Genomic DNA, 72089 nt, shown 5'->3' on the forward strand with positions numbered 1-72089 from the left:
AGATGCCTTTAGCAATAGGTCACCCACTGTTTTGAGGGCTCTCTCTTCAGCCTCTGTGAGTGGTGGTGGTGGTGGACCCCCACCTGTTTTTCAGCCCTCAGCCTTTTTTCTATTGGCTATAATGGAGGTCAAATTTGAACATGTCCAGTAAGAACAAATTTGGAGATTGTAAAGTATTTTTTTTTGCTAACTACTTAAATATGTTGAATGTAACCACTGAATGCTGTATAATTAGGTAGGGTAGGCTAAACAACATCACAATTGCTTGTAATGAAATTATACCTTATCGATTTGAAGTATATTTTTAGATTTAATCTTCAGTTGCTGCCAAGTACGTTTTGTGCCTGTTGGGTTGCACCTGCATAAATATTAAAACACACACATTATATAAATGTTGAATAAGTGTAACTCTAAAGATTTTTTATTTTATTTAAATCAATTAATACTCACGCATTGACTTGGTCAGCAATTTTCTGCCACGCCAGCTCACGTTCTTTTGCTGCTACATTGCTTTTTTTCTTAAATATATACTCACATTCTGCATACGCATTCATTCATATTTCTTACTCCGCTGGAGAGAAGGAGGTTCGAGCCCTTTTTTCTCCTGTTGSCATGATGAATCATGTTATCTGCGTTCAATTGATGAGGGCTTTTTATCTCCTCATTCACCTGCTTTACTCAGKTTTTTTTTATTGCAACAATAATAACAATATTACACATCAATACAGGGACATTCCTGGGAATTCAATGAAAAAAATGAAATAATAGAACACCAGGCGAACCCCCCCCCAAAAAACATAATATAATTCAGGACATCATTAATATGTGACAAGGCAATGAGACATTAACAGAAACTCAGACATAACTTCTAATACTTTTCCCAACTTCTTGAGTATGACAAGTTTGTGGGATTTATACAATTGTAACAGTTCAATTTTTAAAAACTACAAAAATGATTTTTTTTCACCCCACTTACATTTGTGAATATAATATTTGGCCAAGAGAATAATAATGTTAATAAAATAGCTATGATCGGAATTACAAGGATAAGCATAATGCCATTTAACATCAAAGGTAAATATAGGTAATTCTGGAGATTTTATACACAACCATTCATGAATTTCAAATCCATAGTTTACTAGAATGGTGGCATGAAAAATATAAATGCCCTACAGATTCTGAATCAGAGGAACAAAAAACAAGGCATTTTGTCAAAAATGAATCTTTTGTGCAAGAAATCATTAACAGGGTAGATGGAAGATAATATTTTAAAATKWGTTTCTTTAACTTTTAGGTTAACTGGACAAGTAAGGTAAAAGGTAGTCGCTTTTGACCATAGCATGGGTTGGTCACTTACATAGCAATATATTGAATTATAATCACCRACAATTACTTAATTAACTGCCAGTCATATCCACTTATTGTTGCATTTTTTATCCAAAAGATTCAAGTCATCAATTTGTAAACTAGGAAAAAAAAGAACAGCTTCATAATATAACAAAGTGTTCTTAATAAGTCCAAGTAAAGGAAGTGGAATTGCTTTGCAAACCTTCATATATTCTCTGTGTAATATAAACCTGAAATTTGCCAATGAACTCAAACGGCAAAAACTCCCCAGTGTTGTCTACCAAATCAATACCCTTGTCAAACCAAAGGCATTTGAAAATAGATTTGCTATAATTTTAATAACTCTATTATTCCAAATCAATGTTTAGTGTGGGGAAAATTTGTGCTTGAATTTCATTTTCCAGAAAAATAATTTGCTGGTGAAATTTAGACAACTTCACAGGTAATTTGAGGGTCAAAAATYACATTTCATTAGGAATTCAAGTCCACCAAGTTTATTAAACAGACTGTTAGGGATATGATACCACAGAGGTAGGATTAGACAGACATCATTTCAACCATTTAATTCTAAAAGCATCCAATAACAACTCAAAATCAATAGCCTGTAAACCTCCACGATCATAGTCTTTCACTAATTGTGATTTCCGAATATAATGCGTATTATTCCTCCAAACAACATAATTGACTTTTTTWAATGTTATTAGAAGAAAGAAAAAGGGACTGATTTGGGTAAATTAATCTAGATAAACCATCTGTCTTGGACAAAAGAACACTACCCGAAATTGAGATAACACATTGCAGCCACTGACTTAATGAAACTCTCATGGAATTAATCATATTATCGATGTTTAAAGATTTTCTATCTGAAACATTTTTTGTGATAACAATTCCTAAATATTTAACAGGTATGGAGGCAATGTTGACAGAGTCACAGCAATGAATTGGCATGAGATCACATTTGTTAAGGTTGTTAGTCAACCCAGAGTGTCACGTTCCTGACCTGTTTTCTCTTGTTTTGTATGTGTTTAGTTGGTCAGTACGTGAGCTGGGTGGGAATTCTATGTTGTGTGTCTAGTTTGTCTGTTTCTATGTCCAGCCTAATATGGTTCTCAATCAGAGGCAGATGGTAATGGTTGTCCCTGATTGAGAATCATATATAGGAGGCTTGTTTTGTGTTGGGATTTTGTGGGTGTTTGTTTCCTGTCTCTGTGTTTGTGTTCTGCACCAGATAGGTCTGTATCGGTTTTCACGGTTTGTTATTTTGTTTGTTGTTTGTAGTGTTCACTTGTTCGTTATTAAACATGTTGAACACTAGCCGCGCTGCATTTTGGTCCTCTCATTCACCCTTGGAAGAAAACCGTTACACAGAGGCCATAGAAAATGTCTTGATTCTGTCAATAGCCAAGGAAATAGCTGCTCTATCCTTTTAGGAAAAGGGCAGTATCATCTGCAAATTGACTAATATTTATATCTTAACCAAAAATACAGATCCCTTTTAAATTCTCAGATGTTAATAAATACGGCTAGTAAATCTGTGGCTAAAATAAATAGAGGGTAGATTGGACAACCCTGTCTAATTCCTCTAGCAATAGAGAAACGAGGGGATGTGCCATTACTCATAGCCACCGAACTGCTAACATCATCCTCACTTCACAGAAATTCTCCCCAAACYCAAAAGTAGAGTTCTAAATAAAAAGTTGTGTTCTAAAGTGTCAAAAGCCTTAAAAYCTAAAAACAATATAAAGCCATCATCTTCTATGAACTCACTGTAATCTAAAACCAATCGTATGACAGCCTAGGAACAGTGGGTTAACTGCCTTGTTCAGGGGCAGAACGACAGATTTTTACCTTGTCACCTTGGGGATTCGATCTTACAACCTTCCGGTTGCAAGTCCAACGCTCTAATCACTAGGCTACCTGCCACCTCTAGTTTATTGCTCAGCCTGTTACTATCAACAATAATATCCATCTGCTTGGAGAATATTTTCTGAGCTAGCATTTTACCAGTAGTGATGGCAAGACATCAAATTCTGAATTTAATCATTTCCCATTTGTTAGTAGAAGAGCAGAATCGAGAAAGGTCTCTGATTAGAGCTTTAGACTGTAAACAAAATGACTCATTCTTTAAAAGAAGAGTTAYATTTCCAGTATGCTTTAGAAAATCTCATCATTATCAAAACAAAAAGGAAAGAACAATGGAACCATGGTCTGTCAGAGGAGCTGAGGAAATACTACATTCACTGACAAGATTCCTAAGATTGGCAGATACCAACCAATAATCAATTCTAGATTTTAATTGTCTGTCCCTATTTGTAGAGTTGAACCAAGAAAATTGCATTAAAAAGTTGGGATTCTGTGAACGCTAAATGTCAGAAAGTTAAGTTAGAGCAGAAATGTAGAATTAAGTTATTAAAACAATGGGCTGAATGCCTGGTGGGATACCTACCCATCCAGTCATCAGGAGCAACATCATAATTACCTCCAACAATGTTATCTGTAGAATATTTGTTTTTCAACTCAATTAAGACTTTACTAAGATGTTAGATAGATTTTTTTGACCGTATGTTATAAACCATGAACATTTACCAATATATAACATGAGCCTTTATATTCGAAAACAATAGATATCCAGTGACCCTCATCACACCTGCTTTCTAAAACCGTACCTGGAAAACGTCTGAAAATTGCCACACCAGCAGGATGAGATGAGCCATGGCTAAAAATGATCTGGTCACCCTATTGTGAAGTCCAAAATTCAGCATCTGAGGAATGTGTCTCTTGAAATAAAAGACAATTGGACTTTAATGAATCTTTACAAATACAAAAAATTGCCTTGCGTTTTAACTTATTATGTAATCCCCTGGTGTTCAAGGATAAAAATGAAAGAGAAATGTTGGATTAGAGTAAAGGAGATAAAGAGTTGTCTASAATAAACAGGGACCCTGAATAATATAAAGGTAGCATAAGCCCTTCAAAAATGTACTTGACAAACAGTAACCACCATAAAAAGGAAAATAAATGGATAGACCGTTTAATAACACGTTATATTAATAGTTAATTTAAATTGAACTCTCAAACTTAAAATAAATCTCTGAAAGCTAATCAAGCCACATAAAAAAATGGAGATTTACTTAAATAACGATCTTAAAACAATGAATAAAAACTAACTTAGTAAGACATCAAATGAGAAACAAAAAGCAGTGTGCTTACGTTGGTTAATGTTCACATTCAAAACTCGCCACTTCGAACAGTATGGCCCTATGCAATATCAACTATATGCGACGTTCAGATAAACGATTGCATGAATAAACTCACCAGTTGAAACTGTATATGGCTTCATTAGCCTACWACTGTATAAGCAGGCCAACTCATAAAGCATAAATCAGTCAGTCACGTAGCTCCACCCTGCGGCCGCCAATGACAGCAAACCTCTCCCGAAAGAAGGCTTTCCCCCCTGAGTCTTGCCTCATCGACTGGTGCCACAGCTTCGCACGGTTATCCCTGTCGCGCTTGCTCAAATCTTCTGCAAAGCAAATGCCTTTCTCCCTGCAGATCGGCGCAAGTTTGGCAGCTCTCCACACCTCGTCTATCATGTTCCTCAACGCAAACATCATGATGACCTKTCTGTCTGTTCATCTCCTTTCTCTTATCTCCGAGACGGTGTACAACATCTACAGCGATGTTCAGGGTAGCAGGGGGATATGTCAATCACAATCCCTCTGATATTCTCCCCATCAGTTTCAGGTAGCCCGTTCAGATCCTAGCCCCCATCGGCGCTTGTATCGGTCCTGTCCAGCAATGGCTGTGCGTAGCTCCTCGTTCTCTTTTGTCAGGGCATCAACTTTATTTTTCAACAGTTTTACATCAGTGGTAATTTTCTTAATGCCTGATGCATTAAACTCTGTAGTTCTGGAAACGTTTGCAATCGAGAGGGTATTTTTATGAATCCTCTCATCAAAGCCATTCAGCCAAATAGCTTGTTCGGGGGGGGTCGAAGGGGTTATTTGGACACCTGTAATTCCTCCGATCTCGGTATCGTTACTTCTGGGGGAGTGTCAGAATCTTCCATATGGTTGGCAGTATCTACCTCGGTTATGACAGCTCCCTCTACATTTTTGCTAGATTCCAACTCAGCTAATGTTACTAGCTAGCTAGTCTTGGCTGAACTTGCTTGAAGTATAACAAAGTGATGTTCGGTAAACCATCAAACTAATAAAATACACCAAAAAAGACAGCAAAAAACGTAATTTTAACTGTGTTCGTCGTCAAACTCAAATTAGGGCTTGAATTAAATTTAAAATTCAGGAGCTCAGTTTAATGCGACCACTCACTCCGCCATCTTTTCCCCACCAGTGGTCATACTCTGCTTTACTCAGGGTTAATTTAATTTAGAGTTGATTAAACTAATTGTTATCACCTGTTCTGAAACCGAAAATTCTGAGCTTGACAGCTCGGAGTTAGTCAACCCAGAGTTCAGGTTTAAAAGAGTTTGTTTTACATGCTTTCTGAAACAGGGCCCTGCAGATTAATGTGATTTAGAGTCAGACTACAGTTTAACATTCGCAACGGCAGATATACTTTCGAGGGAGATTGAAAAAGTTGATCATTTTACGTCATTGGGCTGCGCGGTGCATTCTGAGCAATTCTGGGACAAGGAGCGCTCTCCCTCAAGGAGTGAATGGGAGTCTATTGAGTGCTAGCTGAAAACCCCAACATTAGCACGAATTTCGTCTGCCTCTTTAGTCCAGGGTGCATTGCATCAAATATGTATATAATTTAATTAACCGCGGTGCAGTTGTCAGATATATTACAAAAAGGAGATAGGAATCCAATGAATTAAGAACGTCTAACGCACCACCAGCAGACTGTCGACCAATCGCGTTCAGGTTGTCCTGCTGTGTCACGCGGTTGCTAAACTAATCGTCACGTAATCCCGTCGAAAGTACGTCATATCACGATTCCAAAACTATACAATACCACAGATAGCAGGTTAATTATTTCACATCTCGGAAAAGATTTGTAATATTGTACTTTTTTGACAAATAGGAAAAATGTGCTAGACAACTCAGATACACATGAAAACATCAAATGACCCAGGGAATCGACAGAACGTCACTCAGAGATGCACAAAAACTATATAACATTCAACACTGGTGAAACTTTCCTTTAAGACTTCCAGTTTAACGATTTTGCCTTCAAAATAAAAGTCTATGTGTATAATACATCACTGGGTACATCACACTGGGGCCAAGCTTCCTGCCATCCAGGACCTGTATACTAGGCGGTGTCAGAGGAAGGCCCAAAAAATTGTCATAGACTGTTCTCTCTGCTACCACACGGAAAACGGTACCGGAGCGCCAAGTCTAGGTCCAAAAGGCTTCTTAACAGCTTCTACCCCCAAGCCATAAGACTGCTGAACAATTAATCAAATGGCCACCCAGACTATTTACATTGACACCCCTTCCCCCGGCACCCCTTTTGTTTTTACACTGCTCCTACTCGCTGTTTATTATCTATGCATAGTCACTTTACCCCTACCTACATGTACAAATTACCTCGACTAACCTGTACCCCCACACATTGACTCAGTACCGGTACCCCATGTATATAGCCTCGTTATTGTTGTTTTACTCCTGCTCTTTAATTACTTGTTACTTTTTTCTCTTATTCTTGTCTGTATTTTTTTTTAACTGCATGTGACTAATACAATTTTATTTGATTTAAGTATTTTCTTAACTATTTCTTGAGCTGTGTTGTTGGTTAAGGGCTTGTAAGTAAGCATTTCACAGTAAGGTACCTGTTGTATTCGGCGCATGTGACAAATAACATTGTATTTTATTTGCAATCAATATTTTTTTGCATCTTTGCATAGTCATAGCGCATAATGTAAGAAATTATGAAACTAATGAGAATTACTACTTACTATAAGTTAAAGAATATTATAATGTGGAGAAGATTTAAAATCAAATGTTTAAATCAAAATTTCACATTTAAATAAATCTAAATGTATTGGTCAGGTAGACATAATTTGCAGATGTTGTCGCGGGTGTAGCGAGCAATGTCGGAGTCCAGACTATAAATATATATGTAGATGATGGTGTGTATAGACATTATGGGCAGTGTATGAATAGACAAGGTGTGTACAGCAGTAGTTATATAGGATGAACCTTGACTAGAATACAGTATATACTGTACATATGAAGTGGGTAAAACAGTATGTAAACATTAACGTTTCCAGTGTTCAATGACTATGTACATAGGGCAGCAGACTCTAAGGTGCAGGACTGAATACCAGGTGGTAGCCAGCTAGTACCAGTGAATAAAGTTCAGGGCAGGGTACTGGGAGGAGGCTGGCTAGTGGTGACTATTTAATAGTCTGATGGCCTGGAGATAGAAGCTATTTTTCAGTCTCTTGGTCCAATCTTTGATACACCTGTGCTGTCTCCGCCTTCTAGATGGTGTCGGGATGAACATGCCATGGCATGGGTGGCTGAGGTCCCGAGTCACAGGTCCTGAGTCACACGTTATATATGTTATATATATAACTGGCGCTATGCTTAAAAATGTTAATTGGTTCTTACAGATCCTTTCACAGTTTTAATGTATTTCCTGTTTGCTTGAGATGTATTCCTAGATGAATATATGANCTAAAAACAATATAAAGCCATCATCTTCTATGAACTCACTGTAATCTAAAACCAATCGTATGACAGCCTAGGAACAGTGGGTTAACTGCCTTGTTCAGGGGCAGAACGACAGATTTTTACCTTGTCACCTTGGGGATTCGATCTTACAACCTTCCGGTTGCAAGTCCAACGCTCTAATCACTAGGCTACCTGCCACCTCTAGTTTATTGCTCAGCCTGTTACTATCAACAATAATATCCATCTGCTTGGAGAATATTTTCTGAGCTAGCATTTTACCAGTAGTGATGGCAAGACATCAAATTCTGAATTTAATCATTTCCCATTTGTTAGTAGAAGAGCAGAATCGAGAAAGGTCTCTGATTAGAGCTTTAGACTGTAAACAAAATGACTCATTCTTTAAAAGAAGAGTTAYATTTCCAGTATGCTTTAGAAAATCTCATCATTATCAAAACAAAAAGGAAAGAACAATGGAACCATGGTCTGTCAGAGGAGCTGAGGAAATACTACATTCACTGACAAGATTCCTAAGATTGGCAGATACCAACCAATAATCAATTCTAGATTTTAATTGTCTGTCCCTATTTGTAGAGTTGAACCAAGAAAATTGCATTAAAAAGTTGGGATTCTGTGAACGCTAAATGTCAGAAAGTTAAGTTAGAGCAGAAATGTAGAATTAAGTTATTAAAACAATGGGCTGAATGCCTGGTGGGATACCTACCCATCCAGTCATCAGGAGCAACATCATAATTACCTCCAACAATGTTATCTGTAGAATATTTGTTTTTCAACTCAATTAAGACTTTACTAAGATGTTAGATAGATTTTTTTGACCGTATGTTATAAACCATGAACATTTACCAATATATAACATGAGCCTTTATATTCGAAAACAATAGATATCCAGTGACCCTCATCACACCTGCTTTCTAAAACCGTACCTGGAAAACGTCTGAAAATTGCCACACCAGCAGGATGAGATGAGCCATGGCTAAAAATGATCTGGTCACCCTATTGTGAAGTCCAAAATTCAGCATCTGAGGAATGTGTCTCTTGAAATAAAAGACAATTGGACTTTAATGAATCTTTACAAATACAAAAAATTGCCTTGCGTTTTAACTTATTATGTAATCCCCTGGTGTTCAAGGATAAAAATGAAAGAGAAATGTTGGATTAGAGTAAAGGAGATAAAGAGTTGTCTASAATAAACAGGGACCCTGAATAATATAAAGGTAGCATAAGCCCTTCAAAAATGTACTTGACAAACAGTAACCACCATAAAAAGGAAAATAAATGGATAGACCGTTTAATAACACGTTATATTAATAGTTAATTTAAATTGAACTCTCAAACTTAAAATAAATCTCTGAAAGCTAATCAAGCCACATAAAAAAATGGAGATTTACTTAAATAACGATCTTAAAACAATGAATAAAAACTAACTTAGTAAGACATCAAATGAGAAACAAAAAGCAGTGTGCTTACGTTGGTTAATGTTCACATTCAAAACTCGCCACTTCGAACAGTATGGCCCTATGCAATATCAACTATATGCGACGTTCAGATAAACGATTGCATGAATAAACTCACCAGTTGAAACTGTATATGGCTTCATTAGCCTACWACTGTATAAGCAGGCCAACTCATAAAGCATAAATCAGTCAGTCACGTAGCTCCACCCTGCGGCCGCCAATGACAGCAAACCTCTCCCGAAAGAAGGCTTTCCCCCCTGAGTCTTGCCTCATCGACTGGTGCCACAGCTTCGCACGGTTATCCCTGTCGCGCTTGCTCAAATCTTCTGCAAAGCAAATGCCTTTCTCCCTGCAGATCGGCGCAAGTTTGGCAGCTCTCCACACCTCGTCTATCATGTTCCTCAACGCAAACATCATGATGACCTKTCTGTCTGTTCATCTCCTTTCTCTTATCTCCGAGACGGTGTACAACATCTACAGCGATGTTCAGGGTAGCAGGGGGATATGTCAATCACAATCCCTCTGATATTCTCCCCATCAGTTTCAGGTAGCCCGTTCAGATCCTAGCCCCCATCGGCGCTTGTATCGGTCCTGTCCAGCAATGGCTGTGCGTAGCTCCTCGTTCTCTTTTGTCAGGGCATCAACTTTATTTTTCAACAGTTTTACATCAGTGGTAATTTTCTTAATGCCTGATGCATTAAACTCTGTAGTTCTGGAAACGTTTGCAATCGAGAGGGTATTTTTATGAATCCTCTCATCAAAGCCATTCAGCCAAATAGCTTGTTCGGGGGGGGTCGAAGGGGTTATTTGGACACCTGTAATTCCTCCGATCTCGGTATCGTTACTTCTGGGGGAGTGTCAGAATCTTCCATATGGTTGGCAGTATCTACCTCGGTTATGACAGCTCCCTCTACATTTTTGCTAGATTCCAACTCAGCTAATGTTACTAGCTAGCTAGTCTTGGCTGAACTTGCTTGAAGTATAACAAAGTGATGTTCGGTAAACCATCAAACTAATAAAATACACCAAAAAAGACAGCAAAAAACGTAATTTTAACTGTGTTCGTCGTCAAACTCAAATTAGGGCTTGAATTAAATTTAAAATTCAGGAGCTCAGTTTAATGCGACCACTCACTCCGCCATTTTTTCCCCACCAGTGGTCATACTCTGCTTTACTCAGGGTTAATTTAATTTAGAGTTGATTAAACTAATTGTTATCACCTGTTCTGAAACCGAAAATTCTGAGTTTGACAGCTCGGAGTTAGTCAACCCAGAGTTCAGGTTTAAACTCAGAGTTTGTTATACATGCTTTCTGAAACAGGGCCCTGCAGATTAATGTGACTCAGAGTCAGACTACAGTTTAACATTCGCAACGGCAGATATACTTTCGAGGGAGATTGAAAAAGTTGATCATTTTACGTCATTGGGCTGCGCGGTGCATTCTGAGCAATTCTGGGACAAGGAGCGCTCTCCCTCAAGGAGTGAATGGGAGTCTATTGAGTGCTAGCTGAAAACCCCAACATTAGACGAATTTCGTCTGCCTCTTTAGTCCAGGGTGCATTGCATCAAATATGTATATAATTTAATTAACCGCGGTGAATAAAGTTCAGGGCAGGGTACTGGGAGGAGGCTGGCTAGTGGTGACTATTTAATAGTCTGATGGCCTGGAGATAGAAGCTATTTTTCAGTCTCTTGGTCCAATCTTTGATACACCTGTGCTGTCTCCGCCTTCTAGATGGTGTCGGGATGAACATGCCATGGCATGGGTGGCTGAGGTCCCGAGTCACACGGGACCTCAGAAATGGCTATGTTATATATATAACTGGCGCTATGCTTAAAAATGTTAATTGGTTCTTACAGATCCTTTCACAGTTTTAATGTATTTCCTGTTTGCTTGAGATGTATTCCTRGATGAATATATGATCGGMCACTTTTTTTCAATTTTCGCCTAAAATGACATACTGACTGTAGCTCAGGCCCTGAAACAAGGATATGCATATTCTTGGTACCATTTGAAAGGAAACACTTTGAAGTTTGTGGAAATGTTAAAGGAATGTAGGAGAATATAACACATTAGATCTGGTAAAAGATAATATAAAGAAAAAAACAACTGTTTTTTGTATTTTTTTTTGTACCATCATCTTTGAAATGCAAGTGAAAGGCCATAATATATTATTCCAGCCCAGGTGCAATTTAGATATTGGCCGCTAGATGGCAGCAGTGTATGGGCAAAGTTTTAGACTGATCCAATGAACCATTGCATTTCTGTTCCAAATGTTGTATCAAGACTTCCCAAATGTGCCTAATTTGTTTATTAATAATTGTTCATGTTCAAAACTGTGCAGTCTCCTCAAACAATAGCATGGTATTCTTTCACTGTAATAGCTACTGTAAATTGGACAGTGCAGTTAGATTAACAAGAATTTAAGCTTTCTGCCAATGTCAGATATGTCGATGTCCCGGGAAATGTTCTTGTTACTTACAATCTCATGCTAATCGCATTAGCCTACATTAGCTCAACCGTCTCGTGCAGGGGACCCACCAATCCTGAAGAAGTTTTAATGTGTCTTATCCTAGTAGCACCCTCTAGTGGCTTAAAGCCTCATGTGTCTTATTCTAGTTCTGTGAAACCTTAACGCTATGTGCTGTGCCCAGCAGTTGTCTTTACTATCTTTTGCTAATAGATACTAATTATTTGGTCGTTCAGAGTTTATGACTACTGAGGTCTACCCATACAACAGAACATAGAACAATGCAGAACATAGAACAATGCAGTTCACTGTATATGGAATACATATTGGACTGTAAGGAACAAGTTTACAACCTGTCTCAGCTAAAGTGAGGTGGAAAAGACTCAGTAGGGTCTCTTTTAACCAAATATGTTTAGTTTTGGAGGGAAACTGTGTCGTACAGATTGTTGCTGTCTTTTTACTCCTCCCCCTTTTTAGCCCCCAATGCAATACGCTGTTTTGGGCTGTCTAATACCTGTCTCAGATAAAGTGGGGTGGAAAATACTCAGCAGGGTGAGTTCGAACAAAAAGCTAAGTTATCTGGAGTGTTGCTGGACTTTTACTGTGGTCAAACAGCTTCAAATGTGGTGCCTGAACACTATATGGTTCAAATATAGCACCGTGTCATATGATGCATATATTGTTCTTCCAAAATACCCTATAATGTAGAAGACAAATATCATATAATCTTCTTTCTGGTGGACACTTCTGGTGGATACAACATACAATATGTTTATTCAAAAAGGCAATGAGAGATGCAAGTTCACTTTGTCCAAAAAAGCATACTTTATTCATAACAAATATCACATTAAAGTTAATTAATCAAATTGATCATCAACAGTTACTCAGAAGTTTCAAATTAGTTTTGAGTTTCATTACCACATGCACAAGTACAGTGAAATGCTTACTTGCTAGCTCTTTCCCAACAATTCAGTGTTCAATATCAAATAGTATGAAGTAGATTTTTTTTAAACACACAAGAAATAAGAAAAACATGAGACATGAAGCTATATACAGGGTCCGTGCCAGTGCCAAATGTACAATATGCAGGGATACTGGAGTGGTTAAGGTAGATACACTATGTACATGTAGACAGGGGCAAGGAGAAAGTGACTGATAGCAGGATAAATAGTAAAAATAATCAATATAGCAGCAGCATAAGTAGTGGGTGTATGTGTGTGTGTTTGTGTTGGTGTCAGTGAGTGTGTGAGTGTTTGAGTGTGTGTGCAGTAGAGTCAGTGTTGGCGTGTGTGAGTGTGTGGGTAAAGACCCGTGAGTGGCATAAAGTCAGTGCAGATAGACCGTGGATGAGCATGGGTAGCCATTGCTTAGCTGTTCAAAAGTCTCAGTGCTTGGTGATAGAAGCTGTCTCAGAGCCTGTTGGTCCGAGACCAAATGCTCCGGTACCGCCTGCCAGACGATAGCAAAGAGAACAGTCTATGGCAATTTTCGCACTTGCCTCAGACACCGCCTGCTATGTATGTCCTGGATGTYCTTATATGCAACATCAGGGCTCAGCATATCAGCTCCTGAAATGCACCAAACAATCACGAGAACCATAGTACATTTTCATGTTACACCACTTAATCAAATCATTGCAGATTGATCTCCTTTTGACAGTGTACATGGAAGCATTCCTTCATGGCGTTCACTATTCTTTCATGGTGTTCACCATTAAACTCAATGAATCTGATATACACATTCTTGCATAACATTAATGCAATAATCTTCCTTCTGATAATTCATACAAAATACATCTCATGTTGTTGTGAATGGACTGCTTTAGTGAACAAACATATAGGGACCACAAGTACTTCCGTCTACCTGAGCTTTGAAATTCCCACAATGATGAGTGTCACGCCCTGACCTTAGAGAGCCTTTGTTATGTCTCTTTTTGGTTTGGTCAGGGTGTGATTTGGGTGGGCATTCTATGTCCTTTATTTCTATGATTTGTGTTTCTATGTTTYGGCCGGGTATGGTTCTCAATCAGGGACAGCTATCTATCGTTGTCTCTGATTGGGAATCATACTTAGGCAGCCCTTTTCCCACCTGTGATTGTGGGTAGTTATCTTTGTTAGTGGCACTATAGCCCTCGGAAGCTTCACGGTCGTTTATTTTGTTTCTTGTTGGTGACATTCTATAATAAAAGGAAATGTACGCTCACCACGCTGCACTTTGGTCCACTTCTTTCGACGGCCTTGACAATGAGAATTCATATTTCAGAACAATGTCCACAACCTTTCCATGTCAAGTCAAATACTGTAGCGCCAGATATTTCTGTAGTGAGTGCAGAATGCCCTCCAGTTCCTTCTCATACTGCTTTAAGGAGTCCATTATTTTAACACTCAATGTTATACTATTTTGAGGACAAGCACATTATCCAATGTGCTTTTAAATTCACAGGTATTATTACATTCTCAAAACGCCACCAATTGAGAGGAATCACATTCCTTGTATTTGACAGTGCATACAGTAAGTGAATGACTTCTTTCAGACCAAAGTGGAGAACCTCTACTTATCCGGTCATATGCAACGAGACAAAATGTGTCTTTGTGCAGAAATTWGTTGAGTAATTCTAATCTATAGCCAACTGACAACTTTGTCTCAGTGCAGTTTACGTGTCAAAACTGGTCATGACATGTATACAGTTTCACAAATGGGTATTCGTCTGAAAATGTRACAACTAGAAATAGTATATGTATGTTTGCTAATTATGCAAAGGAGAGTAAAGCTTCTAGGTAATTTGATCCTATTCCTGTCTATTTTTACAAGCAAAGTCTGTAGAGCATGGGTTACAAAAAAGCTTGAATGTTGAGTGCCTTTTGAATTCTTAGATATATTACATGCTCTGCTCTGTTGTTTCAAACCAACAAGGTATTGGCCTACGCRTTCTGCAGAAATGTCCCTGGGTTCTACGATCAGTTGTTTGGTAGTCTGGCTATACACTGCCTGGGCATCACACTTACTGGAAATGTTTAGACTGTGAGTGTAGAGCAGACCATTTGCTAAGAAATTTGCAGGTAGAATTTCCTGAACAAAATGTTCAACTATGTCCTTTACACCACTGTAATGAAGCTGTTMTTGAACCATGGATTGTGAAAATGTCGCTGAATTCAATGCTTCAAACTGGGAAATTGCCTTTTTGAAGTGAGGAGACGGTTTCCTTTGGTCAGCAATAATTAATCTCTTATGGCATTCAGAAAATGCTGATGTAGTATCGAGAAAAATGTAAATGGGTCACCTTATATCCACTGTGTGATTGGAAAATTATTCATACTGTGGAATGACATAAATCTCTGATTCTTAATCAAGTGGTTGTACTGTACATCATTGCAATTTGTTTGCATCTGAGGCTCATTAACTACTTCATAGAAATATATAAYCCCTTCTGTACTCGTGCCTACTCCTTCCCTATCCGTGCCAACAGAAATGTGTACGTCATCTGCCCGTATCTTAAGTGTCAAAATCCAGTTCTGACCAGAAATACCCCCTTGTAGATTTTGTGCCCAAGTGAGATATTACAGAGCTTAATCTGTACATCTGTTTTTTGTTGCCAACAACTGGGATTTCCATTGTACTGGATGGTGCTACACGGGGAACAAAAATAACAAGAATATCTGGTGTGGTGGTCCAAACAGTCTGTCTAATCAATACACCATCACATTGACTGCATTTTGTGGGTGCACCCCATTTAGTGATTAATTGCCTAACTAGAATATCAAGCGATGATGTGTCTGTATTTAGTCAAAYCTGAAAAATTGAGCTGAAGTAATACTCATTGTGTGAGATGCTGTTTTTGCAAGTTTCACTGCTATGAGTATGCATAGCACTGACCACTGTTTTAATGCCCAAATCTTGTAACCAGGGGAGTAATTGATATATAAAAACATTATGCCAATGATGGAATGGTCATGTTTATCTCTATCAAAACTTGCTCAAACTCACAGTGCTTAAAGATGCATCCAGGCCTCTGAACTGCAGACAAGAGAGCAGCAAAGTTATCTTTAATATCTGAACATTCTGTCATGGATTGTGGGTCAAGATGCTTGAAGGTAGTTTTCACTATCCTGGGATGTAACAAAGACGACAAAGAGGAGTTGAACCAACAGTTTGCGGCTCTGTTTTCAAATCTAGATATTGTTATTTTGATATCATTCAGGAAATCCTGCTGAGATTTCAATCTATTGACTGAATGTGGCTCACAACACAATAAATACTGGATCATTGTTCATCCCTGTCTTTTTATTAAGACCGAATGATTTAGAATGTATAGCTGGAGGAATATGAAAAGACTTACGGAGATGCCTTGGTGCTTTTTTCCTTTTCTCCCAGCTTTCCTCGGGTTGCGGCAGTATGCATTACCTTTTTGGATTGCAAAATTAGATTTTCTCACATATGTCTCTCTGGCCAGCTTTATGCAGAGTGCAATTTGACAATACACTTGTCAATTCTATGTTCTGTATCAACAAGAAATAACACCCTTGTGTTTTTGAATGTTACCTCACTAATTGCTGTACTTTTCTTATTCTATCTTGGATTTGACTTGTATAATGCTGAAAACGTCTGTACATTTCTTACCAAAAGGTCAGACCAAATTGGTATTACAGGGAGAAAGTTTTTTAAAGTGTGTCCAACTGCATGGTTCACTTTTAGAATGTCTGTTCAACTCCCCCATCCCMCTTTTGCCTTCAGAACCGCCTCAATTCGTCAGGGCATGGACTCCACAAGGTGTCGAAAGTGTTCCACAGGGATGCTGGCCCATGTTGACGCCAATGCTTCCCACAGTTGGGTGAAGCTGGCGGGATGTCCTTTGGGTGGTGGACACAYGGGAAACTGTTGAATGTGAAAAACCCAGCAGCGTTGCAGTTGTTGACACAAACATGTGCGCCTGGCACCTACTACCATACCCCGTTCAAAGGCACTAWATATTTTGTCTTGCCCATTCACCCTCTGAATGGCACAGATATACAATTAATATCTCAATTGTTTCAAGGCTTAAAATTCCTTCTTTAACCTGTCTCCTGCCCTTCATCTACACTGATTGAAGTGGATTTAACAAGTGACATCAATAAGGGTTCACCTGGTCAGTCTGTCATGGAAAGGATTCACCTGGTCAGTCTATGTAATGTTTTCAACACTCAGTGAACATGCTAACTCTATACCTATCATCTTTACCACATAAGTGTTTTACAGAGTTCACAACCCAGTCGCATTAAATTACTTTTGTATGCTCGTATGACACAGAAGTCAAGATCTCTTGCTGTAGCTTGTTCTATGTCTATTTTCCAGCAGCGCCGCAAATACATCTCCATATTGTTGCTATTAAACATTTTCATAGCTACATTCAACAACWCTGTAGGACTTGGAGAAGCAGAGAATGTCCACCTCCAGGTCACGCTGACCTTCGAGGGTGGTCCTGGTACTGCTACCATTCACTTTACCCTGTAATCATATGGATATTTTARGTTTTGCAGTGATTATTATACTTTAACCTGATGACCTGATGCATTTGGCACATGTGGCTGGCCGTGGGCTGATTTTAAATGTGTAAAGGCGCGCTCTATAAGCCAATATGTATTCCATATACAGGGATGCGCATTGTGGCCAATGTAATAGGCGGAGTAAAATGCCAGCAACACTCCTTGTTATTCAGAGCACCATGAAATGACACCATATACATTCYACAGACCCTACTGAGTATTCCCTACAATACTTTTACTGCTGCACCTCGAATAGTTTTTGCTCTATAAGCCAATATGTATTTCATATACAGTTACTTGCAGTGGGGGCATTTATTTGACCTTGGAACATGTTATAAAACCCAMATTTAATGCAAATGTCACTTAAACATGAACAAATATGTTCATTGTTAATGTTTAGAAAATTATTTTTCATATATCATGAATAATAAATACAGGTTATTGACACTTTTGTACGATTACATGGGGAACTTTTATTTAGAAAATGTCCGAAATTCCGTGACCCGGAAATACTTTTTTAGTGCAGCTGACGAGACGCTGCTGAAGAAGAAAGCCGCTGGTTGTGTTGGCAAAAATATGGTAAAATCGGATAGAGGTATGCAGAAGAAATAAGGGAAAATGTCCGTATATGGAGCCGTTTTCCATTTGACGCAGGATACAGCAAACTGACTTGACCCCATCGGACATAGCTACAGCAAAGTACGTTAGTTCACTCTTAAAGGGATTTTCATAATCATTGTGTTCATTGCTAATCAACAAAAAACGGATTCTGCTTGACCATATCCGATTCCTTGTATTTATTAATTAGTATTCATCGGGATATTATGAGCTTTTGTCGATTACGGAATTTGTGTTAGTTTTTTACGGGAGAGCGACTTACTTTTAATGAAGGAAAACTSCCTAAATAATGTTCAGCCCTAAAGCAATGGAGGAGGAGAAAGGGATACATATGAGAGGGAGATTTTTGGGGTCTCCTGAGCCCTTTGTTTGTATTTCCAACGAAGAAAACATTTTAGATGTTGTCCATTTCTAAATAATTTAGACGTCTTGCCATCTAAGTTGACAATTGTATTATTACCCTCGCCTCGGACCAGCTGCATATCTTACACCCATTTTTTTTATTCCCAAGGTTTAAATGGCCAAACCTTTAGGTCGGTGTATCCAACACAGTTAATGTAGCGATCCATCTAGCGATCAATAAACAATGTAGCACGCTTCCTTGCTCATTATAGTGCTGCCAAAGAGATGCTACTTTACAACAAAAAATATTGCGGTAAAACGTTACATTGTAACGCTTGATAACACAGCCATATTAACTTAGCTTTTGCTGCTAACTGTAACTAGCCTGCCAACTAGCTGTGCTTACGTTTATGAGGAGTCTGCAATCGAAATTGTCCGTGGTGAAATGTATTATGCATATAGATAGTGCGTTTTTTTTGCAAATTCTGTAGCATTTTTKGGGCCACAACGCTGTCATTTGATACAACTGAAAAGGGGCGCTCCTCCCTACATTAGCCAGATGACGTGATACATAGCATAACGCACATGCGCCCCTATTGCTTTTTCTCTGAGTTGTCAAAGCAAGCAAAGCAGAAACTGGCTACTCTTTGACTGATGTAGCTGGSAAGGTAACTGCTGTTTGACTTAACAGAAAAAAKTATTTATTTCCAGTGCTGAGCTAGTAGTTTAACTGACGTGTAACGTTAGTTAATGTTTCATCCCTTCACAACAGAAGTTCTGTCTGAAGTGAATGAACTAACGCTACCACAGCCAGTTCAGCTCTAGCCTCTAGCTATCAGTCAGGTAGCAGTATCTAACAGCTGTTGTGTGTATGGAAATGTTTTGTAGCCTGATATTCTGTTTTTTGACAGYGCATTGTGAGTTTTTCTTAGTCAGTATAGCAATGTACAGTTATTGATCTGCCAGGTTCCTTAGCTAATTCCCTTCTTTTCACACTGACACGGTATAAACAGCTCTACAGGCTTCACTGWCATGGTGCACAGTCAGTACATAACACCATGCTCATCATTTATTAGCAGGATCAGATGGTGACAGATGTCCAAGCAAAGCCAGACAGCCAGGAAAGACATGTCTACGAATTTTGCAGTATAATATAGCAATCAATGAATGGATACAAAGTTCCATCTTGAGTTGATGGGTAGGCTTCAGTTTGGGACCTAGGAATAATGGTCATTTCAATTATTGAACCATTGATTCTATTCTTGGATAATATAATGTAGAAATGTACACCAAGGTAATTCTTTGACATGCCTCATCTGAGAAGGATCAGATGGTGACAGTGGTCTCAGCAGGGTCAAGCAACCAGGGAAGACCAGTGTGTGACGGCGCTGAGATTACACTTTATTCTCTACTCAGAAAACACTGGACAAGCCAGGAGCTTCAAAGATTGAAACTATTTTAAGGCAGTCTGACAAACCTCTAAAGTTGATTTCCAAACTGTATCAAGGGTTGATAGAGGCTTTTCCCGATGACACAAAAAATGTAAAACAAAAATGTGAGGAAGACCTGGTAGACACTATTGATGATGCTGAATGGATACTTATATGTTTAAATGCCCAGTCATGTTCATATAATCTCAGACATAAATTACTGCAGTTCAAGACCATCCAAATAACGTACTATATGTCAGTGAAACTGAATATCATSMMYYMRRAAWKKWMYTYCYYYKSYKGRGGKKKWAAAMMMMRRARGGGRMMMMWTTKSMWWWKKTKKKGKWWTKKKRARGSYKRMYKRAWTYYTKSAAAGAGTATGTTCTATTATCTCAGCAGGTCTTCAGATTCTCCCTTCTACCTGTTTTGGTTTGCTTGGAAATGTTGATACTGGAGACAGTTTCTTCTGATAACAATGTAACACAGCATTTATAGCAGCTAAGAAATGCATTGCCATTAATTGGAATGTTGATTATCCCCCCACACTGTCACAATGGATGGCAGAAATGTCCAGWTATGTACAGTATCACTAGATTTGATCTATTACAAGATTACAGGTATATTGTGATACTTTCAKAAGGTCTGGATGCCTTCTATGGAATATTATACGACAAAAGGAGTCTGTATTGAAAACATGCCCATGTCAGGAGAGATACCTTGTCAGGCAATCTCTAGTTGCTGATGATCCCGTTTAAACTCTATTCCTTCTTCCAGATCAGTTTCCTGTGTGTGGACTCTGAATGGCTGTTCTCTCACTCCAAGAACAGCTGTCACCCAGTCCCTTCTGAGAGTGAGTGAGCGTGAAGAGAGCTCAACGATTTCACATGAATCAAACGCTCACTTACTCCAGTTGAAGCCGGAACAGAGAGACACGTCAGCACAAACTCACAGATCTGCTGTAAAAATCACACACACACACACACACACACACACAGACACACAGACACTAGGCAAAGCTACATCCTCACATTTCAGACACTGCACCTCTTCATTCCCACCATCCATACGTTCACTCCTCTGCTTCAGTGAACATGTACGGCAGCTCCCGTTCCGTGGGCAGAGCGGATGCCAACCACAGCGGAGGAGGGAGAGATGGGGGGAGCAGCCAGGGTTCGGGTCGCTCCCCTCATCTCCCCCGTTCCCCACGGATGGGCCACCGTCGCACCAACAGCACGGGGGGCAGTGGAGGGGGTCCAGGCGGAGCGGGGGGTAAGACCCTCTCCATGGAGAACATCCAATCCCTCAATGCCGCCTATGCCACCTCAGGACCCATGTACCTGAGCGACAACGAGGTTGCCATGTCCGACCACGTTAACAAGAGTGGTCGAGAGATGACCACAATGGGTCGACAGAGGGTGACCTATGGGTCAAGAGCAGGAGGGGGTGGAGGGGTGGCAGCGAGCACCCCCAACATCGCCACATCTGTCCAGGCCAACGCTGTGCTCCCTGGGGGAATGATGGCAGGTGACGCCCTGGCTTTTGGGGATCACCACATGGCTTCCACGGTCCCTCACTCCCTGAGACAGGCCCGGGACAACACCATACTGGACCTGCAGGCCCAACTCAAAGAGGTCAGTAGCCACAGTTGGTAATGTTAGTCTGTCTGTAGAATGACAATGGACAAGGAAAGCTCAGTGCTGTGGTGTCATAAGGAAAGTTAGTAATAACTCGTTTGACATGTACCCTACTTTGAGCAGAAGATCCAGTTTGACTTTGATGTTGAATGTTCTGCTATTCTAAGGCTTTGTGTGAAAACATTTTGTATTTGCAGTGTGTGTATGGAAATGTATGTTTGACTGACTAAGTCCGCTGGTCCCTCAGGTTCTGCGTGAGAACGAGTTGCTGCGTCGTGAGGTGGAGGTGAAGGAGAGCAAGCTGAGTTCCTCCATGAACTCCATCAAGACTTTCTGGAGCCCTGAGCTGAAGAAGGAGAGAGCCCTAAGAAAGGATGAGGTGTCCAAGATCACTGTCTGGAAGGAACAGTACCGCGTGGTGCAAGACGAGACACAGGTGTGTGTGTGTGTGATTTTCCATCCATGTAATTGTGAAAGAAAGGATTGGGGGTGAGATAATCTGATCCTAGATTTGTGTAGACGGCAATTTACTACCTCAAGCACAGGACAGGTTATAGCCTATAGTCTAGGTGTTTTGGTCGTTTTTTGTGGGTTTTCTCTTTGACCGGTATTGCCAGCATTATCCACTGGATTTGCTGCAGGCGGAAAATCCTAGGAAATGCTCTTTAATTGACACAAGCTGTCTCCAATCAATCATTCAATGTCAGGAGGGTTTTGTGGGGGGATCGCCTAAACCAGAGCAGGCGTAGCTTACGAATCTTAATTGCACAAAGACTAATATTTGGCAGGAAATACTATTTGTACATCAGTGGTTCTACTACTCAATTTGCTCAAGCTGATCCTCCAACAGACTCAATCCCTGATCATAGGAGGTTTTAAAAATGGGGCAATTAGGACAGTTAAAGTGGAGAGACTATGAATCCAACCATAAAATATAAACAATTCTAAATCAGAATATCGCTTGAAAAAAGAGCATGCAAATAGATTATAAATGGAAAGAAAAGTAGCCATCTAAAAGTATATATAAACTCAGCAACAAAAGAAACGTCCCTTTTTCAGRACCCTGTCTTTCAAAGATAATTCGTGAAAATCAAAATATCTTCATTGTAAAGGGTTTAAACACCGTTTCCCATGCTTGTTCAATGAACCATAAACAATTAATGAACATACACCTGTGGAACGGTCTGTTGAAATTGCAGCCCAAATAAAGGCTTCACAGAGTTCAAGTAACAGACACATCTCAACATCAACTGTTCAGAGGAGACTGCGTGAATCAGGCCTTCGTGGTCGAATAGATGCAAAGAAACCACTACTAAAGGACACCAATAAGAAGAGATTTGCTTGGGCAAAGAAACACGAGCAATGGACATTAGACTGGTGGAAATCTGTCCTKTTGGTCTGATGATTCCAAATTTGAGAGTTAAGGTTCCAATGGCCGTGTCTTTGTGAGACGCGGAGTAGTTGAACGGATGATCTCTGCATGTGTGGTTCCCACCATGAAGCATGGAGGAGGAGGTGTGATGGAGTGGGGGTGCTTTGCTAGTGACACTGTCGGGAATTTATTTAGAATTCAAGGCACACTTAACCAGCATGGCTACCACAGCATTCTGCAGCGATACGCCATCCCATCTGGTTTGGGCCCAAAACACAACTCCAGGCTCTGTAAGGGCTATATGATCAAGAAGGAGAGTGATGGAGTGCTGCATCAGATGACCTGGCCTCCACAATCACCCGACCTCAACCCAATTGAGATGGTTTGGGATGAGCAGGACCGCAGAGTGAAGGAAAAGCAGCCAAGAAGTGCTCAAGCATATGTGCGGGAACTCCTTCAAGACTGTTGGAAAAGCATTCCTCATGAAGCTGGTTGAGAGAATGCCAAGCATGTGCAAAGCTGTCATCAAGGCAAAGGGTGGCTACTTTGAAGAATATGAAATATAAAATAAGCTCAGCAAAAAAAGAAACGTCCTCTCACTGTCAACTGCGTTTATTTTCCACAAACTTAACATGTGTAAATATTTGTATGAACATAAAATTAAACAACTGAGACATAAACTGAACAAGTTCCACAGACATGTGACTAACAGRAATTGAATAATTTGTCCCTGAACAAAGGGGGGGTCAAAATCAAAAGTAACAGTCAGTATCTGGTGTGGCCACCAGCTGCATTAAGTACTGCAGTGCATCTCCTCATGGACTGCACCAGATTTACCAGTTCTTGCTGTGAGATGTTACCCCACTCTTACACCAAGGCGAGATGCACAATCCAACAGGTCCCAGACCTGCTCAATGGGATTGAGATCYGGGCTCTACGCTGGCCATGGCAGAACACTGACATTCCTGTCTTGCAGGGAATCATGTACAGAATGAGCAGTATGGCTGGTGGCATTGTCATGCTGGAGGGTTATGTCAGGATGAGCCTGCAGGAAAGGTACCACATGAGGGAGGAGGATGGCTTCCCTGTAACGCACAGCGTTGAGATTGCCTGCAATGACCACAAGCTCAGTCCGATGATGCAGTGACACATTGACCACCCCAAACCATGATGGACCCTCCACCTCCAAATCGRTCCCGCTCCAGAGTACAGGCCTCGGTGTAACGCTCATTCCTTCAACGATAAACTCGAATCCAACCATCACCCCTGGTGAGACAAAACCGCGACTCGTCAGTGAAGAGCACTTTTTGCCAGTCCTGTCTGGTCCAGCGACGGTGGGTTTGTGCCCATAGGCGACGTCGTTGCCGGTGATGTCTGGTGAGGACCTGTCTTACAACAGGCCTACAAGCCCTCAGTCCAGCCTCTTTCAGCCTATTGCGGACAGTCTGAGCACTGATGGAGGGATTGTGCGTTCCTCGTGTAACTCAGGCCATTGTTGTTGCCATCCTGTACCTGTCCCGCAGGTGTGATGTTTGGATGGACCGATCCTGTGCAGGTGTTACACGTGGTCTGCCACTGCGAAGACGATCAGCTATCCGTCCTGTCTCCCTGTAGCGCTGTCTTAGGCGTCTCACAGCACGGACATTGCAATTTATTGCCCTGGCCACATCTGCAATCCTCATATCTCCTTGCAGCATGCCTAAGGCACRTTCACGCAGAGCAGGGACCCTGGGCATCTTTCTTTTTGGTGTTTTTCCAGAGTCAGTAGAAAGGCCTCTTTAGTGTCTTAAGTTTTCAGAACTGTGACCTTATTTGCCTACCGTCTGTAAGCTGTTAGTATCTTAACGACTGTTCCACAGGTACATGATTATTAATTGTGTATGGTTCATTGAACAAGCATGGGAACCAGTGTTTAAACCCTTTGAAGATCTAGTGAAGTTATTTGGATTTTTACGAATTATGTTTGAATAACAGGGTCCTGAAAAAGGGATGTTTATTTTTTTGCTGAGTWAATTTTTTTGATTTAACACTTTTTTKGGATACTTCATGATTCYAAATGTGTTATTTCATAGTTTTGATGTCTTCACTATTATTCTACAATGTAGAATATAGTAAAAAATAAAGAAAAACCCTTGAATGAGTAGGTGTGTCCAACTTTTGGCTTATAATATATATATATATATCTTTGCGCCATCTCAGTGAACTAATCCATTGTGGAGGCCTAGACTAAAGGCCCATTTATGCTTGATCCGAAAAATGTGGTCAGAGGCTCCATATGGAGGGTGTGATGTAATTGCGGAGCCTCCAGAAGCATGCAGAGGCCGAATCAAGCTCCGTTCCGCATCACAATGCGCCTCCCAAATTTTGTAACATTGCGGAAGGCTCTGTATAGCTCCACATTGACATGATTGGTTKATKGTAGGTGAGGGCRGTACATCTTGTATAAACACACTCACGTCCTTGACAACAGCACTGCTCTGCAAAGCGCAAGAAGTACGATATGAATGCCCTGACTTCTGCTGAGGCCATATCACCTTATATGCTGCAATGCCAATGCAGACGTCGGATTTACCATGCTCCCAGATGCACAATCCACTTCTCTCTCCAGAATGCGCTCTCTCCTGCCAATTTGTGCACATTCATTGTTTTATAACTTAATTGTGTGAATTGTTTGTTTTGATTGTTAGCGTATATTAATTCCCTAATACATGCATACATACAGTGCATTCGGAAAGTATTCAGACCGCTTGACTTTGTCCGGGCTCTGGCTGGCCCACTCAAGGACATTCAGTCACGAAGCCACTCCTGCGTTGTCTTGGCTGTGTGCTTACGGTCGTTGTCCTGTTGGAAGGTGAACCTTCGCCCCAGTCTGAGATCCTGAGCATTCTGGAGAAGKTTTACATCAAGGATCTCCCTGTACATTGCTCCGTTCATCTTTGCCTCGACCCTGACTAGTGTCCCAGTCCCTGCCGCTGAAAAACATACCCACAGCATGATGCTGCCACCACCATGCTTCACCGAGAGATGGTGCCAGGTTTCCTCCAAATATGATGCTTGGCATTCAGGCCAAAGAGTTCAATCTTTAATCAGACTAGAGAATCTTGTTTCTCATGGTCTGAGAGTCTTCAGGTGCCTTTTGGCGAACTCCAAGCGGGCTGTCTTGTGCCTTTGCTGAGGAGTGGCTTCCGTCTGGCCCCTCCATCATAAAGGACTGATTTGGTGGAGTGCTGCAGAGACGGTTGTCCTTCAGGAAGGTTCTCCCATCTCCACAGAGGAACTCTGGAGCTCTGTCAGAGTGACCATCGGGTTCTTGGTCACYTCCCTGACCAAGGCTTTTCTYCGCCGATTGCTCAGTTTGGCTGGGCGGCCAGCTCTAGGAAGAGTCTTGGTGGTTCCAAACTTCTTCCATTTAAGAATGATGGGGGCCACTTTTATTCTTGAGAACCTTCAATGCTGCAGACATTTTTTGGTACCCTTCCCCAGATCTGTGCTTCGACACAATCCTGTCTGAGTTCTACGTACTATTCCTTTCAAATCAAATTATATTTGTCACATACACATGGTTAGCAGATGTTAATGCGAGTGTAGCGAAATGCTTGTGCTTCTAGTTCCGACAGTGCAGTAATATCTAACAATTCCCCAACAACTACCTAATACACATCTAATGGGGTTAATGAGAATATGTACGTGTAAGTATATGGATGAGCGATGGCGAAGGTGCAATAGATGGTATAAAATACAGTTTATACTGTTGAAGTTGGAAGTTTACATACACCTTAGCCAAATACATTTAAACTCAGTTTTTCACAATTCCTGACATTTAATCCAAGTAAATATTCCTGTTTTAGGTCAGTTAGGATCAACACTTTATTTTAAGAATGTGAAATGTCAGAATAATAGTAGAGAGAATGATTTATTTCAGCTTTTATTTCTTTCATCACATTCCCAGTGGGACAGAATTCACACAAACTCAATTAGTATTTGGTAGCATTGCCCTTAAATTGTTTAACTTTGGTCAAACGTTTCAGATAGCCTTCCACAAGCTTACACAATAAGTTTGGTGAATTTTGGTCATTCCTCCTGACAGAGCTGATGTACTGGTCAGGTTTGTAGGCCTCCTTGCTCGCAAACACTTTCTCAGTTCTGCTCACAATTTTTCTATGGGATTAGGTCAGGGCTTTGCGATGGCCACTCCAATACCTTGACATTGTTGTCTTTAAGCCATTTTGCCACAACTTTGGAATTATGCTTGGGGATTGTCCATTTAGAAGACCCATTTGCGACCAACTTTAACTTCTCTGATTGATGTCTTGAAATGTTGCTTCAATATATCCACATAATTTTCCTGCCTCATGATGCCATCTATTTTGTGAAGTGCACCAGTCTCTCCTGCAGCAAAGCACTCCCACAACATGATGCTGCCACCCCGTGCTTACGGTTGGGAGGTGTTCTTTTGCCTTGCAAGCTCCCCCTTTTTCCTCCAAACATAACGATGGTCATTATGGCCAAACAGTTCTATTTTTGTTTCATCAGACCAGAGGACATTTCTACAAAAAGTACGATCTTTGTTCCCATGTGTAGTTGCAAACCGTAGTCTGGCTTTTTTATGGTGATTTTTGAGCAGTGGCTTCTTCTTGCTGAGCGGCCTTTTCAGGTTATGACGATATAGGACTCGTTTTACTGTGGATATAGATACTTTTGTACCTGTTTCCTCCAGCATCTTCACAAGGTCCTTTGCTGTTGTTCTGGATTGATTTGCACTTTTCGCACCAAAGTACGTTAATCTCTAAGAGACTGAACGGCTCTCTTCCTGAGCGGTATGACAGCTGCGTGGTCTCATGGTGTTTTATACTTGTGTACTATTGTTTGTAAAGATGAACGTGGTACCTTCAGGCGTTTGGAAATTGCTCCCAAGGATGAACCAGACTTGTGGAGGTCTACAATATTTTTTTTTCTGAGGTCCTGGCTGATTTTTTTGTTGTTGTTGTGATTTTCCCATGATGTCAAGCAAAGAGGCACTGAGTTTGAAGGTAGGCCTTGAAATACAGTCAAGGTATATCCTCAATTTGACTCAGATGTCAATTAGTCTATCAGAAGCTTCTAAAGCCATGACATTTTTTGGAATTTTCCAAGCTGTTTAAAGGCACAGTCAACTGTTTGAGTTTCTGCCTAMAAGATGGAAGGAACAAGGTGGCATCGTGGTCGGATTTGCCGAAGGGAGAGCAGGGGAGGGCTTTGTATGCATYGCGGRAGTTAGAGTAGCAGTGGTCGAGGGTATTGCGCATGCGCATAGCGCAATCAATGTGCTGTAATAATTTAGGTAGAGTTGTTCTCAAATTTGCTTTGTTAAAATCCCCAGCTACAATAAATGCAGCCTCAGGATGTATGATTTCCAGTTTGTGTATAGTCCAGTGAAGTTCATTGATGACCGTCTTGGTGTCTGCTTGAGGGAGAATGTACACAGCTGTGACTATAACTGACRAGAATTCTCTTGGTAGGTTAAATGGCCGGCACTGGATTGTAAGGAATTCTAGATCGGGTGAGCAGAAGGACTTGAGTTCCTGTATGTTGTTATGATTACGATTACATGAGTCGTTAATCATAAAGAATACACCCCCGCCCTTCCTTTTCCCAGTGAGGTGTTTATTACTTTCGGCGTGATGGATGGAGAAGCCAGGTGGCTGATCYGATTCYGACAACATATCCCGAGAGAGCCATGTTTCCGTGAAAAAGAGAATGTTACAATCTCTGATGTCTCTCTGGAAGGCAACTCTTGCTCGAAATTCGTCTACCTTGTTGTCAAGAGACTGGACATTGGCTAGTAGTATACTCGGGAGTGGTGTGCGATGTGCACATCTACGGAGCCTGGCCAGGTGGCCGCTTCATCTGCCCTTACTGAGGCGGCGTTGTTTTGGATCGCCTACTGGAATTATCTCCATTGTCCTGGGTGGTGGTCCGAACTGAGGATCCGCTTCGGGAAAGTTGTAATGTTTGTAATTTGWCGTTGCTCTTATATCCAATAGTTATTCCCGGCTGTATGTAATAAGACTTAAGATTTCCTGGGGTAAGAAATAATACATTAAAAAAAAWAAAWAATACTGCATAGTTTCCTTAGAACTCGAAGCGAGGAGACCATCTCTGTCGGCGCCATGCAACAACCTCATGGCTTGGTTTTTGCTCTGACATGCACTGTCAACTGTGGGAGCTTATATAGACAGGAGTGTGCCTTTCCAAATMATTTCTAATTAATTGAATTTACCACAGGTGGATTCCAATCAAGATGTAGAGACATATCAAGGATGATCAATGCATACAGGATGCACCTGAGCTCAATTTCGAGTCTCATTGCAAAGGGTGTGAATACTTATCTAAAAGTATTACATATTTTTTTATTTTTTTTATTTGAAAACATTTCTTGACCTGTTTTTGCTTTATCATTATGGGGTATTGTGTGTAGATTGCCGAGGGAAATTRTATATTTAATTAATTTTAAAATAAGGCTGTAACTTAACAACGTGGAAAAAGTCAAGGGTCTCAATACTTTCCGAAGGCACTGTAGGCATATAAATGTGTCCATTTTGGGATCTGATAGTATTTCTGATTGGCTTAACGCACCACCACTAATGACCTGTTGAGCGTCTCAACGTAATGTTTGCTTCACCTCAAACAGCAACCATACAAAGTCTGTTTTTACATYCATTGAGAATGACAATAGTTGCTCAATGTATTTGAAAAATATTTTCAGCTCYTTCCCTTTCGATAACCACTCAGCATGAAAGGGAAAAATGTCATGCTCTTATCCAGTGCAAATGTTATAAAATAGGCCTACCTGATTACATGTTATCAGTGCTTGTCTTGGACTGAAATAAGTTTCTGTACTCATTTTGGGTGCTGTTACTGTTTATATTTAGCTGCAGGAGTTCCACAATACTTTTGAGCTAATGTTCTATAGGAGCAACAGGAGCTCAAGCAGTAGAACATTTGAGTTGTCGGTTCTCAGCTCCGGTAAGCTCCTGCCAAAGTCAAAAACTGCATATTTTCCCTTGTGCAAATAGCCTACAGCCGTGTCTGTTCCGAGCTCACTATAGCAGGGAACTCTAAAGGGCCCAGAATATTTCATGCAAAGTTGCAAGTTCGTTAGCGCAAGCTTCGGGCCGGACCCAAGTTAATAGTTGATGCAATGTTTCAAGTTTGGCTACACATGGCCTGTCTGCAAYAATGTGATTTATAGGATATATATTTTTAGCTGATTTATTTTCTACCTGCAGGCTGCAAKGATTTTATTTGTTGGCTTTATTTAGGCTATTTCTACATAGATGGCAATAGAAGTTACTTTTTAGCTTTGTAACATTTTAATTTAGATTTGGATAGAATTTTGATTAACCACATGGTAATTATTTTGAGATAGGAAGACGTTATTATAAATGAACTGAAACTTTCAAGAAAATKTGCATATGAAAACCATAACTTGCAAGCAGATAGGTAGAAATAGTAAGATAAATTGGCATTCATCATGAGAAAGGCTACATGAGGAGTAGGCAACTTTTCACCGGAAACTTCAGGAGAGTAATGGCAGAATCTGTGAAAGCCTGCTGGAGTGGGAGGAGAATAGTTGGGTCATGTTTTTTCTTCTGGTTGTCTAGATCTCTGGCTCCCTCTTGAGGCATTTGTCTTATTTCATCAAACCTTAATCTTAAACATCAGACAAGCCCAATGAATGTAGGTGATTTTATTAAAACACATAGGGTCTGTCTATATATGGAAAAATGCATGTTTAAAAATGKCGACCAGTCAATCAAATGTATTTATAAAGCCCTTTTTACATCAGCCCATGTCATAAAGTGCTATAATCAATTTGTCGAAAGAACAGACTACTTTCAGACAAAAATCATCCCGGAGCTGAATGTAGTTTCGTAAAATGTAGTTTCCTACCCCTGGTTTAGTCTAATGACCAGCTCAGCACTCCATCACTGTGTGTGTATAAATATGTGAATGTTGGGAGGGAGATTTTCTGCACTTGAACCTTCGGTCTTCTAACATAGGTGTGTGTGCGTGCGTGCAGATGTGCATTATGCTCATTTTGGCCTTAGGTCTTGCAATGCTTTTCCAGGCATCACAATCCTGGTTTAACAGGAGATTAAGTGTATAAGAAACAGGGACCAGTTCTGTTTCAGGACTAGTGTATCATCTACAAGTGAAACCATCTAGTAGGAACCAGATGTCTGGAAAACCTGGAGGATTTTTCACCTCATGTGTTGTACTTCACTACTCAAATCAATGTATTTCCCCTCTGAACGCTGGCACCCTGACAGAAGGCATGTCTTTAATGACTAGTGGAGTGGATGGGCTGATMTAGATAATTTGGTGTTTCTGTTCCAGCCCATTATGGCCTGCTGAGTCACACACACACTTATCTAATGCCCCACTACTGTCCGTCTAACCATCCACGTCCAGCACTTCACACTGCCAAGCACTCTCCCGTTTGTGTGTGTGTGTGAGAGAAAGCAAGTGTTAAGAGGGGGAGAGRGAGGGAGAAAGAGAGAGACCACTGTAGAGGAACAAAGAGAGAGAAAGACCTGCTGTGCGTGGATGTATGTTCGTGTATGCAGTGTGTGTGTGCGTTGGCTGCAGCTCTCTTGTAAATCCCTAGTATAAAATAGAAGACATTGATCCCCCTCATCCGCAGTGATAAGTGACTGCTATTAGTCTTTGAACGCGTGGCAGACGCTGTAAAATGGCTGTCATATTCCATCTCCTACTGTAGCACCACTGATACTCAACACATTTACATTGCTCGTTACTCACTGAACACTTCTCTCCACTCAAATACACCATTTGTCATGTCAGAATGTTCAATGTAAAGTATGTTTAATTGGCAAGAATTAAAGTGGATCTATAACAGATATGTGATAAGAGAGGGAGGGAGATGAGTTAGGTTAGTGTTTGTTGAACGTTTGACCCATAGCATTGTACCACAATGTGCTGCAGATTTGACCCTCTGTAGCAGAGCCTTGCTTACTGTGTGTGTTCTGTTTAGATCAGCTTGCYGCATCTCATCTCTTAAAGGCCAAGTGCAGTCAAAAACATGATTTTGCTGTGGTTTATATACATTTCCACACTGAGGTTAGAATAATATTGTGAAAATGATAATGCCCTTTTAGTGTAAGAGCTGTTTGAAAAGACCTGAAAYTTCAGCTTGTTTTGGTGGGGTTGAATTTTGGCCTGGTGATATCACCAGGTGGTAAATTAGTTTAATAGACCAATAAGAAACCGKTTCAAAACTCACCAATAACAGCTAGTTTTCTGCCTTCCCCTCCCCACTCAGACCACTCCCAGACAGTCCTAGCAAAATTCTTGCTTGAGAAATTGCTCTTGGCTAGGGAGCAATTTCTTTGTTTCTTTTTGACAATTTTTTCAACAAAAACAATYCTTTACAGTCCTGGCAATTGGCCTGTATAGATAGAGCTAAATTGAAATATTTCTTCCAGAAGAAATATGAAAAGCATATGCATAAACATAGTAGYAATTGAAAGGGAACAATTTAGAGATTATGGGAAAAGTMTTAGCCTAAAGTTGAGGACACAACTGTTCACCTGACACAAGACTGAATCCAAACATTACACTTGATTTTTATGTGCATTTTACATTTACTGTACTTTTCGCAGCATTTGTTGATAACAAAATCTAAAAAATACTCTGGATACATCCAGTAACATGTTAAGACTATTCCTGGGGAATGTGGGGTAGATGCAACATTACACAAAAAAATGGACTGGGTCATTCAGGTGCGTGTTCCGCTGCAAATTGTCTTCACAATAGACAGTCTCATTCTGTTCTGAACAACCCAGGGTATGACACCATGTCATCTTGTAACTACATCAGACATGGTGATCATCAACATTGACACTGTGTATATGACATTAGTTTTATGATATGGAAATGTGGCKTTCTTGTATGATATCAAAGTGGTATTTATTACACTCAATGTCTAATCTCTCTATAATAGAGTCGTCTTAATTTACAGCATTTYCCTCACTCAGACGAGACATCTTTTTCAAAAGTTGCCCAATTAGCGGAAGGGATAGGGGCAAGTTGTTGTCGCGTGCAGTTCTCAAGTTCAGAACGGCTGTCAGTCATACAGCGCTGTGAAGCTCAGTCTGAGCTCTGTCATTTATAGCATRTTACTGTACAGCCACTGCGTTACCATTTAGGCGCTTATCAGTGCCCAAATCTGCTATTTTCAACCCATATACAGATATGAGTGTGAAGGGCTACTTGTTATCCAGAAATTATATTTTGAGATAAAAATGGCTGAATTGTACCTTTTTAAACGCCTCTCTGTTGTCTCTTAGAGCGAGATCTCAGTGAGTCAGRCTTAGTCACTGGGTATGGGAGAATGAGGGAAGGTGAGAGAGTGAGCGGAGGGTGAATGAGTAAAAGAGACATAGTGAGTGGCAGAGGAGGAGAGCGATGGATACAGGCACTGACTTGTTTTTGTGCTGTTGTCTGAAACATCTCCCAGCTGATCCAAATGAGAGAATAGAACACAGCATTGTATTTCTGTCACATAGCTGGTCTGTCAAAGAACTGTGGCAGTACAGGCTCCAAAGAATGAATGCTGGCTGGTTTGTACTTTTGCTCACTCTGTATTCCACTGGATGGGAATGCCCTGATTYGAGTAGATGGTGTCCTACTTGTTGCTGTATCCTCCTATCCTTCGCTCCACTTCTCCTTCTCTCTCCTCTCCCCCCCCTCTATTTGATAAATAAACAAATGAATCCCTACTCCATCTTATTTTATGCAGCATCCTGAAATGAAAGGTGAAACATAAATAGATAACCTCTGTCTCTGTCTCTCTCTCTGGCGCCCCCCTCAGCACCTCCATATGACGGTCCAGGCCTTGCAGGATGAACTGAGGATACAGAGAGACCTGAACCAGTTGCTTCAGCAGGACCCTGCCAGCCAAGGTCATGACCTGGCCCTGACCTCTGAACCCACGGAGGAGAACTACCGTCGGCTGCACGGGGACCACGAGCGTCAGGTCAAGGAGCTGTTCCTGCTCAGAAAGACTTTGGAGGAGATGGAGCTGAGGATAGACACCCAGAAACAGACCCTGGGCGCCCGGGACGAGTCCATCAAGAAACTACTGGAGATGCTGCAAAGCAAAGGTGGGTTACCATGCCCCACACGCTGTGGCCGTATTAGTAATGCTTTTATATTAACACATCTTCTAAATGACCATATTATTGTATTATATTCCAGGGCCGTCGGCTAAGGCGTCAGAGGAAGACCAGGAGAGAACCAGGAGACTGGCTGATGCTGAGATGCACAGACACCATCTAGAGTCCCTACTGGACCAGAGAGACAGGGAGACAACTGCTCTACGAGAGGTGAGGAACTCAGCGAGAGGCGAGGGAGGGAGGTAACAAATTGAGCTTAAGTTGGGTCACACCACAAACTATTAGGGATTGAGTGGTGTGTAGTAGACAACGTGTGGAGCGTAACGACCTTGTTCTCTKTAGGAGCTGCACCGTCGATACGAGGGAACCCCAGAGTCCACAAAAACCAAGGCTCTACAGACTGTCATCGACATGAAGGTACCCATCTGTGTGTGTGTGTCTGTAAGTGCATGTGTGAGTGAGTGTATTATAGGGCTGACCCCATTTGGTCGATTGGTTGGTAGATAGACTGCTGGTCGACGKAGATTTCTTCAGTCGAACAGTCGCCCCCCCACCCCCAAAAGAAATCATGGTGTACAAGAAACCTGTATGATTTGCGCCTAAGTGGAGGTTGTGGGGATGGGACAGTCCATCACTCTTAAGACATGTGCTACTGAAATTGCATATGCTTAGGCCTATATTATGTAACAACAATGGTGCAACACTAATAAAAAATATGATTATTTTATAACAAATGCGCTTTCTCCCGTGTTGGATAGCAGTCGCTGTCCACAGTACTGAAACACGCTGTTGAATTGGCACCTTTTCCTAAACCATGTTGCTATGTGCATAATAGCAAAGTTAACCAGCTTTTTRGTGTTGAGAACAATGCGGCAGAAGCAGCAGCAGAATGACAAGACGAGAAAACAGCCCTTGCTTTAATTGTCTAAAATTAGGGGGRAAAATGTATTCCATCCATTTTGAGAATAAGGCTGTAACGTAACAAAATGTGGAAAAAGTCAAGGGGTCTGAATACTTTCCAAATGCACTGTATATCTACAAAAATAAGACAGATCCTGCTTCTGTTGCCTGTTTGAGTGTTTGTTTAATAGCCTACTGATTCCGTCAGCACCAAGCCTCACGCAACCACAACATGTCGGATAAACAATTTCACAAATTCGTCTGTTTTTAATCTTTGCTATGCTGTAATAAAGGCTTTATACTTTTTTTCATTAGAACAGCCTCTCTGGTATTACTTATGTATTTAGTGTTTACACTCCCAAATTATCAGAGAAATAATATTTATAAAAATAATAGCCCTCCTTTTTCTTGATTTCGTTGTTGTTGTTGTTATTATTATTATTATTATTATTATTATTATTATTATCATTACAATTAGGGATGCACCGATATTACATTTTTGCCCGATACCGATTTCCGATATTTTCCTTGCCCCCAAAAATTATAGTGATAACCGATATTTAAAATTTTAGTGGCCTTTTAAACATTCTAGGAGAGTGAAATGGTTATCACACACACATGGACGCAGCGGTCTAAGGCACTGCATCTCAGTGCAAGATGCGTCACTACAGTCTCTGGTTCGAATCCAGCCTGTATCACATCCAGCAGTGATTGGGAGTCCCATAGGGTGGCGCACAATTGGCCTAGCTTCGTCCGTGTTTGGTCGGGGTAGGCCGTCATTGTAAATAAGAATTTGTTCTTAACTGACTTGCCTAGTTAAATAAAGGTTACACACCAAACTAACCAAAAAGTTATTTTGTTGGCATTTACCTATGTCCCCATTACCAGTAAAGCCTAATCAAAACCTATTTCTTTCACTTACTTGCTGTGCTGTTTCGTTGTTCAATTGTTCAGTCGTTTCATTCTCAACCAGGATTTCATCATACATGTCAAGCAGTGAAGTTTCAGCTCTGTCTGTCCGTAGTCTCGCGTCCTCGGTGCGCACTGTCACTGTGTCCSTTTCTATCTTGTCCAGCTGTGTCTAACATTTCACATAAACCCTGTTTCTTGTCTGCATTGAAGTAGAGGTCCTTGTACCTAGCATCGAGCATGGTGGCGACACAGTAGAGGCTCAGAGAGAACGCCACCGAATCGCTTGTTCACAGTCTTGAGTACTTTTGTAAGTTTTAACCCCACGGTTGTGTCGACAGTTTTGTTGAGCAGGCGTTTCAATGCCATGACAGGGTATCACGTCTGCTGCAGACACAGTTGATTAGCTTATTTCTCGAGTCAGTTGTTTGAATGGAGCTAAGAGTTTGTTCATGTTTCAAACGCCATTGAAATGGCAGCAGCGGTATGAGAACCAGCACATTCTTGAGCATGCAATACGGCTTTCCTCAGTGTGAAATCCTCGTCGACCCACTGTGCTTGTCAGACTCGGCATGCTCATGGGGCTGACATCGCTGGTCCAAATGTCAGTCGTGAAGCTAATATCAGTGACACCCATAGCAAGTACTCAAGGATGTGTTTCAACAATACTGTGTAACTTGGTAGTGTGTACCGGKGCTCGACCAGTCAGCGGAAGCCAACATCATCCACGAYAGAGAACGGTTGATTGTCAAGGGCAATGAATTCCATTATCTTGGTGTCAAATGGATTTCTCCTTTGAGTTGTCTCGGTGAATTTTCTTATTCTTTCGAATGACTGCTGGACTTGAACTTGTTTAGTTGTTGGAAGTGTGTGCTTAGAATTTSTCTGCTTTTCTGTGTAGTGCTGTTGTTTTTGTGGCGTCATTACGTCATCTACCTACGTTTTATATAGCTATGCACGTCAGCTTTGACATCGGTTTTGCACACTGACGTTAAATTAGACATCGGGCCGATGTTGGCTTTTTTAGCTAATATCGGCCGATTTRATATGCTCACCGATATATCGTGCATCCCTAATTACAATAATAAGTAATGTCATTATCATTGGTAGACTTAGTATAGCAGCCTTGTATAACCACCATCGAGTTGTAGGCCTAAGAGCTCTTCCTGTTTAGTCTTAATACCGTAACTTACTTACTTACATATTTCAATACTTATATAGGCGACTGTATCAMTCAATAATGTATTAGTTGATGTCGTCACACAGCATATGAGTCATTCATGATTTTGAAATGCAATCAAGCATTTTAGTTTTAACATAAAATATCARAGCGACCCCTGATTAGCGTAAAAAATAAATAAACCGTTGCATTTCGGAAATTGCATTCACGAATGAATGAGTCTATTTTTCATCTTTGCTGTAAAAAAGGCTTAACAAAAAAACGTTGGTATGCTTATAATTGATTTAGTGTTGACATTGTTCCAAACGGTCAGAAAAATGTATATTGTAATCTAACAGCACCTGTTTGGCACAAATAATATGCACGCAGCGCTTGCTCCTCACCTTCCCCAGTATTTTCCACAACTGACTTCCCCTTTACCTCCTGAGCAACCAGTAAACATTCCCCGTTTTGAGTTTATTTCTCATGTCCTCTGCATCCATTTTGCTGTTACGGTGTTAAAAGTTTGTTATGACTAATGTATTGATGTGATTATGATATGCTATAGGACAGACCCTATTGGTCACTTGCATGCGATGCATACCTGTCTCATGTAAAGMGAGCAAGGGTTGAGGGAATGGGGAACATTTTTCCTAAACAAATTAGGGATCAGAAATGGCAGTAATTATGGGTGGTGCTAGTCACACAGTCACTCGCTGTCATTTTAACACAACACAGCAAGTCTGAATCCGGCACAATCAAATCAATTGCAGTCAGACTCCCTCTAGTCATTTGTGTGTCTTAATTATTTCATAAAACAGTGTTCTTCAAGTATCAGACAAGCTCAATGCATGTAGTTGATTTGATTAAAACACATAGGATGTGTCTATCTATGGAAAAATACCCATTTTAAAATTTAGACCAATCGATTGGTCGAAAGAACAACGACGAAAGAACGACTTGGTCGACCAAGATTTTTTTTTTTGTCGGACAGCCCTATTGCATTAACCCCTTCTCTGTCTGATGTGTGTCAGGATGCTAAGATCAACTCTCTGGAGCGAGGTCTGAGGGACATGGAGGAGGAGGTGATTATGTTGAAGTCCAATGGCCTGCTGAGCTGTGAGGAGAGACAAGAGGAGATGAAACAGATGGAAGTCTACCGCAGCCACACCAAGTTTATGAAGAACAAGGTGTGAGGTCACTTCCCCTCAGTTTCCATTGATCAGAATTCCATTTCTATCAGTTTATATTGGTCAGGCTTCAAGTCCCCTTGGTTCTGAGAGGTTAGAGGTCGGTTCAGTTCCTTCCAATCAGCTCAATATCAATCTGTTCTGTAGTTGTACATGTTCTCTTCATATCCCAACCCTCCTTCTTCTGCTCATCACCATCTACCTCTCCTCTACATCCTTCTTTTGCTCTTGTTGTCCTCTTCCTCCACCTCTCCCTTCTTTCTCCTCTTCTCCTCCCTCTCTCTCGCTCTCTTTCACTGTCTCAGATGGACCAGGTGAAGCAGGACTTGTCCAGGAAGGACACAGAGCTGCTGGGTTTGCAGACCAAGCTGGAGACTTTGACCAACCAGTTCTCTGATAGCAAACAGCACATCGAGGTCCTCAAGGAGTCGTTGACCGCTAAAGAACAACGAGCTGCCATCCTACAGACAGAGGTACACACACATTTCAGAACGAGCAATATAAGTATATAGACACTCACTGGCCAGTTTAAGTAAACCACCACGTTCACGAAAATTGATTGCCCCTACAGACAGTGATTCATGTGGCCATGTGTGGCTATATAAAGCAGGCATACGGGCATTGAGGCATTGTTACTGTTTGATTGAACAGGCAAAACAAGTGACCTAAAGCGACTTTGAGCGTGGTATGATCCTCTGTGCCAGACATGCCGGATCCAGTATCTTAGAAACGGCCACCCTCAACTGCTTGTTGATGAGAGGTGGAAGGAGAATGGTAAGAATCATGCAAGTTAACAAACAGACAAATAACGCCACAGTACAAAAGTGATGTGCAGAACGGCATCTCGGAACCCACAACTCGTCAGTCTTTGTCACGGATGGACTATTGCAGCAGACGACCACACCGGGTTCCACTCCTATCACTGAAAAACAAGAAGAAGCGGCTCCAGTGTGCACGCAATCACCAACACTGAACAATTGAGGAGTGGAAAGACATTGCCTGGAACATGACAGTGAGTTCAGTTTACTTGAGTGGCCTGCAGACCTCAACTGAATAGATCATCTTTGGGCTGAGATGAAATAGGCTGTTCTCAGCATGAATGTACCGCCGTCCAATCTGCAGCAACTGAGTAATGCCATTGCGTCAGCATGAACTAACATCCTTGTGGAACGTTACAACACCTTGTAGAATGCCCCAAAGAATGCAGGCTATTCTGGAGGCAACGGGGGGTCCTTCCCGATAATTGATGGGTGTACCTAATWAACTGTCTGGTGAGTGTACAGCGCACACACACAGACCCAGTATGCTGAGTAGTTCTCCTCTGCCCTCTGCTGGCCAGGTGGATGCGTTGCGTCTGCGTCTCGAGGAGAAGGAGACCACGCTGAACAAGAAGAGTAAACAGATCCAGGAGATGTCTGAGGAGAAGGGCACGCTCAACGGAGAGATCCATGACCTCAAGGACATGCTGGAGGTCAAGGAGAGCAAGGTTAACGTCCTGCAGAAGAAGGTGGGCCTCGACTATATAGCACGCTGTATAATACAATGGGATACATTACCTCATACTACGTCCTATTTAGTAGACTTGTTCTGTATGTCTTTTGTCTAGCTTGTCTAATTTTGTGTGTGTGTGTCCAGATTGAGAACCTGCAGGAGCAGCTGAGAGACAAGGAGAAGCAAATGAGCAGCCTGAAGGAGAGAGTCAAGTCTCTACAGGCAGACACCTCTAACACAGACACCGCTCTCACCACACTGGAGGAGTCCCTTGCTGAGAAGGTACACACACATGCAGACACACACACACTGACTCCAACAGAGAGACACAAGCAATGTGTGTTATTTAAAGTCATGCCGTTTCTGTCCTGGATGTTTGTAGTCCTCTCATATGGGCTCTGAATTGACGTGATGATGTTGTTCTGTGCCTCCCCTCCTATTCTCTCCCCTGTAGGAGCGTATCATCGAGCGTCTGAAGGAGCAGAGAGACAGAGACGACAGGGAGAAGACTGAGGAGATCGACAGCAACAAGAAAGAGCTGAAGGATCTGAAGGAGAAAGTCAGTCTGCTGCAGGGAGATCTGTCTGACAGAGAGGTGAACACACACACACACACACACACACACACACTGTTGACACATTTTATTAACCCCACCCTCTCTCCAGACTAACCTGTTGGACCTGAAGGAGCATGCGTCGTCCCTGGCTTCCTCAGGGCTGAAGAAAGACTCCAAGCTGAAGACTATGGAGATCTCTCTGGAGCAGAGGAAGGAGGCGTGTCTCAAACTGGAGAACCAGCTCAAGAGGGTGAGGTATTTACCTTAGACACTGATCTAAGACCACTTTTGCTGCGTGTGCGTGTGTGTCTGACTGTGTGTCTGTTTCCAGGCCCAGAATGCGACGTTGGAGGCCAAAGCGAACACAGAGCTGTCGGAGCTCATCACCTCCCTGGAGAGGGAAGTTACCCGACACCGAGAGGATTCTGGGAAGGCTCAAGCGGAGGTAGACCGACTGCTGGAGATCCTGAGAGAGATGGAGAACGAGAAGAATGACAAGGACCGCAAGATCAATGAGCTGGAGAGGTGTGTGTGTGTGTGGTGTTAATCTTTCTCTGACCCTGACTGTTTGTTTGTGTCTGTGTGTCTGACTCATAGTCTCTGTAAACAGCAGTCTATCTATAGAAATGTGTATGAGCTCCTACATCGTCTAATGTAGGTGTTTTCTTCTGAAATACCACACGGTCCTACTCTTCTCCTTCCTTCTCATCTTCCAGCTCTCTGAATCTGTGTTTCTCTCTCCTGCCTTGTCTTTTCACTGGAACTCTCTGTCTCCTCTCCAGTCAGACCTCCAGGTTAGTAACATGTTTTCTACATGGCCTCTATGCACTGGCTTGACTTCCTCACACCCTTCTCCCATCCCCCCTCTCTTCTCCTCAATTGCTTTTGCTCTCCCTCCCGCTCCCCTCCTGCTCTCACTTTCACCAGTTTCTTCACCCCGCTTCACTTTCTCTCTCTCCCCCCTCTTTCTGTCTAACTCCCTCTCACTCTGTGATGCTTCAGTGTAATGTGTGTAAGCCTATGGGATTGTGTGTAACCCAGTCCTCCTGTGTCCCATGGTGCCCTGCAGACAGACCAAGGACCAGAGTAAGAAGGTGGCATCACTGAAACAAAAGGAGCATGTGGAGAAGAGTAGGAACGCCCAACTTATGGACGAAGCCAAAAAGAGAGAGGACAACATCTCAGAGAGCTCTCAACAGGTCAAGGTGAGGCGTGGTGGGGGGTGGTGGTGGTGGGGGGGCGGGGGGGGGGGCTGTATCAATGCATGTGACTAATGTCAACACTCACAAAGAAAGCTTCCCTTGTTGTACTAAATGTAGTTCGACATCAATATCCTTAATTGTCTTCCTCTGTCTTCTCTCCTCCTCCTGTCCTCTTCTTTTCCTCTCCCCTCCAGGACTCTCTGCGGTTGAAGACGGAACGTATCGAGGAGTTAGAGGAGGCTCTGAGAGAGAGTGTTCAGATCACAGCGGAGAGAGAGATGGTGCTGGCACAGGAGGAGGCTGCCAGGAACCACCAGGAAAAACAGGTACGCTCACATGCAACAGAAGTACACATGCAYGCACCCAAACACACACTTGCAACACAAATACACACACATGCAACACAAGTGGACACACAAACGCACACACTAAAAGAACACATTGAGAAAGCACACATACACGTACAAAGCTACACGAACACAGATACACACACACACACACACACAGACGGCTTCGATCTCCTTTCATCCCTGCTTGCTACGTTTCACTCTCTCCCTGCTATCCCTCCTTTTCTCAGTTTTCTTATCTCTAATTTTCTCTTGTTTTATCTCTGCTACTCACTGCCTCTCAGAAGCACTCACACAAACCAATGCATGAGTCCAACAACGCCCAGTTTAAGTGGTCTAAGGTATGACATAATAATGCCCCCTCTGTTGTATTTCACCRTTTGGATCAGTAGTAGCTCTTTAGACCATGTTACCATTTACCTACTATTCACTTTGAAATGACATGGCGTCAACTAAACTAGAACCTTCTGGTTAGAGCCTGACCCATGTCTTTTTTGGGGAGTCCGATTTCTAGGAGGAAAAACGTACCGATATATTTGCAGATATACTGTTTTACATCGGGGAAATCGAAAAGGTGTGTTTCCCACACTGAATTCTCATAAAATGTCCAGTAACTATGCTTCAAATGTTAATTTCATACATTGTGTCAATGACACAACATGAGAATGGCTGCCAGTGTTCAGAAAAGCATGAGATTCACTTTTTTCATCTTATTTATTGAATATCGGTGGAGTTAACGTCCGATACCGATTTATAGAGTTAAAAGGCCAATATCGGACGATTTTATTATCGGTGTGCAGATTTTAATATTGGTGGGGCTCTACTTCTGGTACGTATTTCTAGTAATGTCAATCTGCAGCTAGTTAGTAATCGATGATAATACTAACATGTGTATTGATGGTGCTATTTAGTATTTACAATGCACCCCAGCTAATTCAATAGTTATTATTTAGCCATATTGAGTTGTACTGTTAACCATGTGACTTCTAAGTAAATGCCAGGTAAATGAAAGTACTGCAGTGAGTAGTATATTTAGTGCTGTTTAGAGCTGTCATTGGAGCCCCTTGTTGTACATCCATCTCCTCAGTGGGGTTGGGTCCAGAAACAAACCCTGGCCCAGGGGTCGGTAAAACCACACAGCAAATTATTTATTTTTTATGAAAGAAGTTTAGTATTTGGTCAAAAAAGTTTTCAGCTAAAAATGAGAATCTGTTTACCAAGTATTCCCACTATTAAAAAATAAAAAGAGATGTGACCGTGTCTCAATGTAATCAAAGTATGAAWWTARTGTTATTTTAAAATACAATCTCTTTTTGGGCTTAGTTGTGGTCAATTTGCAGTGTACAAATATTATAATTATGTTCCRACCCCTGACCAGTCGATCCGACAAAATCCGACCTACAGCTGAATTTAGTTGCCTAGCCCTGTTCACCATATTGCTGGTCTATTACGCATCAATCCATTCAGATTTACACAAGTTCCTAGGGGCAGTGGTGGAAAAAGTACTCAATTGTCATACTTGGGTAAAAGTAAAGATCCGTTAATAGAAAATGACTCAAGTGAAAGTCATCCAGTAAAATACTACTCGAGTAAAAGTCAAAATTATTTGGTTTTAAATATACTTAAGTATCAAAAGTACGCAGTGGTCTAAGGCATTGCATCTCAGTGCTAGAGGCGTCACTACAGACCCTGGTTCGATTCCAGGCTGTATCACAACCGGMCGTGATTRGGAGTCCCATAGGGCGGCAGACAATTGGCCCAGCGTCGTTAGGGTTTGGCCGGGGTAGGCCATCCATTGTAAATAAGAATTTGTTCTTAACTGACTTGCCTGGTTAAATAAATAAAATACATTTCTTGTTTTTTACATTAACGGATAGTCGGGGCATACTCAGAATCCATTTACAAACTAAGCATTTGTGTTTAGTGAGTAYGCCAGATCAGAGGCAATAGGGATGACCAGAGATGTTCTCTTGATAAGTGTGTGAATTGGACCATTTTCCTGTCAAAATGTAACTAGTACTTTTGGGTGTCAGGGAAAATGTATGGAGTAAAAAGTACATTATTTTCTTTAGGAATGTAGTGAAGTAAAAGTTGGCAAAAATATAAAAAGTAAAGTAGAGAGACCCCAAAAAACTACTTAAGTAGTACTTTAAAGTATTTTTACTTAAGTACTTTACACCACTGGCTAGGGTGTGAGGTCTAGTGCCTAAGGGTTAGGGGTTCTTTCTGGATATAGCCATGTTTTCAATAACATATAACCTCTGATGGCCCTCCCTCTTTAGAGTGCCTTTGATTGACAGTTCATCAAAATTGGTCTGTACAGTTTCTTTGAATGATGAACACGTCTCATACATTTTCACTTTCTTTACTCGTGTGGTTGTACAATCTTCATTCTATGGTGTGTGTGTGCAGATTGAGGAGCTGCTGGGGGCGATGGAGAAGGTGAAACAGGAGCTGGAGTCCATGAGGGCCAAGCTGTCGTCTACCCAGCAGTCCCTGTGTGAGAAGGAGGCCCATCTGACCACGCTGAGGGCTGAACGCAGGAAACACCTGGAGGAGGTGCTGGAGATGAAGTAAGACAAACATACACTGTTTCCACCCCCCCCCCCCCACACTTTACCAAGTCAACAAACATGTTACAGTCAGGTAATGTTGTAAAACTCCCAGGTAATAGAATATCCTGCACAGTGTAGATGACTCATTATTCTGAAATGCCACCCTGTAATTCCTCCTCGGTGCAGACAGGAGGCGCTGCTGGCAGCCATCAGTGAGAAGGATGCCAACATCGCCCTGCTGGAGCTGTCATCGTCCAAGAAGAAGAAGACGCAGGATGAGGTGGCTCTGCTGAAGAGGGAGAAGGACCGTCTGGTACAACAGCTCAAACAGCAGGTAGGGAACACTACCTCGTCACGTGACCTGGGTCTGGCCACATATGCCACTGTGACATTATAGATGTATTTCAATAATGCTAAGTCACTTCCTCTACTCATCTCCTCTCCTTTACCTGAAATGGGGAGAGACGAAACAGACCTTAGGTAGTTTATAGGTATAGCTTTTAACTTTGCAGCGASTGTCAAAATCAAGAGTAGGCAGCCTTAAACTCCTCTCGGCACAGCTGGCTGCTCAATGCACCGTGAGTATGCTGGTAAAAAAAAAAAAGTCTCTCTCCCTGAAATCCTTTCCACATTCTCCTCTCTTCCCCCTTTCTCCTCCATCCTCGCTCTTTCTCGCTCTCCCAGACTCAGAACCGTATGAAGCTAATGGCAGACAACTATGAGGACGACCACCTGAAGACCGCCCCCGACCAGACCAATCACAAACCTTCTCCAGATCAGGTGAGTACCCAGTCAACCAAACAGAATCCTATATATCTAGATAAAATGTGTTATTGTGATAACACATGTGCAGCTTAACCAGAATACACTTTCTTTCTCCACGATATGAAGATATGTCAACTGTCTCTCTGTCCCTAAAGTGAAATTGAATCATCACTCCTAATATAAACAATTTAATCTTTCTTCAGCTCCTAAACCTAAGTGTTCTCTCTCGCACTCTTTGTTCTGTCTCGTGCACACACACTAACCAAGTGTTCTTTTCTAATGCTGCAATTGGCTAAACCATCTGTCCAATAGGATGATGAGGAGGGTATCTGGGCATAGCCAACCCTGTGCCCTCCTCCCCTCTCTCTCTCTGCCAATTTGTTCAGAAGGGTGAGCATGAATGAACGCCAGTCATCTGTCCATTCTTCACCTCCTCCCTGGCATGTTTGCCCTTACTCCATCGTTCAGTGTGTTAGTTCTGCTCCTCCATTTTGTTTAGTCATCTGTTTCTCCTCTTACCATTTTACTTTGGTCCATGCAGTGTTTGGTACATGTTGTCTGTTCTCATATTTGTAATTTCTGTGGGAATGTTATCACTGTTGTTAATGTGTTACCATGGTAATGGTGCTCTGTCAAGTTATGGCAACACATTCCGTGTTTGTCTGCCAACCACATATTGTAGCTTGTGTCTGTGAACAACTGAGTCAATCAAATAGTTACACTCACACACACAGCAGGACACACTTTTGTCCAACATACCATACTCCACAATCCCATCTCCTTAATGCATGTGAGATGCAGCCTTGTTCTTGTTCCTTCTGCATGCTCCATKCTTTTGGTTTAGCATGGTTAAGCCTCTGAAAACACACTGGGACCTAACGAAATGTCATTTTTCTTATCTCTCTCTTCCTTTATCCAACTGGTTCCGTCATTTCTTTCTCCACTCCCTCTCCCCCTTCCCACTGTCCCCTCTAGATGATCCCCCCTCTCCTGTCCCTGAGTGAAAATCGCAGTAAGCTGAAGCTCTACATCGACCACCTGACTGACCTCTGCCACGACCGAGACCCCAGCATCCTCAGTGACCTGACCCCGCCCGCCCACTATCACCACGCCAACCCACCAGCCTGGGAGGAGGAGCTACACAAGTTGACTCTGGAGCAGGTAACAGTCGGTATTTAATGTCATAAGAAGGAATTCCCCTCGACCACGCCCACAAATTGGGGGAAACCAAACGTTCTTTCTCATTGACCGTCATTGTAAAAGAGCCAWCTTCRTTGTAGATTTTTTGTTATACAGAAATACCATTCTGGAAGCGAAAGAAACGCACACCTGTTTCGGCGAGATGCTGGCTAGCGGAGAAGAACACTTGAAAAAGAAAAGGAGAGCCGCACACACTAGGAGCTCAGATGCAATAATTTTATAACCTAATAACCAACAATTTGACAGACAAGCTGTCTTCATCAGGGTATGATGAAGTTGGCTCTTTTACGTTGGTGCAGTGAGTTGGTCCAATCAGGGTATGATGAAGACAGCTTGTCTGTCGTAACGTTGGTTATTAGGTTATACAATTATTGCATCTGAGCTCCTCCTTTTCTTTTTCATACAGAAATACCAAAACATGCCGAAAAGCTGCTGTGTTGTTCAATGTACATGTAACGTAGTCAAATCTCCGAACATATGGTTCACAATGCTCCCATGTAGGGAAATGGAGCCTTTGAGAAGAGCCCTGTAGCGTCAGGCTACTCGGTGCGGAAGAGTGGGAAATTGTGCCTTCAGAAAGTATTCATACCCTTTGACTTAATCCACATTTTGTTACAGCCTGAATTAAAAATGTATTAAATATAAATATATAAATATATTATTTTCTCACCCATCTACACACAATACCCCATAATGACAGTGAAAACATGTTTGATAGCAAATTTTGGGGAAATKAAATACAGAAATATCTCATTTACATAAGTATTCACACCCCTGAGTCAATACTTTGTAGAAGCACCTTTGGCACAGCTTTGAGTTGTCTTGGGTATGTCTGTATCAGCTTGGCACATATAGATTTGGGGATTTTTCTTGCAGATTTTCTCAAGCTCTGTTAACCTCTATGGTGTCCCACCAGAGAGTGTCCCACCTCGCTAGCGTCCCACCTCGACAACAGCCAGTGAAATTGCAGGGCGCCAAATTCAAAACAACAGAAATCCCATAATTAAAATTCCTCAAACATACAAATATTATACACCATTTTAAAGATAAACTTCTTGTAAATCCAACCACAGGGTCCGATTTCAAAAAGGCTTTACTGCGAAAGCACACCATGCGATTATGTTAGGTCAGCGCCTAGTCACAGAAAACCATACAGCCATTTTCCAGCCAAGGAGAGGGCTCACAAAAGTCAGAAATAGCGATTAAATTAATCACTAACCTTTGATCTTCATCARATGGCACTCCCAGGACTCCATGTTAGACAATAAATGTGTGTTTTGTTCGATAAAGTTCATCTTTATGTCCAAAAACCTCATTTGAAATTGGCGCGTTATGTTCAGAAATGCATTGTCTCAAACAAACATTCGGTGAAAGTGCAGAGAGCCACATCAAATGACAGAAATACTCATCATAAACATTGATCAAAGATACAAGTGTTTAACATACGATTAAAGAAACTTCTCCTTAATGCAACCGCTGTGTCAGATTTCAAAAAGGCTTTACGGCAAAAGCACACCATGCGATTATGTTAGGTCAGCGCCTAGCCACAGAAAACCATACAGCCATTTTCCAACCAAGAGAGGTGTCACAAAAGTCAGAAATAGCTTTAAAATTAATCACTTACCTTTGATGATCTTCATCTGATGGTACTCCCAGGTCTCCATGTTAGACAACAAATGTTTGTTTTGTTGGATAAAGTTCATCTTTATGTCCAAATACCTCCTTTTTGTTTGCGCGTTTAGTCCAGTAATCCAAATGCACAAGATGCAGGCACTAAGTCCAGACGAAAAGTCAAAAAAGTTCCATTACAGTTTGTAGAAACATGTCAAACAATGTATAGAATCAATCTTTAGGATGTTTTTATCATAAATCTTYAATAATATTCCAACCGGACAATTCCTTTGTCTTTAGAAATGAAAGGGAACGGAGCTCGTGCTCACGGCCGTGCGCGTGACTAAACTAAAGGCTTTCAGCCTGACCACTGGTTCAAACAGCTCTTATTTGCTCCCCTTTCATAGTAGAAGCCTGAAACAACGTTATAAAGACTGTTGACATCTAGTGGAAGCCTTAGGAAGTGATCTGACCCCATAGACACAGTATATTGGATAGGCAATCACTTGAAAAACTATAAACCTCAGATTTCCCATTTCCTGGTTGGATTTTTGTCAGGTTTTCGCCTGCCATATGAGTTCTGTTATACTCACAGACATCATTCAAACAGTTTTAGAAACTTCATAGTGTTTTCTATCCAAATCCACTAATAATATGCATATCCTAGCCTCTGRGCCTGAGTAGCAGGCAGTTTACTCTTGGCACGCTTTTCATCCGGACGTGAAAATACTGCCCCCTACACCAGTGAGGTTAAGTTATACAGTGCTTTCGGAAAGTATTCAGACCCTTTGACTTTCCACATTTTGTTAYGTTACAKYCTTATTCTTAAATTGATTAAATAAATCAAAATCYTCAGCAATCTAAACACAATATCCCATAATGACAAAGCGAAAACAGGTTTTTAGAAATTTCTGCAAATGTATTAACAAAAAACAAACACCTTATTTACAAATGTATTCAGACCCTTTGCTATGAGACTCAAAATTGACCTCAGGGACATCCTGTTTCCATTGATCATCCTTGATGTTTCTACAACTTGATTGGAATCCACCTGTGGTAAATTAAATTGATTTAAAAATTAAAATGATTTGGAATTCACACGCCTGTCTATATAAGGTCTCACAGTTGACAGTGCATGTCAGAGCAAAAACCAAGCCATGAGGTCGAAGAAATTGTCCGTAGAGCTCCAAGACAGGATTGTGTCAAGGCACAGATCTAGGGAAGGGGTACCAAAACATTTCTGCAGCATTGAAGGTCCCCAGGAACACGGTGACCCCATCATTCTTAAATGGAAGAAGTTACGAACCACCAAGACTCTTCCTAGAGCTGGCCGCCAGGCTAAACTGAGCAATCGGGGGAGAAGGGCCTTGGTCAGGGAGGTGACCAAGAACCCAATGGTCACTCTGACAGAGCTCCAGAGTTCTTCTGTGGAGATGGAAGAACCTTCCTGAAGGACAACAAACTCTGCAGCACTCCACCAATCAGGCCTTTATGGTAGAGTGGCCAGACGGAAGCCACTCCTCAGTAAAAGGGACATGACGGCCCKCTTGGAGTTGGTCAAAAGGCACYTAAGGACTCTCAGACCATRAGAAACAAGATTCTCTGGCTTGAATGCCAAGCATCCCGTCTGGAGGAAGCCTGGCACCATCCCTACGGTGAAGCRTGGTGGTAGCATCATGCTGTGGAGATGTTTTTCAGCGACAGGGACTGGGAGAGTAGTCAATTTGATCAATTTTAGAATAAGGTTGTAACGTAACAAAATGTGGAAAAMGTCRAGGGGTCTGAATACTTTCCGAATGCACTGAATGGGGAGTGGTCAGCAATCCTAAAGTCCTTCCACAGATTTTCAATGGGATTCAAGGCTGGGCTTTGGCTGGGCCACTCAAGGACTTTCACATTCTTGTTTTGAAGACATTCCAGTCTTGCTTTGGCTGTATGCTTGGGGTGATTTGTCTGGTTGGAACGTAAATCTTCGCCCCAGTCTGTCATTTGCACTCAGAAGCAGGTTCTCATCATGGATTGGCCTGTATTTGGCTCCATTAATTGTTCCCTTACCAGTCTCCCAGTCCCTGCCGCTGTAAAGTATCCCCACAGCATGATGCTGCTACCACCATGCTTCACGGTAGGGATGGTGTTAGACGGGTGATGAGCTGGGCCTGGTTTTCTCCAGACAGCGCTTTGGATTCAGGCCAAAGAGTTACAATTTTGTTTCATCAGACCACAGAATATTTTGCCTTATGATCTGTCTTTCACATGCCTTTTTGCAAACTCCAGGCGTGCTGTCATGTGCCTTTTTTCTCAGGAGTGGCTTCCGYCTGGCCACTGTCCCATAAAGCCCAGATTGGTGAAGTGCTGTAGACTGTTGTCCTTCTGGCAGGTTCTCCCATCTCAGCCAAGGAACTCTGAAGTTCTGTCAGTGGTCATTGGGTTATTGGTCACCTCCCTAACCAAGGTCCTTCTTGCCAGGTTGCTCAGTTTGGTGGAAACATTCAACACTCTAAAAATAGATTTATACCCTTCCCAAGATATATATGCCTCATCACAATTTTATCTTGGAGATCTAAGGACAGTTTCTTGGACATCATGGTATAGTTTCTGCTCTGACACGCACTGTCAACTGTGGCATCTTAAATAGACAGGTGTGTTTCTTTCTAAATCATGTCCAAATAATTGATTTGGCCATAGGTGGACTCTAATCAAATTGAAGTGACATCTCAAGGATGATCAAAGGAAAATGAATGGACCTGAGCAAAATGTTTGACTGTCATAGCAAAGGGTGTGAATACTGATGGAATATTTCTGTATTAAATATATATATATATTTTTTTTTAACTCACTATGTGTGGGTGGGGTATTGTGTGTAGATGGGTGAGAGAAAAAAACATATTTATTCTATTTTGAATTCAGACTAACACAAGTGGAATAAGTCGGTGGGTATGAATACTTTCTGAAGGCACTAGCTATGTGTGTGTAAAACAGTTAATCACAGGTAAGGCATTTGACTCGTGGTAGAATATTCTGTTCGCAACTCCACTCACTAGTAACATTATAGTCTGTTTGTTGGTCGTGACTAGCTTAATGTTCTGGTTGGTATCTAGCTAGCACTCACATGGCTAATGTTAGTGCCATCATGAAAAGGGGGCATGAGGGAAGCCCTACAATAGGACSTTTTTCTAAGTAGTAATAATGCTTGGGAGCAGGCAATGTTGTAAAGTAATCTTTATGTACTTTTCTTAAATGTATACTGAACAAAAATATACACGCAACATGCAACAAATTCAAAGATTTTACTGAGTTACAGTTCATATAAGGAAATCAGTCAATTTAAATAAAATCATGAGGCCCTAATCTATGAATTTCACGTGACTGGGAATACAGATATTCAWCTGTTGGTCAAAGATACGTTAAGAAAGGTAGGGGCGTGGAGCAGAAATCCTGTCAGTATCTGGTGTGACCACCATTTGCCTCATGCAGTGTGACACATCTCCTTGGCATAGAGTTGATCAGGCTGTTGATTGTGGCCTGTGGAATGTTGTCCCACTCCTCTTCAATGGCTGTGCAAAGTTGCTGGATATTGGCGGGAACTGGAACATGCTGTCGTACACGTCGATCCAGAGCATCCCAAACATGCTCAATGGGTGACATGTCTGGTGAGTTTGCAGGCCGTGGAAGGACTGGGACATTTTCAGCTTCGAGGAATTGTGTACAGATCCTTGCGACATATGTTGGCGGATGAATGGCAAGACAATGGGCCCCAGGACCTTGTGATGGTATTTCTGTGCATTCAAATTGCCATAGATAAAATGCAATTGTGTTCATTGTTCGTAGCTTATGCCTGCCCATACCATAAGCTCACCGCCACATGGTGCATTCTGTTCACGAAGTTGACATCAGAAAACCGCTCGCCCACACGTTAACATACAGTGGGGAGAACAAGTATTTGATACACTGCCGATTTTGCAGGTTTTCCTACTTACAAAGCATGTAGAGGTCTGTAATTGTTATCATAAAATGCAAATTAATTACTTAAAAATCATACAATGTGATTTTCAGGATTTTTGTTTTAGATTCCGTCTCTCACAGTTGAAGTGTACCTATGATAAAAAATTACAGACCTCTACATGCTTTGTAAGTAGGAAACCCTGACGATTTTGCAGGTTATCAAATACTTGTTCTCCCCGCTGTATATGTGGTCTGCAGTTSTGAGGCTGGTTGGACGAACTGCCAAATTCTCTAAAACAACATTGGAGGCGGATTATGGTAGAGAAATTAACATTAAATTATCTGGCAACGGCTCTGGTGGACATTCCTGCAGTCAGCATGCCAATTGTATGCTCTCTCAACTTGAGACATCTGTGGCATTGTGTTGTGACACAACTGCATGTTTTAGTGGCCTTTTATTGTCCCCAACACAAGGTACACCTGTGTAATGATCATGCTGTTTAATCAGCTTCTTGAAATGCCACCCGTCAGGTTGATGGATTATCTTGACAAAGTAGAAATGCTCAATAACGGATATAAACAAATTTGTCTACAAAATTTGAGAGAAATAAGCTTTATGTGCGTATGGAAAATGTCTCTTTTATTTCAGCTCTTGAAACATGGGACCAACACTTTACATGGTGCATTTATATTTTTACTCAGTGTAGTTTTTGTAATTGACTTACTTGGCTGTYACAATAGCTAATTATTATCTTAGATAGTTCCGGTCTTTACCTGCCCTTGAACGGTCTAGGTATTTAGAAAAGTTGCTTCTTGCTGGCTTGTCTATATGTYCTTTCAACTTGCCAGAGACCAGCTGGGGAGACAACCCTACCAAATGGCCCCAAGTAGCCTACGGCGAATCACAACTACTTGGTGGAATCTCCAGTTTTGCATAAATATCCAAATGCAGAAGGATATTCTAGCTTTTATTTGGATGGATAGAGCACTTGTCCTTACTACAAGCTAACTAGCAAGCTTTAYGCAATATACATAGCTAGTTAGATATAAACAAAAATGTATTGAGTAACCAGATCCCATAGCTTTCCATTTTCATTGCGACGTAATAGCCTGAAACTGTGAGGTTCGTCTAACCTGGTCCTTCTCCTTGGGCAGTTGATGAAACTTAATTTGGTGGTCCTTTTTCTCTGACTTACTTTTATTTAACTTGCTAGTTAGTCTGTTGGAATCGTCCCTTTGGCTGAGAATCGTGACGTACATTCCATGCCACAGTCTATCTGTTCATGCTAACATTTTTACATTTAGAATGAAAGTGTTTTTAGGTATAATGTAGTTTGTTGATTTAAGGCGACAAAAGTGCAGTACCAGTCAAGTTTGGACACCTACTCATTCAAGGGTTTTTCAAGAGTGTGCAAAGCTGTCATTAAGACAAAGGGTGGCTATTTTGAAGAGTCTCAAATATAAAATATATTTTGATTTTGTCTAACACATTTTTTGGTTACTACATGATTCTATGTGTTATTTCATAGTTTTGATGTCTTCACTATTATTCTACAATGTAGAAAATAGTAAAAATAAAGAGAGACCCTTGGATGTGTTAACTTTTGACAGGTACTGTATGTTACAAATGACCAAACAAGCATATCCAAAATATTTATAAAATCATAAATAAAAAAAGAATACAGCCGTTGTCGGGATATGAGTAAAGTATGCCATTTATCATAGGAATAACGGGAGTACCCTACGGCTGTAACCTACTCGGGGGTGTGATCACGTTAAGCCTTACCTTGCTGTGTATCTATGGGCTAACCAGGATGACCACTGGTTGTTTTCCCCACAGGCGGGMGAGGGTGCAAYGTTCTTTTTAATACCGACTTGGACTATCCCTTCCTCTAGTGTTCTMTCTTGTTCCCTCTGTCTTTCTTTYCCTCTATCTTTCTGCACTCTGTGGTGTCTAAAGTTTTGATTTGCCTCAAGAACAAGTGGGGTTGGAGAAGTATGCTAACTCATTATCTCTCTCTTCCTTAGTTGGAACTGGAGTTGGAGTTGTGTGAAAAGGAGAGTGGGGAGCTGCAGGAGTATGCCAATTCAGTGCTGCAGCAGATCGCTGACTACTGCCCTGACATCCTGGAGCAGGTGGTCAATGCGCTGGAGGAGTCCTGCTGACCGCTCACCTTTACAGACCACCTCATGACCCYGCATGAGCTTCAGGCAACCTTCCTCCCATCTATTCACACATGATCAGGGCAGAGGGAAGACTGGGCGATCGTACTGCACCCCCACATGCCCAATTCTCATTCCTGGGGATATTGACCAGCCTGAGGACATGATGATGAAGAACAGCCACAAAGTGGCCTAATGGTGGAGGGATGTAGCGGCCTGCCAGTCATGGGTTGTGTTCAGTAGGGCACGTCATAACAAAACGTTTTGAAAGAGAAAACACAGGTAGCACTTTCAAAATGTTTTCTCTGGATTCATCCCTACTGACACAACCATTGTTTTCTCTTTGAATCTAAACCAGTGTGTCGTGGCATAAATATATTTAGGAACCAGTGATTTAAACCACATTTCTTTTGCTAGTCTATTTCCTTTGATTGGCCTTCAGAATCTCCTATGTGAATTACTAGACAACAAACCTTTTCCCTCAACTCCCCACCTATTGAGAGAACCCCTAGCTGAGTTTTGCTGACTAAATGTAAGGCTTTAGCTATGGCAGACTTACTGCGTGTTCTGTGAACGGCTCTTAAGACAGAGGGAAGAATCCTAACTTGAATTTCCACACACATTTCCCATTGACATCAATGTCTAATTTATGTGAAACTTTGAGGTACACTAGCTTCTCGAGTTAGGGAGAGAGAGCAGTTGATTTTAATGGTTTTGCACACAGCACTCCCTTCTATATGAGGTATGCAATGTTAGTTTATTTTCAGTCATAGTCAGCATCCCAAATGATAYCCAATTCCCCACATTGTATACTTATTTTGTCAAAATTAGTGCACTAAACAGAATAGGGTGTCATTTGGGATGCTACCATAGAGTGGCCTTTGAGCGTGCACAGGGATCAGTACTGGACCTAAATGAGGGACCTTTTTTATTCCTCAGTTCTATTGGTGCTACAGCATGGCATAAGACATCAATAAAGATCTAATCCACCGGTCACATGATCTCATCCAAAGTTTCTATAGATATGACTTTTTTTTWAACTATAATTGTTTCATTTTTTTTATTTAATTACATTCCCTTAGATGCAAATGTTGCCCGTTCACTGCATCTGTCCAACGCTTCAGAGCTAGCTATGGTTCTTAATGTAATGAGATTATAGGGAATCCTRGTTAAAAAGACACGACGGTCACTTCTCAGTGGGTTTGAACTTTTAAAAATCARTTTGTAAATAACTCATCAAATACGTACAGTGACTATATAAAGGTAACCCAGTGGAAGATGTTGTGAATTCTGTTTAAAAAAAAAAAAATATATATATATATATATACAAGTGAAAAGCTAAAAGCAGTGCAGTCCCGTGTGTCTCAATTTGTCTGCAGACAAGATGTATTTGACAGTACTGCCATAAGTTGYGAAAAGTCATGTTCTATAAATATATATACACAAAGTATGATGTTGACCATATGGATATATGCATTGAAATGTTTGCACAGAATCGTGAGGAGCAAGTCCCTCTGAACAAAGTTGTGGATCGTGTCCTCAGCTAAAACTGGAGAAATGTCAAAAACATTTTGTGTCAAATTAACTACAAACATTTTCAAACCGTGACTGTGTAGAGGGAGAGTACTTTTCTTGCATTTATTTCTAAATTGTTCATTTTTTATGTACACACACTTGCCACATATGTAAACCTTTTACCCTTAGGTTCCAGTGTTTTGTTTTTTCATCTGTCTGAGATGTGAATGGGTGTTTGTGGGAATGACGCTCCCTAGACTGTGTTCCTCTTATGTTCTCACATAGTAGTCTGACCCTTTAGGACAGAGTGGTCTCCAAACATGTTTGTCCTGTGGCCTGATTAGTGAGAGTTGTACTGTATAGAACAGACATCACTCTCTGCCAGTCTGGCATTTTATAACTGCTCTATCCAGTGCGTTCCTATGCCAATCAGTCAATGGTTGAACAATAATAAAAACCTACAGATCAGCTTGCTCTCCAGGACCAGAGTTGGAGACTAGGTTACTGTTCAGGTTCTTTTATCCTGCCTCTTGTCCATAGGCCCTATGATGAGACTAATTTTGAATCACATCCTGGCAATCCCAGAAGTAATGACTGACCTGACAAAATCATGAGGTCAAACCAAAGGGTTCCACTCGTCAGCTTTCACCTATCCAGGTTGTTAGAATAGTTTGAATCTAGGAAGGGGGAACAGGGCCCTAGCCTGTGTATCTCTGCCTTTGCCTTAATGTCTGTGGACTCACCATTCTGTGATAACTTCATGTTTTACATTTTTCATTTAGGAACAGTGCTTGCTGTTAAAGGGGCTACTACTACCAAAGTCATGGTTCACTTTTTTTTTTGCGTTTAAAGAAAATGTACTGCCTTCTGTGTTGATGAAAAAAGTAAAACGACGAGTATTTGCATATGTATGTAAATAAACATATCCTATCASTCTTTGGGTCTGGGGATTTGTTTACAGGAGCACCATGTGCATATTTATCAGCAGAATTAAGTGTAATATCTGCCTCAATTGCTAAGAATGTTTTTCATTCTCTCAGACTGTCCTGCTGTTAATCCAGTAAAATGAGGTCAAATGTGACTGACAAGCTCTCTCAACTTCTGGATAGGTGTGTAAGCAGTGACAACTCCTAACRCCATGGTAGGTGGTAATCCACCATTTTACTTACATATGTGTCGGGGATAGAAACGAAGGGCCCGATTTTGTCAAACTGGTTGTGCAACCTCAAACCTATAGTCAATCTGGTCATAATTGTTGTTTCTGGACCAGGCATATAATAGAGCAATAATGTTCAACACCCTGCACCTTCTGCCGTTTTTACAATAGGTAAAACCCTTACTGGATGACAGAACTCAAATGAAGGAATTTCCCTCCAAAAAACATTGTGCRTTTTTATTAATAAATATCACTATCGTATGAATATAAACATTTTAAATTAGCCTTAACACTCCAATATCTTTCCTTGGAGGCTTTACAGGAGAAAATATGTAGGTTATTRATATGTTGCATACAGAAATACATATTCTTGATAACCAAGGACAAGATAAAGGGCTTTATTCAATCTATCGCTGAAGCATTAGATTGCTCAAAGATTTAAAGGTTATTTCCGATTGAGCMGACATTTGCAGCGTTTACCGTGAATGCAGTCTCCGCTAACGTGGGAATAGTGCCTTTAAATTTCAATCATGCTGTAACAACTTCCGCGATACAGATTGAATTGAGCCCAAAGTCTATTTCCACTCTCCATTCTAAAGTCCCCAGGAGGAAAAGGCAGTTTACCCCTGTCATATCCACACTGTTCATATTGACAAGCTGGAGTAAGGCATATTACAATGTTTGATACAGTGTAACTCCTCAGGAATGGGAACTACCAATTAAAAAACAAAACACTTCAATTTGAAGTACAATGTTCTGGACTACAGCCATTCATAAAAAAATACTTTCATTAGCATAAGCAAAATACTTCAGCTCAAGAAATCCCCTGCTCACACCTTCAATCCAAGGCGTTAACGCCTTTGTGCAGTGTTAAGGACTGTGTTTAAACAGATGTTTTGCATGAGTCATGTCTATCATCAATACTGGTAAACAGTTAAAGGGAAAGTTTAAAAATGAGTTTGTTTTGCATGGAAAGATGCTGTGTAGTGGGGTTGTGTCCCAGACAGTACAGTTTCTTGAATGGATGAGGTAGCTAGTCAAAACCTTATAGATGTGATACAGGGACAGGATAGTTAACACTGAAATAAGAGAGAAAGCAATTGTACCAAAATAAGGGGTGGAATATTGCAGTGACAGTGAATGTTTAAAAAGTGTTTCCTTCTGCTAAAATTAAGCCACAGTATTGTAGCTATTAAAGATAATGTAATAGTCTACGAGCTGTTCCGCTCAGGTAATCTCTGTGGATGAAAAATATTACACCTTCCACAGTGAAAACCCCACTTGGCAGTTCATCCCAGTTTGGCTTTCACCTAACTTTCTCACTCTCCGTCATCTGCCAGAGTCCCAGGTTTAAAACTTTAAGGCACGGGAGCTGCGTTATCCTCTCCAGGCCCCGCTTGGTGATTTTGGTACACCCATACAGGTCGATACCAGTGAGCTGCGTCAGGTGGTCAGCAATCAGCTCCAGCCCCTTGTCAGTGATGCGTACACACTGCCCGATGTTCAGGGTCTTGAGCTCGTGCATCTGGCGCACCATCCGGTTGATCCCGTCGTCACTGATGTGGCAGGAGCACAGGGACAGAGACTTGAGCTGGTACAGCCCCTGGGCGATGTAGGCCAGGCTCTGGTCACCTATCTTGTCGCAGAAGGAAACGTCCAGGCCAGAGAGCTGCAGAGACCCCATGGCCAGGTGCATGATGCCCATGTCACTGATGTTGTCACAGGACCGCAGGTTGAGGCTTGACAGGTGAGTCATGTTCGACAGATGGATCATACCTGCATCCGATATGCCTCCGCAGAAGCTGAGGTTGAGCACCTTGAGCTTGGCTAGTCCCTTGGAGACGTGTTTGAGGGACAGGTCTGTCAGTTTCTGGCAGTCCTGTAGTGTCATCTGCTCCAGGGAAAGGCAGCCTTCGGCAGCACTTCGGGTCATCCCAGCTAGGTGACCGATGCCGACGTCTGACACATGCCTGCAGCTCCGCAAGTTAAGGCTCTTGAGTTTGTGCAAGCCCCAGGCGATGAGAAGAAGGCCTGTGTTGGTGATGTTACTGAGGCCTCCAAGTTCCAGCACCTCCAGGTTTTTKAGATACTGGGCAATCCTGCCCAGGCTTGAGTCTGTGATTGGTTTGCAAAGGCTGAGGTTGAGGATTCGCAATGACGGGATGTCTTGAACAAACGCATGTCCGAGGCCGTTGTCCGTGAGGTTAAAACAGCCACATAGGTTAAGGCTTTCGATGTTTGGCAGCCCCTGGATTACATAGCTTAGGCTTCGCCGCAAGCTTAGGATCTGGACCTTCCTAATGCCTCGGGTATGGAGGCTGGGGAACAGGGACGGGTTGGCCCTCCGCAGATGCAACTTCGCTTCCACCCCCCTCCACACAGACTTGTGATACGAAGCGTCCCTCCAGGCCGCACACACTTGGGCAACCCTACCTTTGTCCCTTACGTCCAAGTAACTGAAAATTATAGCTAAAATTTCCGGGAAGAGGCCAGATATGTGTGTTTCCATTTCAAACATGTTTGGAAAGGGAGAGGTTTGATAAAACTAACCAGGTATCCGCTTATTCGAGTAGGCTAGCTAACTGTTAGCTAGCTAAATTAGGTAATGTTACTCAGGAAAATAACCTGTTCAAAGTCCAGCCATCTCTTCATAATGCATATCCAACAAGAAGTGTGGAGGTTGTGTTATAATGATATTATTCTAATCAAATGAGATAGCTAGCTACGTCCTACAAAAACTTAGGATAGCTAACGTTAGTTAGCGTACTAAAAGGCGGAAAACAGTGACGGTCAGGCGACTCTACCCAATTTCAAGTCAGATGACCGCTGTCGTTCTTCAAACGGGTCCAGTCGGTCGTTCATTTTCAAAACAAAAAGTAGAAATCTATTTATGAAAACCGCAGTATCTGTTTCTTCTGTGTCATYGATTAAAATGCAACGTTTCTATTAGCATTTCGGTTCTGTTGTGGGATTCTTCCTGTGCTGCCTTTGTCTGACCAACCATTTCAAACTAGCTTGCTACGCAGAAACAGTCAGCAGCACTTCCTTTCTTTTGGGGGGACAAAAACAATACACATAAACGATTGACATTAATACGAGAAAACGTAATAAATGTTATAGGTCCAAAATAAAAACATAAATATTAAAAAGTTTGACATGTTACACATAATCACTTTTCTCGGAAATTCTAAAGGATTTTTGTGAACCCCCCTCTTTATTTTTGGTTTCGCCCAATTAGTTACAAGGTAGCTGTCCCCTGAAAACGACTTGTGTTTCTCTACGTGAACCACATTCTTTTAAATAAGTAGTTTGTTATATAAATACATAATTTCATGAGTTTTAAAGTGAGTGCCCATACTCACGAATGGGCAGGAATGAACCATGGTGATAAATGTGACCTGGACCAGGGACAACCTGGTTGCTTCATCAATAAAGACAAAGGCTAGTTWTTATGCAATATTGTACAGCATCCCAATGTTCACTTTTGGGATGTGGGATATTCGTTCTCACTCCTTGATCGATTTTCACAACCTCTATTTGAATAAAGTGTATACAGGCCTACAACAGCCAGGACATTTACTTCAAACCTCTTTCAAGTCACCTTCAGTGTCTGTCAGTAGGAAGTAGGGCCTGTGTAACCAAACACAAACTCCTGATAGCATGAATGCTCTTCAAGGGCCACTGGAAACCAAATACTCCCTTTATCCCAATGGTCAGTTCACACCAGTGGTCAATCTCTGGTAAACACTCCATCTAAGGAGTAGGGGTGATGGTTTAGCATATGGTCCAGAAGAAGAGTAAGAATATATTGTAATGTAATCAATCATCAAGGAACATTTTCTTGTGGGGGAAAGTGACTACATGAGTGGTCCTTGGGAAAATGTTATGCAATTTTCATGAATCTATGTAAATGTGAATCTTGTGTGATGTGTGTTTTGTCCTATATTTTTATTTAATTWATTTTTAATCCCAGCCCCCATCCCCGCAGGATGCCTTTTTTTCCTTTAGGTAGGAGAGCATTGTAAATAAGAATTTGTTCTTAACTGACTTGCCTAGTTAAATAAAGGTGAAATAAAAAAATGTAAAACCCGATTGATTATGAGATCCTATTAATGTCAAACTGTAGCATTAAGATTACTGCATAAATTGACGCTAATAATCAATCAATGTTTTATTAATGCCAGGGATGGGCAATTTATTTGAAGGCCCCCCCCCATTACATTTTTTTTGTAGAATTGCAGCAAACTTGCTTTAAAACTGCAACATTGTCTCTACATCACTTGGCAAAATGAATAGAATTGCACGAAATTAACTCTAAAACGTAGATGTTTTTGTGGCCTCAACCCCCATCGAAGTTGCCCATCCCTGATCTATGCCAAGGTACATTGAAGCTAATCTGGCTCATGGTGGCCCAAAGCTCTATTAAGAACCTTTATGTTGGTGTTTCYTTTATTTTGGCAGTTACCTGATAATGAGAGACATGGGCTATTTCTTAATTGTTTATTCTCAATTTCTCCTGACCTTTTTCTTCACCTTTCCTTCTCACAATAAATTGCAGGCAAGGGTCCGACGGGAGGAACATTGTATCTTCTCTGGCAATGCATTCTGAGAATTTAGTAGGCGAAAAGAGAGGTTGGTGAGGGAGGAAAGACAATACAGAAAGTTCCTATTTCAGTGTCCTCAACATCAAGTGTTGAACTACAAACTGTAGCATACTTTAAAATGATAGTATATATAGATTAAACAGTATTGCAGTGCCAAACATGCAGTAACGGTCATGCAAATGTATTATTAATCCACAATATTTACTATTACAGGTTGATCATTGGAGGTTGTGGGGCTCTTCCCTGCTGATCTCAGGTCGGTGTGTGTGTGTGTGTGAGAGAGAGAGTGTATATAACATACTATAATGATAAAATTATGGTTCAAACCTGTGTTCATGGGACTCTAAAAGCCAGGATTTGGATTGGCAATGGGCCCTATAGTGATGGAGAGGCTACGTTTTGGAACTGGAAGAGTGGGGAACCAAATGGGTATGGTAGAGAGAATTGTGTGGGCATGGACCAAGAAGGAAAGTGGAATGATGTAGAATGTAGTCAGACATTTGACAGTGGTCTTTGCTACGATAGCGAGTCTAATTGGGAATGGGGATTTCACAAAAACCACCAGCAAGACAACACAACACACACCCACACACCACACACACACCACACACACACCACACAACACACACACACACACACACACACACACACACACACACACACACACACACACACACACACACACACACACACACACACCACACACACACACACACAGTCTGCAGAAAGAGAACTAGTTAAATATGTGTACAATACATGCTCACATATCAAGATAACAATGACCACACATTCACATGACATTTTTCAAAACATTCTCCTATCTGCGTGTTTGACGGGTGACCGTCTGCTCTCTGAGAAGTTCATTCTAGTCAAGAAGACCCAGATGTGAAGAGCAGCCAGGACAACTGCAGAAATCATCACAATGACCTGGTGAGTGTGAGGAACCAGTCTGAGAACCAGGACATCCATAAGATGGTGACAGGGGAGATGTTGATAAGCCTGTTCAGATACTCCTGGAGGTGGTCAGACCAAAGTGACTCCGCATTCAGGTACTGGAAGACAAAAGAGATCMTTGAACCTGATAATGCTGGGGTGAATGAGAACTCAGAGACATGGGTGTGTGATTTTGTGATTTTCAACTTCCATTTGTCAGTCACTCAACATTGTTGGGACCATTAGAGAATTGGTCTTTCATTCTCTCTCTTTATTTTGCCCACAGATTGTGTTAGTGTGTATTATTGACTGATGATTAGAGTAAACATAGCATATGTTTATATGTTTACTTATGTTTACTCAAACATATGCTATGTTTACTCTAATCATCAGTCAATAATACACACTAACACAATGTGTATCTGACGGCATAAATGGTAGAACAAAAGTCTCATACAACATTTGCCTGTTATTGATCCTCCTCTCTCTCTCTCTCTCTCTCCTACCGTTTCTGTCAGTATCTGTGTTAAGTAGGATGCAGATAGTGAGAGTGGAGCTGACCCCTGACCTTCACTGATCCTGCACTGGGGGCGGCCATCTTACAACAAGTGAGTCTCATCTCCTTTCATGAAGGGACTAGGTCCCTCAGAACGCACACATCGTAGACTATGGCAAGAAGAGCTGGAGTGAACACTGGGAAGACTACTTGACGCTTCCGTACAGTGCCTTTGGAAAGTATTCAGACCSCTTGACTTTTTCCACATTTTGTAACATTACAGCATTATTCTAAAATGGATTAAATAAAACTATTTCTTAAGCAATCTACTCACAATACCTCATAATGACAAAGCGAAAAGAGGTGTTTAGAAAAGAACATCCAACCAACTTGACACAACTGTGGGAAGCATTGGAGTCAACATGGGCCAGCATCCCTGYCAGCATCCCTGTGGAACGCTTTGACACCTTGTAGAGAATTGAGACTGTTCTGAGGGCAAAAGGTGGGTGCAACTCAATATTAGGACGGTATACCTAATGTTTTGTATACTCAGTGTATATTCATTAAGCCAATATTATTTCTGTGTCTCAGATAAAGGAACAACTGATGAAAAAGGGAATGTGGATGGAGAGATCTTCCACAAGAAGAATAGGGAATTTAGCATTAGGAAAAATKTATTTGTTTCTATTTATCCTTTATTTATTTACTTACACACAGAAAAAACAAATCACGTTGTTCCCTTACAGTAAGTTMAACATTACAGTGAATAACCAACCCTGATACTAATGATCCTGCTTAAAGGACGGTGAAAATATAAAAAGGTTCAGACAAAATAAAAACAAATGAAAATACACAAAAAAAGCWAAACATTACAACAGATTTTAGAATACAAACATGAACTATCTTATTTCAGATTGTGAAAAAAAGATTAACTTTGTCTGCAGATTCCCTGATAATAAAGAGATCAGCAAAAGCTTTTATTCTGATCAAGTTCAGTAGTGTATTTGGGACACTGAAAAATTATATATTTTGTGATCGTTATCTGTTTTTCTTAAAACTTGAATAAAGGGACATACTCTAAACAAAAGTGTATGTATGTATTTAAACATACCTGTATACTAAATGTAACAGTTAGTGAATATTTTAGAATGCAGACCAAAAGGGATAAAGTCCTGTCATGTTCTATAATGGTATGTACAGTACTCTCCAGGGTTGGGCTCATTCACATTTTACATTTTTACATTTTAGTCATTTAGCAGACGCTCTTATCCAGAGCGACTTACAGTAGAGTGCATACATTTTATTACATTTTTTACATACATACATACATTTTTACAGACAAGGATATCCCTACCGGCCAAGAGCAGACGCTCTTATCCAGAGCGACTTACAGTAGAGTGCATACATTTTATTCCATTTATTTTTTTATTTTTTTATTTTTATATATATATATATATTTTTTTACATACTGAGACAAGGATCCCTACCCCTACCCCTACCGGCCAAACCCTCCCTAACCCAGACGACGCTATGCCAATTGTGCGTCGCCCCACGGATCTCCCGGTTGCGGCCGGCTGCGACAGAGCTTGGGCGCGAACCCAGAGACTCTGGTGGCGCAGCTAGCACTGCGATGCAGTGCCCTAGACCACTGCGCCACCCAGTTGAATGCAATCAATTCAGGAAGTAAACTAAAATTAGGATTCMAAAAACTTTTTTTTTTTAAAGGCATTTATTTTCAATGACTTCTCAATAAACTGAAAAGTAAAATATAATTATTTAAAAAGTTTTAAAATGTCAATTTAAAATTCAAATCCCTTCCTGAATTGACTGCATTCAATTCAAATTGAGCCCAACCCTGGTACACTCTGATATCCTATCCACCATGTGATTTTATAGATTTTTTTGTGAGAGTGTTATTATGCCTATGTACTGGGACGCAGGTGTCTAAAGAGTCAATTGATCATTAAGATGACTGTAGTCCTAAATCAATCACTTAAGGTGTCAGTATCTTCACAGATGACCCTGGCCAATAAACTCCAAACCCAGGATAGATGGGTTCAGTGAATGTGGTCTGGACACTGTGGAGGAGGGTCATTGTGTCAGAGACACTGTAAAAGGACAGAGTTCCTTCCTTGTGGTCCAGGTACATGCCTACTATGGAGGAACAGGGAACAGATATTTCAGTATGAAGCACGTAAACTCTAGCTGTAATTACTAATTCCAAAGACAATCTGCCTACTCATCCCTTTATATGACACTTCTCTATGAGTGTCCCCCTCCGTCTCTACCTCCTAGTAGCAGGTTCCAGRCAGACCCTCGTTACACAGCACCTGAGATTTGCGGAATCTTTCTGGATGATCAGGAAAGGGCTGGTCTTTGCCATTGTATGTTACTTTCCTCTCAGACAGACAGACTTTTGTATGTGATGTGTTAGGATCCACAGTGAGCTGGTGGGAGTCTGAGGAAGTTAGTGAAAAGAGAAAGTGAGTGAAATGTACTTTTCATAACACGTGCTGCTGTGTGTGTGTGTAACACAACAAAATGTATACTTAATTCATTTAGCAACTTACACTCAATAACTGGTTGTGCCACCTTTACCTGCAATGACTGCAACCAAATACTTCCTGTAATTGTTGATCAATCTCTCACATCACTGTGAAGGAATGGCCCAATCTTCCTTGCAGAACTGCTTTAACTCAGCGACATTTGTGGGTTTTCGAGCATGAACTGCTCATTTCAGATCCTGCCACAACATCTCAACAGGTTTTGGTCTGGACTTTGACTAGGCCATTCAAAAACTTCAAATTTGTAGCTTTTTTTTGTTGCCATTTTCATGTAGACTTGATTGTGTGTTTTGGATCATTGTCTTGCTGCATAACCCAGTTGCGCTTCAGCTTCAGCTCATGAACGGGTAGCCTGACATTCTCCTATAGAATTATCTGATATAAAGCAGAATTCATGGTTCCTTTAATGATGGCAAGTTGTCCAGGTCCTGAGGCAGCAAAGCATCCCAAACCATCACATTACCACCACTATGCTTGACCGTTYGTATGAGGTTCTTACTGTGAAATGCAGTGTTTGGTTTTCGCCCGACATAACAGGACCCACGTCATCCAAAAAGTACACTCAACTTTGCCAAAAAGCACCTGGAAGCACCTGGATGATCGCCAAGACTCCTGGAAGAATGCTTTATGGACCGATGAGTCAAAAGTGGAACTTTTTGGACTACATGGCTCCCGTCATGTGTGGAAAAAAACAACACTGGGGGTAAACACTGGGGGCATTTGGTGTTGCGTAACTAAATAAATAAATAAGGATACATTTTTTGTGTAATTTATTTACTCATGTTCCCTTTATCTAATATTTGGTTTTGGTTGAAGATCTGATAACATTCAGCGTAAAAAATATGCACAAATAGAGAAAATCAGAAACGGGGCAAAAATAATTTCATGGCACTGTTTGTGAATCTGGCCGCACAAAAGGTGTGTGCGTGTCTGCTGATTACTCACATTGTATAAACTCCTCTCTGGTCTTAGGAYCAGGGGTTGGAATAATTCTGACTGATTTAACTGTGGAGACAAAAAGTAATCACAATTTGGAATGACCAATCCTCCATAATTAAGTGAACAAAGGAGATTCACCTGGCTAAAGAACATAAAACAAATGAACCATTTTACAATTTTTCTTTTTTATAGTTTTTCCTATGATTACTGACAGTTAGATTTTACATTTCAATAAGCATCTTAAACAGCCTTAGTCTTACTAACCCATCACTTGATAAAAGTTTTAAAAATCCTACCGACCTCTCTGATATGATTACATTTAGCTTCTTGCAGGCGTCCTCCAGTTGCTCTGAGACAATCTTTWTAACCTTTTCAAAGGAGATGTGTGGATTGACAATGATGCTGGGTAAGGCAGCAGATTCAGGAAAGACACTGAAAGACGGGAAACTCTACATGGAGAGAGGGAAATACAATACGGATATCTAAAATCCATAAGATCTTTMCTGCATCTGAACCAAAACACAGCTCCGTTTAAGATCATGTTTGAAAGATGCCTGCTTCAGAAGACAGTCKTTATACTGTCACCTGACCTGGAGGAAATGGATGTGGGCCTCTGTGTGTGAGAGCTGCTCCAGCGCAGCATGTTTCCTCCTCAGCTTAGCCACCTCCTGCTCCAGTTGCTCCAGGAGTCCTTCAGCCCAACTCACTTCAGCCTTCTCCTGGGCTCTGTTCAGCTCCTTCACCTCAGAGTGCCTTCTTTTAATGGAGTGGATCAGCTCAGTAAAGATCCTCTCACTGTCCTCCCAATTCCGCCAGTGCTGAGCACTGTAAGGACACACACAGAGACAGGAGGGAATCCATTTCAACTCGTCCGTTCACCCAGCTCTCACTAGGACCCCAGACAGCCTGTAAATGTAAACATTTAAATATATACAGTGCCTTCAGAAAGTATTCATACCCCTTAACTTACTCCACATTTAGTTGTGTTACAGCCTGAATTGAAAATTGATTAAAAAAATTTTTTCTCACCCATCTACATACAATGCCCCATAATGACAAAGTAAAAACATGTTTTTAGAAATTTGTAGAAATCTATTGAAAATGAAATATCTAATTTACATGAGTATTCATACCCCTGAATCAATACATGTTAGAATCACCTTTGGCAACAGTTACAGCTCTGTAAGGTTAGTTGTTGATCATTGCCAGACAACCATTTTCAAGTCTTATCATAGATTTTCAAGCCGATTTAAGTCCAAACTATAACTAGGCCACTCAGAAACATTCAATGTCATCTTGGTTGTCAGAGTCTAGGTGATGTGGGTAAGGCGGAGTCAGGCGCAGGACACAGATATGAGTAATAATAGTAACTTTACTCAAAATTAATCTTCCAACAAGGAAAACGACAATCCAGAATCACATAAATGAGACAACTGACAACAATAAACACGCACAAAACCATGATGGCTCCAGAGGGTTAAATAGGGAAATAATTCAAATGTAATGGGAACCAGGTGTGTACAATACAGACAAAACAAATGGAAAAAGAAATGTAGTATCGGGGGAGGCTAGAATGCGACTCGGGACGACCCGAGACAGAGGCGCAGGACGATCGGTGGAAACTGGTGACAATCCTGCAGTAATGAAGGGCCAGAATGTCTCACCACCGCGACCAGATCCTCTACTCCGGATCCGACCCCTCCCACTCAACGATGTACTGAAGCCTCGACGACGCCTTGCAGTCCATAATGCGCTCGCACATGTATACGCCGGCCCCTCATGTCCGAGGGTGCAGGAACACTCCCCACTCAGACTGCGTGAGCGGATCAGCACCACCGGCCTGAAGAGACACATTGAACAGGGTTAATACGTAATCAACGGGAACGGTGATAACCTTAACAAACCTCGTGTCCAGTCTCTCAGGACTTTAAATGCACCAACAAACGCGACCAGCTTCCGCAGGCAGCGAATGGTATGTTTCGCGTCGGACACGACCCTCGCCTCACTGCGAGTGGCAGGATCGGCGCCTCCCTTCTGCGCCTGATGGCCTGTTCGAGCGCACATGGGCATGTCCCATGTTCTCTGTCGGCGCCGAACCATTCAGTCACCAGGTGCTTTCATATGCTCTGGCCCAAGAACGTTGCCAGACCGGCTGATAACCTAGTACACATTGAAAGAGTAGTGTTATGAGAGTAGTGGCGGAGTGCGAGCGAGGTAAGTTTTTTAGGCCACTCTACGCCCGGATGAAAGCTTGCCCACCTCCCCCGGCCGGTCCTGGAATATGACCGCAGAACCTACCCAACATCCTGGTAACTCTCTCCACCTGTCCGTTACTCTCAGGTGAACCTATGGTCGAGGCTGACCGAGGCCACCCCAGGCGTTTCATAACGCCCTCCAGACCCTCAGACATGAACTGGGACCCCGATCAGAACTAATCCTCAGGCACCCGTATGCCGGAAGACGTGGGTTGAACAGGCCCTCCGACAGTCTGTAGACGCCGGTAGAGAGACCGGGCAATAGGAAGGAACGCAGACTTTAGAAAACCATCCACAACAACCAGGATCGTTGTTGTTCCGTACGGAGGAAGCATCCGCACGAAATCCACCATATGTGTGACCACCCGTTGTGGAACGGGTAGGGTTGTAATTCCCTCTGGGCAGTGGTCTAGGTGCCTTGCACGCGCGCACACGACAGGAGAAACATAAACCTCACGTCCTTGGGCCACCAGTACTTCCCACTAAACGACGCACTTTATCGAATGCCAGGTGACCAGAGGGGGTGCGTGTGAGCCAACAGATCAAACGATCGGGAGTATCAGACGGAACGTACAGACGCCCAACTGGACACTGGTTGGGAGTGGGCTCTGATCTGTAACGCCCGCTCGATGTCCGCATCCACCTCCCACACCGGTGCACAAGGCCTTTGCCGGTGGTATGGGATGTGGATGCAGACGCAAAGTGGAGCGGAAGTATGGGAGTGGGATCCTGGACCGCTCCTCTGTTCATACATCCGGGACAGTGCGTCTGCTTAGCGTTCTTTGGAACCTGGTCTGTAGAGGGTGAAAACAAAACGGGTGAAAAAACATGGCCCCCTTTGCCTGACGAGGGTTCAGTCTCCTCGCCGCCCGGATGTACTCCAATTGCGCTGGTCAGTCAAATGTGGAAAGGGTGTTTAGCCCTCAAGCCATGCCTCCACGCTTCAGAGCCTTGACAACAGCCAACAGCTACCCATCACCACATCATAGTTTCGCTCGCCGGGCTGAGTCTTCCGGGAAAAAAGCACAGGCGGCAGTTTGTGGCATACCCGAGCGCTGAGACATCCAAGCTCCTCTACTATAAATGCAAAGAGGATCAGGATGAGAGCCCGGGAGCCGAGGTAAACACGAGCCTTCAGGACCAAAAGCCCAGTCCGCTCCAGCTGACCACTGCAGTCGCACCGTCCCCCCTTTAGCAAAGAGGTAAGGGGCCTCCGGTAGTAGTTGGCAAACCCTAAAAACCGCTGCACCTCCTTTACCGTGGTTGGAGTCGGCCAATTACGCACGCTGAAATGTGGTCCTTCTCCATCTCACCCGCTGTCGCGGACAGCGTTACCCTAGGAAGGATAAGGACTGTTGGAAGAAAATAAATTCTCCTATTAGAATAGTCATCTAATACACCACTACACCTGCCCGGCACGTCCTAAATCTGTCTACAAAGGATTGAAAGACTGATGGAGCTTTCATCAACCCGTACGGCATGACAAGGTACTCATAGTGCCCAGAGGTGGTACTAAATGCCGTCTTCCACTCATCCCCCTCCCGGATACGCACCAGGTTGTAAGCGCTCCTGAGATCCAATTTTGTGAAGAAGCGCGCACTGTGCAATGACTCTGTCACACTGGCTATGAGAGGCAGCGGGTAACTGTACTTCACTGTGATCTGATTTATACCTCGATAGTCAATACACGGGCGTAAACCTCCATCCTTCTTCTTCACAAAAAAGAAACTCGAGCAGGCAGGTGAAGTGGAAGGCCGAATGTATCCCTGTCCCAGAGATTCGGAGACATATGTTTCCATAGCCGCCGTCTCCTCCTGTGACAAATGATACACGTGACTCCTGGGAAGTGCTGCGTCAACCATGAGATTTATTGCACAATCCCCCCGTCGATGGGGTGGTAATTGAGTTGCCTTCTTTTTACAGAAGGCGAGATCCAAATCGGCATATTCAGGGGGATGTGCATGGTGGAGACCTGGTTTGGACTCTCCACCGTAGTTGCACCTATGGAAACACCTACAGTATACACCTTCCTGAGCACTGACGTGACCATCCCTTGAGAGCCCCGTTTCCACAAAATAGTGGGGTCATGATCGGCCAACCAGGGACGCCCCAACACCACAGGAAACGCAGGTGAATCGATCAGAAAGAGGCTAATGCTCTCCTTATGATCCCCCTGCGTTATCATACATAGTGGAGCGGTGACCTCCCTGATCAGTCCTGACCCTAAAGGACGACTATCTAAGGCATGTACAGGGAAGGGCACATCAACAGGAACAATAGGGATCCCTAATCTAATTGCAAATGAACGATCAATAAAGTTCCCAGCTGCACCTGAATCTACTAGCACCTTATGCTGGTAATGCGGGGAAAACTCAGGAAATTCTATACATACACACAGGTGCGAAACAGGAAGCTCTGGGTGAGTCGGGTGCCTACTCACCTGGGATGATCCACCAGTGCCCTGCCTGCTGCCTCGACTCCCTGGAGAACCTCCCCAGCACCGACCAGCAGTGTGCCCTCTGCGGCCACAGGTGGTGCAGGGAATGGACACCCATCCGGTCCCCCTCAGAGCAGCACCTCCTAGCTCCATCGGCGTCGGATCTGAGGTGCTGGGGGATGGAACTGACGGACCTCGATCCGGACGTCCGCGGGAGGCCAACAGGTTATCCAGCCTGATGGATAGTTCCACCAGCTGGTCAAAGGTAAGGGTGGTGTCCCTGCAGGCTAGCTCCCTACAAACATCCTCGCGTAGACCACACCTGTAGTGGTCGATCAGGGCCCGCTCATTCCATCCCGCGCTGGCGGCCAGAGTTCGAAAGTCCAGAGTGAAGTCTTGTGCGCTCCTCATCCCCTGTCTGAGATGATACAAGCGTTCCCCCGCCGCTCTCCCTTCAGGTGGATGATCGAAAACCTCCAGGAAACGGCGGGTAAAATCCTCATAATTGTCCAACGTCGGCCATTCCATTCCCCAGACTGCGTTGGCCCATTCGAGTGCTCTACCAGTCATACAGGAGATGCGCGAGCCGAATCCCACTGGATCCAGGTGAAGGAGGGGTGGACAGCGGTGTGGGTTGTTGTGGGAGCTGGGGTGATGATGATGGGGTTGCTGGAAAACCCCCTCTCTCGCATCGCTCCATGGTTTGCAGCACGCGATCCATGGCTGTACCGAGACTTTGCAACATAGTCGCGTGCTGCTGGACACGCTTCTCCATAGGTAGAGGAGGGCTGTGTGCACCTGCTGACTCCATTGAAGGTGCGTGTTTCTGTCAGAGTCTAGGTGACGTGGGTAAGGCGGAGTCAGGCGCAGGACACAGAGATGAGTAATAATAGTAACTTTACTCAAAATTAATCTTCCAACAAGGAGAACGAAAATCCAGAATCACATAAACGAGACAACTGACAACAATAAACACGCACAAAACCATGATGGCTCCAGAGGGTTAAATAGGGAAATAATTTCAAACGTAATGGGGACCAGGTGTGTACAATACAGACAAAACAAATGGAAAAAGAAATGTAGATCGGTGGAGGCTAGAAAGCCAGTGATGTCGACCGCCGAACGCCATCCGAACAAGGAGAGGCACCAACTTTGGCGGAAGTCGGGACATT

General features: G+C 42.0%; 3 protein-coding genes across 6 annotated transcripts in view; 1 reads left to right on the forward strand and 2 right to left on the reverse strand.

Annotated features, from left to right (window-relative positions):
• Positions 1-17979: 17979 nt before the first annotated feature.
• LOC111962571 (ELKS/Rab6-interacting/CAST family member 1) lies at positions 17980-56469 on the forward strand. 4 transcript variants are annotated; one of them, XR_011479709.1, is made up of 20 exons: positions 17980-18151; positions 20617-21473; positions 21724-21912; positions 33725-34016; positions 34111-34238; positions 34371-34445; positions 38031-38186; positions 38492-38659; positions 39526-39693; positions 39822-39959; positions 40132-40272; positions 40343-40483; positions 40565-40770; positions 41303-41438; positions 41630-41761; positions 44195-44355; positions 44524-44671; positions 45022-45117; positions 45415-45492; positions 46078-46167. XR_011479709.1 is itself a non-coding variant. In XM_070443130.1 (20 exons), exons 2-20 carry the CDS (start codon positions 20934-20936, stop codon positions 54019-54021), a joined length of 3339 nt encoding a protein of 1112 aa, XP_070299231.1. In that variant the 5' UTR covers positions 17980-18151; positions 20617-20933; the 3' UTR covers positions 54022-56469. The 4 variants fall into 4 exon arrangements, 3 of the variants coding, with proteins under 3 accessions (XP_070299231.1, XP_023841500.1, XP_070299232.1); XM_070443130.1 differs by lacking the exon at positions 45415-45492 and adding an exon at positions 53884-56469 and having other exon boundaries at positions 46078-46263; XM_023985732.2 differs by lacking the exon at positions 45415-45492 and adding an exon at positions 53884-56469 and having other exon boundaries at positions 40565-40758; positions 46078-46263.
• A 443-nt stretch (positions 56470-56912) lies between these two features.
• On the reverse strand, positions 56913-59725 carry LOC111962572 (F-box/LRR-repeat protein 14). The gene has a single exon (XM_023985733.2). It carries the CDS (start codon positions 59205-59207, stop codon positions 57996-57998), a length of 1212 nt encoding a protein of 403 aa, XP_023841501.1. The 5' UTR covers positions 59208-59725; the 3' UTR covers positions 56913-57995.
• Positions 59726-64715: 4990 nt separating this feature from the next.
• Positions 64716-72089, reverse strand: part of LOC111962573 (uncharacterized) — a 15014-nt gene continuing 7640 nt past the window's right edge. The window contains 8 exon segments of the mRNA XM_023985734.2: positions 64716-64932; positions 64934-65180; positions 66232-66299; positions 66532-66674; positions 66816-67050; positions 67994-68065; positions 68171-68273; positions 70986-71830. Of these exon segments, the coding sequence (XP_023841502.2) occupies positions 64716-64932; positions 64934-65180; positions 66232-66299; positions 66532-66674; positions 66816-67050; positions 67994-68065; positions 68171-68273; positions 70986-71830 (1930 nt within the window).

The sequence above is a fragment of the Salvelinus sp. IW2-2015 genome, linkage group LG4q.1:29, assembly GCF_002910315.2.
Source record: "Salvelinus sp. IW2-2015 linkage group LG4q.1:29, ASM291031v2, whole genome shotgun sequence".
In the NCBI taxonomy this organism is placed as follows: domain Eukaryota; kingdom Metazoa; phylum Chordata; class Actinopteri; order Salmoniformes; family Salmonidae; genus Salvelinus; species Salvelinus sp. IW2-2015.

Excerpts from the sequence above, each read along its gene's own strand:
- LOC111962571 (XM_070443130.1), top strand. The coding sequence starts at position 20,934 with ATGTACGGCAGCTCCCGTTCCGTGGGCAGAGCGGATGCCAACCACAGC. Across the intron at positions 39,960-40,131 it reads AGGAGTCCCTTGCTGAGAAG|GAGCGTATCATCGAGCGTCT; the intron begins GTACACACACAT and ends TCTCCCCTGTAG. Across the intron at positions 40,273-40,342 it reads GAGATCTGTCTGACAGAGAG|ACTAACCTGTTGGACCTGAA; the intron begins GTGAACACACAC and ends CCCTCTCTCCAG.